This window comes from Diadema antillarum, unplaced genomic scaffold (genome assembly GCF_040938485.1).
Source record: "Diadema antillarum isolate AM-2024a unplaced genomic scaffold, OU_Dant_1.0 seq00000119_RagTag, whole genome shotgun sequence".
Classification (NCBI taxonomy): Eukaryota; Metazoa; Echinodermata; class Echinoidea; order Diadematoida; family Diadematidae; genus Diadema; species Diadema antillarum.
Genome location: NW_027271200.1, coordinates 1,890,152 through 1,962,240, shown reverse-complemented (window position 1 = coordinate 1,962,240; position 72,089 = coordinate 1,890,152). Strand labels below are relative to the sequence as shown.

At 37.9% G+C, this 72,089-nt stretch overlaps 3 protein-coding genes and 2 long non-coding RNA genes across 5 annotated transcripts; all 5 read right to left on the bottom strand.

The window, feature by feature from the left end:
• Window positions 1-10,358: 10,358 nt before the first annotated feature.
• On the bottom strand, window positions 10,359-18,575 carry LOC139727102 (RNA-binding protein 45-like). The gene is made up of 10 exons (XM_071638079.1): window positions 18,273-18,575; window positions 16,441-16,567; window positions 15,921-16,046; window positions 14,705-15,037; window positions 14,316-14,459; window positions 13,190-13,328; window positions 12,594-12,674; window positions 12,014-12,153; window positions 11,275-11,425; window positions 10,359-10,485 (listed from the first exon to the last, which is right to left on the bottom strand). The coding sequence occupies exons 1-9, from the start codon at window positions 18,573-18,575 to the stop codon at window positions 11,304-11,306; spliced, it is 1,515 nt and encodes a 504-aa protein (XP_071494180.1). The 3' UTR covers window positions 10,359-10,485; window positions 11,275-11,303.
• Window positions 18,576-22,921: 4,346 nt separating this feature from the next.
• Window positions 22,922-25,744, bottom strand: LOC139727101 (uncharacterized). The gene is made up of 3 exons (XR_011710733.1): window positions 25,674-25,744; window positions 24,541-24,580; window positions 22,922-23,165 (listed from the first exon to the last, which is right to left on the bottom strand). It is a non-coding gene; the product is annotated as an uncharacterized lncRNA (long non-coding RNA).
• A 1,917-nt stretch (window positions 25,745-27,661) lies between these two features.
• On the bottom strand, window positions 27,662-35,709 carry LOC139727138 (inorganic pyrophosphatase-like). Its single transcript, XM_071638118.1, has 8 exons — window positions 35,650-35,709; window positions 35,263-35,382; window positions 33,266-33,352; window positions 32,598-32,661; window positions 31,382-31,444; window positions 30,764-30,804; window positions 29,107-29,193; window positions 27,662-27,751 (listed from the first exon to the last, which is right to left on the bottom strand). Exons 1-8 carry the CDS (start codon window positions 35,707-35,709, stop codon window positions 27,662-27,664), a joined length of 612 nt encoding a protein of 203 aa, XP_071494219.1.
• Window positions 35,710-36,328: 619 nt separating this feature from the next.
• On the bottom strand, window positions 36,329-44,369 carry LOC139727100 (uncharacterized). The gene is made up of 3 exons (XR_011710732.1): window positions 44,079-44,369; window positions 38,386-38,447; window positions 36,329-36,385 (listed from the first exon to the last, which is right to left on the bottom strand). It is a non-coding gene; the product is annotated as an uncharacterized lncRNA (long non-coding RNA).
• A 6,665-nt stretch (window positions 44,370-51,034) lies between these two features.
• Window positions 51,035-71,714, bottom strand: LOC139727137 (long-chain-fatty-acid--CoA ligase 1-like). Its single transcript, XM_071638117.1, has 14 exons — window positions 71,619-71,714; window positions 67,127-67,226; window positions 65,585-65,793; window positions 62,650-62,727; window positions 61,966-62,100; window positions 60,962-61,047; window positions 60,162-60,216; window positions 59,504-59,599; window positions 57,916-58,077; window positions 56,873-56,989; window positions 56,044-56,187; window positions 55,391-55,492; window positions 54,479-54,550; window positions 51,035-51,172 (listed from the first exon to the last, which is right to left on the bottom strand). Exons 1-14 carry the CDS (start codon window positions 71,712-71,714, stop codon window positions 51,035-51,037), a joined length of 1,590 nt encoding a protein of 529 aa, XP_071494218.1.
• Window positions 71,715-72,089: the final 375 nt, after the last annotated feature.

Below are 72,089 nucleotides of genomic sequence, written 5' to 3'. Positions count from 1 at the left end.
TTTACATACCGGTACTTCGAAACAAAGGGAACGAATAAAGTGACATTAAACAAAAGAAATCGTACCAAACGAGGTATGAGAAACAGAGGAAATAAAACAATGAGTAAAGGCCCTCGCCGAAGTTTGCAGCAGCGAACACCACGCGAAAATTATACAAAGTCAACACGTGGCAACTCGCTATGACGAGATCTTGAGACAGACATATTTTGTTCTTTGTAATCTTTATCAGTACACAATAAACAATACAAAACAGAAAATGAATTCGTTGGGACCGGAGAAATTAGTTTGTTATATCGGGTATTATTTTGTTACATCAGGATCTCCTATGCCTAATCGAGTTTCCACGGGACACTGGAAACAAAGTTCGAACGCTTTTTCACATGCACAAAATACATGCAAGAACAATTATCGCAGGAGCAAATGTGTTATCATCCAGTTCATTCCAAAAATCTTCTTTTTTTTCAATCACAAAATAATTGTCCCGAAACGAGAGAGTGCCACAGAACTTCTTTAGAGTTCTGCGGAGAGTGCCCGTCACCTTCTTCTGAGGGAATTGCTAGTAAGCCTGACCAGACGCAGTGCAATTCTATGCAGCGACAAGGGCTGGGTAGTTAGTGAATGAGTTGCCTCCTAATCCGTCTTTTGTTCGCACGAGGCGTGGCGTGGACATTCTGTTTTGAAATCGGCAAGCCGTAATTGTCTCTGATCAAAGTTACTCTGTACACTGTACTTGAAAGTCTGTGGTGTAGGGGGTCACTGAGACACCTTCCTTGCAAGACACAGTGCGATGCGTAAAAAAAGACAGATTAGTGCTTGTTCATTAATTTTCTACGCCACCACGCCAATGTGCTGAATACGCATTGTATCACGTTATGTGCACCATCTTGTTGATGAACCCTATGAATTTGTTTATCAAATCGTTGCTGACCGTAAAAGAGAGGTGGAAAATATAAGTCACGAACTGCCAGCCGCATGACAGAAATGTACCAAGCAAGCAAACAAGCAAGCACCAGTGAATGCCGTTTACAAACGCAAAAACTTGAACTGTTAATAGCAAAATCGACTGAAATCGTGTTTAGACTAAGTAAGAAGCTAAAGGGCCTACTCGTACATTAATATTGCAGAGATCAGTTACTGAGGATGATTTAACAGAAAGAAAACTCGCCTTTTAAAATGCAAGGTAAAACTCGCTCCACATCACAATAGGGCAACGAGTAAGTTCAGATGTACATGTTTGTTGATTTACAGATCAGCAGTTGCGATCTTAACAAATTTAATTTGTAGAGGGAGGCAAAGTGAAGAAACTCGCATCTGAACCTTCACCCCTCTGAATAATATCTTTCTTTCAATGCAAAATGTTTTGGGTATATCCAGTTATTGTTTACTATAAAACATAGTCATGTGTTATTTACAGGCTTTTTCATGTTATTTATTGGATTCTATACATCTTAACTATTCCAGTTTCTTTCCCCCTGACTGATATCACAAAGTCTGCCATAACGATGTTCGCTAAACAGTTTACGTTCCATACGAAGAAATTATGTCTTTTAAACGAGGAAAAAACAAAAACAAAACAAAAAACAAAAACGAACGAATGTTGATAGCCAAATAACTTCACAGTTCGTAGGTGAAGTTCCTTCAAATTTTCCAAAGTAATACGTAGTTTTGAGCGTGAAATTGTCAGGATTTTGCTGTCTAACCCGGTAGTGGCTGCATCACATACTCGTAGTGAATTTGTGTGGGCATACGAGGCCTTTCGTATATTTCTGTGAGTAACCAATCCCTTCCTGTACAATTTGTAGTTCAGTAAACATTTAAAATACTCAATTAAGTACACAATAATAAACTGTTCGATATTTCTACTAACGGTCAAAAGAAAGGCTATAATTAGAATCATGATCTTTGCGATGACAACTCATGAGCTAGTTCTTCGATCGATATTTCCAGGCTATTTACACGCGGTTTATTCCAGTGCGCGCATTCTTTCGTCTGGCACCTTGGGTCTGGCACCTGGTTTTGTGGAAATTTTCCACAAGGAGGGGAGAAGGGTGGGGTGTCAAGTTTCTCGTAAATGCCAGAGAGTGCCTACACAATCTCTTTGCTTCAGTTACTGTTGTGTTTTTCCCCTTTGCTGGTAATGAACTTCTAGATTTAACTTTACGAAGGTTGCTAGCACGTGGTTCTTTTTGTTGTGAGGTGTATGTATTTTTTTTTTTTTTTTGCACCATTCATGGGCCGGAAGGGAAAGAAGTATGTTCTGCAAGCTGTCTTACACTCGCATTAGTATAACTTATCATCACCATCACTCAGATCACTCAGCCTTTTTCTATAAACATTCAGAAACATGACCAACATCATCATCAATCAAAGATTATTCCTCCCGTCTATATTTCTTTTCTGAATTATCCTCCACTACTCGCTTTAATGATTAACAAAAAATCGTAACTGTTCGTTACTTTGAAAGTTTGCAATTTCCGAAGTCTCGTTATTCGAAAAAAAAATAAAAGCAACAACAAAACTGTGTTGCTGTTTTGAAGATTCGTCAATTCAAAAACGAAGGAAGGTTTGGTTTTCTAAATGCTGTTAATCCGAAAACAAAACAAATTTTTGACCACATTATTCGTTTTCAGATTAACGAACCGTATTTCCCATTTTCAGATTAACGAACCTTCGGAATGTCACAAAATGGTCGGATTAACAAACCCTACTACACTTTCAGATTACTATAGTAACAAACATGGAATTTGCGTTTTTCGGATACGGAAGAACGAACCATCGGAATATAAGTATATACACCTATCCGGTATCATCATACCTGACTCTTTTTGGAATAATAACCACCACGCAAAGAAATTAACAATGTCAAACTGAGAAACTGATTTCTTGCCTCAAAATTTTCCCTGATGCCGTCTATATATTTCTTTTCTGAATTACCCTTCCCCCTTTCCAGAATACACACATCACGCAAAAAAAAAATGAACGATATCAAACTGAGAATTTCACTTACTTGTATTTCTTGCCTCAAGATTTTCACTCCCTTCTACATTTATTTTCTGAATCACCCCCCCCCCCCCATCCCCTAATCGACTGAAAAAAAAATAAACGTAGTTACAGTCATTCCGAAGGCTCGTAAATCCCAAATTGACGAACAAGGGGGGGGGGGGGGGATCGTTTTTTGAAGAATCGTCGACTCGAAAACGAAACGGGGGTCGATATTAAATCGTTGTTAAACTCAAAAGATAAATGAGTAACTAAACAAATAGATAGATAAATAAATAAATACATAATAAATAAATAAATAAAATTTCGTGCCGGATTAAGAGTGTTCAGACTAAGGCACCTTCGGAATAATCCCACACACTGTTAGTTACTTAAAAGTTGATGCCTATTTAGGTGGTCAAATCTTAAGTTTGAAATGAGAAAGTGGGAGCATTTGCAGACATTTTAAAAACATCCGACATTAACGTTTTAGCACAATAAAGAGCCGAAAGTTATCGTTATTCATTTCCGATTGTAAGAGCAATCATGCAACATTTACTAGTATTTTAGCACCTTACGGAGCCGAATGTTACCGTTAATCATTTTCAAATGTAAAAGCAAACTACCGACATTCATTTTAGCATCTTAGGGAGCTGAATGTTATCCTTATTCATTTCCGAACGTGAAAGCAAACATCCGCTATCTATTTCAGCATCTAACTGAGCCGATTGATACAGTTAGTCATTTCCAAAATTAATGTAAAAGCAACAATCTCTTACTGTTTTAGCATCGTACGGAGCAGAATATTACTGATATTCATTTCCAAATTTAAAAGCAAACATCCGACATTTATTTATCATACGGAGCCGAATGTTATATGCTGCTGTCCACTTCCGAAAGTGAAATGAATCATCTGACAATATTATCTTAGCATCGTACGGAGCCGAAAAGTAGGGCCTACTGTTGTTCATTTTTAACGTCAAGGCAGATATCAGACATTTACTTTCCCATCAAACGCAGCTGAATGTTACTGTTATTCATTTCGAGATGTAAAAGCAAATATCCAACATTTATTTTAGCATCGTATGGAGCAGAATGTTACTTCTATTCACTTCCGAACGTAAAAGCAATCATCTGACATTTATTTCAGCATCTTCCGGAGCCGAATGTCATTGCTATTTACTTTCGAAAGTATAAGCAAACATCCGACATTCATTTGATCATAGTACGGAATTGAATATTATTGTTATTCATTTCCGAACGTCAAAGGGATCATTCGACATTTATTTTAGCATCTTCCGGAGCTGAATGTTATTGATATTTGTTTTCGAACATTAAAGCAAATATCCGGCATTTATTTCACCATCACACGGCGTTGAATATTATTGGTATTCATTTCCAAACGTCAAAGGGATCATTCAACATTTACTTTAGCATCTTCCAGAGCTGAATGTTATCGCTAATTTACTTTCGAACGTTAAATTAAACATCCAGCATTTATAGCATCTTCCGGAGCTGAATGTTATTGCTATTTACTTTCAAACATAAAAGTAAACATCAGACAGTTATTTTATCATCGTATACGGAGTTGAATATAATTGTTATTCATTTCCGAACGTCAAAGCAAACATCAAACATCAATTTTAATGAATCAATGTTACTGTTATTCATTTCGAAATTTAAAAAGCAGACATCCGACAATTATTTTAGCATCGTATGGAGCAGAATATTACTGCTATTCGCTTCCGAACGTAAAAGCAATCATTTGATAGTCATTTTAGCATCTTCTGGAGCCAAATGTTGCTATTTACTTTCGAAAGTAAAAGCAAACATGCGGCGTTTATTTATTATCATCGTATGGAGTTGAATATTATTGTTAATCATTTCCGAAAGTCAAAGCAAACATTCGACATTTATTTCAGCATCTTCCGGAGCAAAATGTTATCCTTATGCATTTCCGATCGCAAAATCAAATATCTGACATCAATTTTAGCACCGTATGGAGCTGAATCTTACCGTTATTCATTTCCAAAAGTATAAACAAACATCCGACATTTATTTTAGTATCATACGAAATTACCATTATTCATTTCCAAAATTAAAATGAAACACCTGACATTAATTTTAGCATCTTGCGGAGCCGATTGTTGCCGCTGTTCATTTCCAAAAGTAAAGGCAAACATTCTGACTTTTTCCTACGGGAGAAATAGGACGACTTCGTAATACACTGTATTTAGTTCCTGAGTCACTTGACAGATAAAAAAAGATCTCACCTCATGCATGCAAAATTTTACATGTATGGAGCTGCCTAATTAAGGCATACATTCGCATTTAAGTGTAGACCTACATGTGTTTTCATAAACCCTCTTCGATCGCTACTTTCAAAGTGTTCCCCGTTCAGTGAGATCACACCCCATAATTACGTTTTGAACTCGTGGGTTGTTACAACGCCGTCATTACCGACCGCGAATTTAAACACACGCGAAAAAGTCGGCACCGATGGAAACCGCGAAAGTTTCTGTACGCGAAAGAAACCACTTTTACAGTAGCCAAACGAAACGCAAATCAACTCATAACCAATGTTGAGACAAAGGAAAGCGTCGGGACACGTCGCTCATCGTCGGGCTATCACGAACATCATTTGTAATCTGGAGAGGCGCGTCTGGACACGTCGCTCGCTATTCAATTTGAGCACTGGCCGTGACCATTCAGAAATCTCGCTACATCTCAAGCGCCATGTCCCGAAACGTCGGCGCTATTAAAACGAACACTTGCGTGAGCGGAGGTCACGCAACATAGAAAAAATCAACAGCTTCTTTCGAGGGTGTCGGCAAGTGTCAGCAAGCGTCGGCAAGCGTCGCGGTATCATCAAAATGATGGCGCGTACTGCTTTGACCGACGCTTAGCGACGGAGTGAAAACATACTGCGACGCACTTCATTGTTCTCGCAATATGTCCCCGTCGCTGAGTGTCGCTCTCCGTCGCTCGCAGTCCCTACTTTACCAGGTGCGCCTTACAACCTCTCTCTTTGTTTGCAGATTCTTGTCCATTTTCTTTCTTGCTGACACCTACAAGAACTATCATAGTATCTGGCGTTCAACAAGAAGGAATATTGTAAAATGAGAAATTTTTATAAGCTTGAAACTTTTGCAAGATTCACAAAAGTAAAATGCAAGCGAAAGTTTTTGTCTGTACAATGCATTGAATGCCCTTGCAATGCTGTACAGCGTACAAGTAAGTTGATTTGCAACACAGTGCTGTAACAAACCGGCTTTATTAATAGCACATGATCAAATATGATTGCAACTGCACATATGTAGTTTCTAAATTTCAAGCAACTGTGTTTAACAAGGAACTGCAAAACAAATACACTGTACTGCTACTCCATAAAAGCCCCCAATACTACTGTACGAGCTGAAATTTTCGCGTACAGATATTTTCGCGAACTGCTACTTGGAGGACATTTTCGTGTGTTGTTAATTTTGCGGTTGCGAGGGTCTAACTGAACTTTAAATAGCTATTAGCACGTTGTTATTTTCGCATGTTGTTATTTTCGCGGTTCAAAGGCGATTCGTGAAAATAAAACCACCGCGAAAATTTCAGCTTGTACAGTAAATACTATTTAGATATTTTATTCACTCCGTAATCCTAATTCTTTAAAGATCAGGAATTTGTAAAAGTTTCATGACGCAAAAGAGGATGTTGCCTTCAATTAAAAAAAGTTTCATGTCATGAATGCTTCTGCTTTTTACAGTATGTTACAGACCGATGTACATGTGTTGGAAGAAGTTTCCATGGAGGAACACTCAACTGTGAATACAGGTACTAAGACCACGTCCTATCATGCTGTTATGCCCAATGAATTTACACACACTTAGTTGCCTATGCATCTGAAAGATAACAGTCCTCATAACAAAGCTTAGTATCAAGAGACACATTCTGAGAGTAAACACCTATTATTCGAACTTCAGAGATTTTAGAATAGCAAGCTTTAGATCTGCGATGCAGACGTTAAGATGATGGTTGCGTGGACCGTTCTCCTCTCTCCCGGCATCGTGTTGAAAAGTACATAGCTGTAGCTTAAGATTTTGCGAAGACGCTGCCTATACAAATAAAGTAGCGCCCCCATATGTCGTTCATCAAAATGGCGTCAAGTAGCTCTCCGCGTCGTGAATTTGAGGAGATGCTAAAATGGCCAAGAACAGTCGTTAAAACTCAGAAGATGTGGGACAGATTTTGATAAGTGGTTTTGCGCAAAGCAGGGGGGGGGGGGTCCCCTCTTAATGTCCGCATCACAGATCTAAAGGTTCCTAACAGCTCACAGATGAGGACTATTGCCTTCCCAGGGATGTAACACTGTATCATTGACATTCTACAAATTTGCACCTAAAAAAAAAAAGAAGAGAAAAACTGAGTTCATGTGATGTCAAAATCAAATATGGCAAGGAATGCAGTATCAACAGAATCAGTCACAAGATTTTTTTATTCAGGTACATTGACCACAACACCACAAGACTAAGCTTTTAACACAACGAACTGATCAAAATCCAATGTGAAACCGGCCTACAATTTGTTCAAGTAAAAACCATCGGAGACCACAGCTAAGGCCAAAGGAAATCTTTCCAAGTATTTTGTACAAATGAAACTGTCACATCATTTCCAGCTGCAAAAAAAAAAAAAAAAAAAAAAAAAAAGTAGCAATGGAAATTGTGACACATTACTGCATTAAATGGCCCATGTCCTTGAAATTGTCTAAACAAGTTTAAGGATGGATTATTGGAATAAGGAGGGAAAATAATAATAAAATTGTAATTGCAATTTACATGATTTATACACACTTTGCAAATATGAAAAAAAAAAAAATTGGTATTGAAAATAATTTGATTATCAATTTGAATTCGCTGCTAGTCCACTATCGAAATAAGCTTTCATCAAAAACACGGGCCAGAATGTTTCTGATGATTTCAGTTATCATCAGCAGTCATACAAGAATTTCTAGACCTCTGATTTTTATGACAACTGGCTACAATCTGCACAAATGCTTATTTAATGCAGATAGCATTATAACACTGACAAATTATGTTTCTTGCATATACCTGATCTGTTACAAGTTACTTATTCAGACAGCAACTAGAGCTGGCATGGGTTTCCACTGGCAGAAATCTTTAATACAAAAACATTGATCTCCCACGCACAGAAATACTGGTCACTTAAAATCCTAATTGTGAACTTTCAATCCTATTCATGAAGAATAAAGTTTTATGTTCTTTGATATACAGTGTACACCTACAATAAAGTTTTACCTGCTTGAATATCACATCGTAAAACAATTTAAAAGAATGACAAAACAAAATGACTACAATATGTCACTGTTCTATTAACTGTTAGCTGCCATAATATTGGCACACCTACATTGTACTGTATACACATAACTTTTTTCTTCTGTTTTAAATCATTGGTCACTCTATACATTGCATTTACACCAAGACAAACATTTTACTCTGGAGGAAAAAAAAATTGAGCAAAATACATATCTACACATGTTTATATACAACTGCAGTCCATTCATTATGAATGCACATCAAAGCGCAATAGCAAGTTTGCACGTTCAAGTTGGTTTTAATAAATGTTGTGAATTTAAAGGAACTAGAATAATGCAGGTTTCATTAAAATTGGATATAAAACAAGTGCACAATGAAATGTCAAAGTTTCACGAAGCAGAGATGCCAGTCGCAACCAATATGCAAATCAGCTTGGACACTGATGTCATCACCTCTTATAAAAGCCTTCCATTTACCTTAAATTTATTTTTTTTTCTTTGGAGGGGGCAACAAAATCAGATGTACTGGTGCGATTATATTCAGTATAATCTTACAATCTATGATTATCATTGGCTTTTAAAGCATAATGTTCAACACATGAACACTGGACAAAAAATATAGCTTTGATAAAAAGCAATCTAAAAGATATAAAGAAAAGGAAAGATCACTAGTGCTATTTTACCCTGTTTCTCATAAGAATTTTAAGCTGCATAATATTTATCAGCTTTTTAACTTGATCAACAGTTTCTGGTATGGAATATGTCTCAAACTGCATGAGCACATAGGTATACAAAGAAGTAGAAAAAAAACCAATACAGTTCATTTTTTTTAAATGAAATTTTTGTGGAATTCTCTTCATATTTTCATCACATCTATGTGATGTCACAAAATGTACTATCACGTAGTCTTCTCATCCAGCGGTGGCTGCATCGAAACTCTAAAAATTCATAACTTTTCAAAGGACCGTTCGATTTTCCACATACTTCATTGATGCGTTCTACTACTAATATTACTGCCTTCGCTCAATTCTCAGTAATATTTGGGTTCACTATCCTTTGGCTCTTAGTGCAGATAAAGCACTCAAAACTACCCTGCACGATTGTGACGAAGTTTTTTGTTTCTGCCTCTCTTTTCAATCTGCAGAGAATGTATGACTCTGCTGCAATGGCAGGATGGAAAACCTACAACACTGATACAGCATGTTGGAGTACGGAAAGGTCGCAATAATCAGTGCCCTGTTGCTTTCTTTACTCGCAACACGCACAACACTGCCGCCTGTAAAACTGAGCAGACAGTACGCATACTGTTTTATCCCAACAGAATGAACACGAGTGTGTTCCCAGAACCCCATATGATGCCAGTGTAATATTTAACAAAGTCAATGTCAATAATTACAAGAGTCATCCACTGATACACAAGTAGTAAACACGGAACTATCAAAGTGGGTCTGTCATCAGTTCATGTCAAGAGGGTGGTATTCTGAAAGGTAATTCATGGCCACAATGAATTGATATTGGCAAAGTAAAGACTTTTAGCTTGTCAATCATCTTCATCTCTCGTGCACCTTTTTTTAAAAAACATAATTTGCAGATTGGGACATGATATATGGTGTGTTCTCTCACTAACTTTAAGTGACAGAAACAAGACTGGATTTCAAATTACCACCCTACATTAGTTTAGTAACTGGTGTACAGATGTCAGACTACGATTGCCATCCAAACAAGATGGATGAAAGAAGCTTTGTTTGGTAACTTGGTAACTGTCACTGCACTTTTTCCACATACAGTAGTATGTCAGACTGCGCTCAGCCGGCCCAGTCGCCCTCTCTGAGAATGGTGACTGTGAGAACGCAACTTCAGTTTTAGTTAAGTTCAGTTCAGTTCAGACAGTACTTGTGTTCTGTGAGTCAAAGAGATTGCTGTCAGCCCGGCAGTTGTCAGGATGCTTGTCATCGTATTCGAAGCGTGTACCGCCTGTGTCTTCCATCCGTTACATTGTCTCCCAGTCGTCTCTGGTCAAAGTCCCTGTGAGCTGTCGGCGCTCAAGGGCACACTTTGGCTTGTGTGGAGTGACTGTGTGGCTCGTACGGGTTTTTCGCGTCAGTCGTTTGGGGTACACACACTGACATTCAAAAGTCCGGGAGGGTTTATGTGTGGGGTCGGTCTTGTGTCTTGAACAGTTTGTCCTGTCAGCGAAGATGAGCGAGACTGGTTAAAATGAGGCACATCATGACAGCATGATTGAAAGACATACAACATTCTTCCATGTGTAAAGACATCAAACACACACACACACACACACACACACACACACACACACACACACACACACACACACACACACACACACACACACACACACACAGGCACACACAGACAGACACACACACACGCACAACTGTCATTCTTATTGGTCAGTCATGCAGTAACCAATGAATTGTGAAGAAAAACACACAGTCAGTACAGGTGACAACAGCAATAATAATATATAAACTTTTTTGTTGTTGTTGGGGGGGGTATTCTCACTCAGTAAATATCCCATTTGTAGGCATAAATCTGATATGGAGGTTTAAATAAATTCTCCAAATTGCATCAAGTGGCAACACAGGTTTTGAGTGCAAATCTCTTACAAAACAGATTCAATAGCTACACTAGTCACGCTCCGTGGTAGAAAGTGGCATATTTGTTGACAGTGAATACAGGGTATTTTAATCCATCACTTCATTTGTCTTCCTCCACGCAGCTCCCTGAAAACCTGGAATCTACCAATACTAGTGTATGTAACGTGAATTGAAATGGTCATGGCACTTGTTTGCAGGAAAACAATGTGACAGTCCTTCGAATAAGCACACACAAAGACAGACACATTGTAACCACACACATAGATACAGACACACACACACACAGACTTAGACACACTCACACACAAACAGACACAATAAAATAAGAAGAGTATGAAGATAATACATTCTTACTCGCTTGCTCGATGGGAAAGCTCCACAGTCTATGTTGTGCGGGGGCGCTTCCTATCTTCTGGTTCCGGGTCAGCAACCAAGACCTTCATTTTCTCCCCGGCAACCGAGTGCCCATGGAGCGTGCTTAAACAGATCTCTGCTGACTCTTTCTCTGCAGCGAAAAGGTCATCGTGAATCCCCATCAGAATCAGGCAAACAATAAAAAGGTGACATTTTCATCTTTTCATCACTTCCTCAACGAATGTCCTCTGCACTTATTACAGGCTACGAGTACAAGAATTGATTCAATGTCGCAGCACAGTGCTCATTGTAACACTACACTTTGCCCCTACTTTCTGGGAGGACTGGAGAAGGCACAATAAAGATAAGCAAGTACCAACAGAAACATACTTAGTGTAAACCCCCAAAGCAAAACGAATTAGGTATTGCGCAAATACCTCCAGATTTTCAACAAAGCTGTATTGCTTGCTTGCCTATCACATGTATTTTTAAATTTCCTGTCACTCGACTGTGAACAAGATTTGCCTATGCTACTTGCATTAAAAACAAACCAACAACAAAGAAATGGATTCTACCCATGACGCCCACAAAAAATGGGCTATTTACAATCTAGTATTAACCCATTGAGGATGAGTCCCTAGTAAGCTTGGGCAAGCATCTATGGGAAATGCATGTTGTAGCAAAATCAAACCGTCCTCAACAGGTTAAAGTTTCAAAAAGACGAGTTAATGCCACTTACTTGCAAAACGCGCATACCCATAGTTGCGACCATGAACGTTTTTGTAGCTGATGAAGTTGCCAAACCTTCTGAATACATCACAGATAATGGCCTCGGGGAGTGGACGTGTGCAGATCACGAACAACCGCTCTTCTACAGGACTACAAATGAGAAAATTTGGAGAGATTCATGCTTCCCCAAATGACTTTTGGTTCCTTTTGTTTTGTTTTCACTTTCCAGAGGAGGCACAAACTGGATTACAAAACAAAACAACAGACTTTCGAATTGACATTTTGAAGTTTGCAAACTTACCTCTATCTTTGCCCATGTCTTTTCACCTATTTCTCACTGAACTGGTAAGTGTGCAATATTCTCAACATTGCACAAAAAAACAATACAAAAAGAACTCTGGCAAATGATTCACTCTTACCCACGTAATGCGCACGCACACACCCGTGCAATATCTAATGAATGTTCCAACAACAACAACAACAACAACAACAACAACAACAACAAAAAAAATTTGAAAAAAAACCCCTCACACCAATGTGTCATAGATTGATACAAAGAGTCTCAGTCTGTAATGGGCGGGGAGTCTTACCTGTCTGGGTCTGCACAGGGTTGGAGAGGGGGCAGGGGGACTGAGCAGGCTGGTGGCTGGCTGGCTGAAGCATAGGCAGATCTTTGGATTGATAGGACCACGAGCGACATAGAGAACAAAAACATACACACAGCATCCGAAGTTAGCATCAACAAAATCTCACAGAAATATACACAAATTTTATTTGAGAAAACAGCTTTTTATGGGAAGTTTACGACGACCTATGAATTTAGTGTAAACAACATCAATTTGCATTATTAAACCAAACATTATTTCAATACTCAGAGTTTATTTGAACTACCATTTATAAATGGGGAAATGTCTCCTCTAAATGGTAATTTATAACATATAAGATGTGAATTCTGTCTCTTGCCATCAGGTGTCAAGGGAAAAAATGTAATTCATACATGGGAAGAAGTTCAGGTATGGCTAAGGATGTAGCTTTTTAAAAGAAAGTGAACCTTCCACAGACATATTGATCATGTTTAATGGGTTCCATTTACATACCAATGATCATCAGATCAGTCCTGTGAAATTCCAAATGCAGCTCAGACAAATGTACATATTATGACAATTGATGCAAGATATTTACTCACCCAGCTGACTGTGTAGTGGAGGATGTGTCCTCCACAAACTTGAGCTGGATCGGACACCCAGGAGGGTACTCAAAGTTGTCAAGCTTCTGCTTGGCGTATGCCGCCTGTGATGCCGTGTTGTACCTAATATATGCCGTTCCTTCATTCAGTAAAAAAAAACAACGATATAAATTCATGTTATGGACACAATGGTCCGTGGAAGAAATGTGTTTCTAAAATGGGGAAAAGTACATACTACTCTGGTTGTTGTTTTTTTAATAGATCCAAGCCCCTAGTGACAATCCTGACAAATGACCAGTTTTAGGTATAATCCACAATGAATGCTACAATCTATCAAAAAAATATAGTGTGATCTCAAACCTACAACCTTGACCCTATGACTCAATCTCCTTCAAGCTGGTCTAAGAATTGTAAAGTAAGAACATAAAAGTCTTATCTGCCAGTATAATGCCCAAAATGATTTTGATGAATCTGATGTAAAACCATGAGCATGTCCTAACTTTGCTACAGAGAATCTTAACAACTACATTCTACAACAAGTATTTGCTTTTAGACAGGGCATCATAACAAGGGAATGTATTTGTTATTTTTAAACTACCTAGCTGTTCATGTACTGCATTCCATGTACAGAGAGACCTACATGAAACATTTTGTTTGTTGGGTAAATAAATATGGCTTCAACAGGGGGGCATTTCATGAAGCATTTTGGTCGGATATTTTTCTGACAAACTGTTACAAGCTACTGAAAGCCGTGCATTTGATTGGCTGAGAGCAAATTTGTCCGACAACTTTGTCGGACAAAATGCTTCATGAAATGCCCCCCAGGTGATCAAACTTTACATTTTTAACACTGCAATTGAATTGCTAAATCAAGACACTGAATACCAAATATGTAAGACAATGTGGGCACCGTTCCATGAAAGTGACAGTCAGTAACCAGAGCCTCTCAGCAAATCAAAACCAAGGATTTTACTAAAATTGTCAGAGACTGACAACTTGTCAGGGCTGACAAGTTTCATGAAACAGTGCCCAGGTTGACTTTATAGATAAAAGTAAGAAATCCCCCAAAATTAGTAGTAATAAATGATATCTACAGGTAGCTCCATCACAGCAATCACTGGCTTACCCTTGTAGCCCCAGCTGACTTGCTCTTCCCTGTAGTCACAATATTCCATACCCGGAACAATGCCAAAGAGAGCCTTGATCTGGGCCTCGGACACAGGACCAACAATGTCGGCAACCAGGCGAGGTGACACATTCACATGCAATGCTGTGTGTGGCAGAAAAGTTTATGACATATCAGGCATCATAATTATGATCACATCGGCCAAATATCATCAGCTATGAGTTATTACTGGGCAGCCAACAGTCTAAGCAAAGTTGCAGGACTACATCAGATGCCATCTTGGACAGAATTGGAGGGGAAAATGGAAGAGTTTGGTAGAGAAGACAAATAGATTTTAGGAGATGATGAGCCAAAAGTGAAGAGAGCACAGTGATACTGTTATGGCATACCTGATCCCGCAGGGAAGAAGAGGCTGTCAATATCAAAGCTTGCAGGTGGGGCGCCAGCTCTGGGAAGAGGAGGCGGGGAGGTGTATTCCCCTCTCATCGGATAGTCACTCTCCGGTCTGGAGTGGCTGAACCGCCCGTACTCCGACCTGGCTACATCTATTCGGCCGTAGTCGAGTCTGCCGTGGTCGTACCTGCCGTGGTCCAGTCGGCCGTAGTCCGAACGGTCAGATCGGTCCAGTCGATCGTAGTCCTCCCTCCGGTACTCCCTATCATATCCGTCATCTCGACTGCGCTTCTCTGACTTTCTGGGTTCTGCTATGACTGCTTTGAAACCTGTAATGAAAGACATAAGCAGAATGTGTTTGCTGGTGATAAATGACTGAACAGAGATTGTCGTTTTAGAATATGTGTAACTAAACTACACCATTAGCAAGGTATGTCCAAACCATCTTATTTTCTTTATTCCTGCAGTCTACATTATGCATACACTTTTGTCATTATCTACACTGGCTTTGTACTTGTATGGGAAGACTTGACAGCATTGTGAAGGGGCACTATAACTCTTGGATGATCACTTTGTTACTACAAGTACATCTCTGTGATTATCATACAATTGTAGCCTTTACATTACAAATGAAAAAAAAAGACAACAACATTAAGAAAGCCATGACAGCTATAAAAGCTGCACTGAAAATAGATAATAAAAATGTGCATGCTTGAAGTTTTGGGTGTTTAGACCACAAACAAGTAATGGACACAGGCCAAGTCTATTTCAGGGCACATCATCCTTACAAATATATGACACATTTTCCTGTAACTGTGTGTCCATAAACACATGGAAGAGAAACTACACATGACTATTTCAGAGGGATGAATTTGTACATTTGTATGTGTTTACACCCATTTGCTAAGAGAGATTGATAGATAGGTAGATAGAGGGATGGACGGAAGGATTGACAGGTGGATAGATAAAGTAACAGAAGCACCACTACATATCAGAACCTCTGGACATTACATCCCAGCCACAATTCTAGGTACCGGTAGTGTGTAGTCGATCCCTCAACCTGTAACATTTACATGTACATTGTACTCTCATGCAGTGTGGCATACAAAGTGACAACCTGGATCTGAGGGTGATAACAATGCAATGCAATTTCTTTTGCAATAAACTGCTCTGCGGGGTGGAAAATTGTTGAACATCAGCCATTCAGCTCACCCTTGTCGCAATTCTCCAATGCTTTGGCCGCACCCGACACTTTCCTGAACTTGACGTAACCAAAACCTTTATTCGCTCCAGTTTTCTTGTCTGTGATGATGGTGACATGATCAATTTCTCCATATTCTATGTGGCAAAATATTAAGACAAAAAGGCAAAACTTACAAGGTATCCTTTGCCATACATACATTGTTCATTGCAATGCATCTGCAGTGTAATATGCATGAGTACATATACATCACATTCATTATTACATTGGGACCAATAAACTGTGCACACCTTTTCTTATTGTTTGAATACAAAGTGTTAGTCAAAACTACACTGTATCTCCACATCAGAAAAGGCGTAGGTAATATCAAATAATGGTACAGTGAAATCACTCTGATTTTTACTGTGAGCAAAGCAGTATGTAAGACTATGATATAAATAAGTTAAGTGGACAATTTTGTGTCCTTAAGTTAAATCTTCATATTCTAATGATCCAATTCTAAGCTCTGCCTTTCTTTGCCTACATTTTTACCTTCAAAGTTCTTGTACAGCTCATCATCATCAAATGAATTTGGCACGACAACAAAAAGGCGCGTTAATTCCAGCTTTTCGTCTATGTCTTTAGAACTGTGGGAACCTCTCGAGTTGGCAATGATGACCTGTGAATGAAACATTTGAAAAGGTATTCAGTAGACCTAGGTTAAAAGCTATACTTCGATCAATTCACATGGTAATAGATAACATACAAAGGAAAGTAGAATCAATAATGCACTGTAGAAACCCAGTTGATGTCCCGCTTTTGAAGGCAAAAAGCTGACCTGTGCAGCATGCAGCTCATGCAGATGTTCAAATGAAAGTGCTGCTTACACATAAACTGGAGCAAGTGGAGGAATGTATAATCATGACCACATATACAGCAATGTGCATTCTCAAGCAATAATCCCTTTTTGGCTTTATCTTATTCTAAAATAAGATGAAATTTCATCCCTCCAAGTGCCAGGTGCTGCGTGTCACTAACAGAAGAAACCCAATCATAGGTCACTATAATATCCACAGCCAACACCTCCAAGAAGTCCACTCAGCAAAGTATCTGGGGGTCCATCTTGACAGAAAGCTGAATTTCAACACGCATATTGACGCCACCGTCAAGAAGGCTAACTCTGTTTGTGCCTTCCTCCGTCGAAACTTCAGACACTGCAATCAGAAGATAAAACAGGCCACCTATTTCACCTACATTCGTCCAGTTGTGGAGTATGCTGCAACAGCATGGGACCCACACACTAGAAAAAATGTGGACAAGATCGAGATGGTTCAGCGACGAAGTGCACGTTACGTGACTGGCGACTTCAAATGTCACAGCAGTGTCACCGCCATGCTAGACAGGTTACAATGGCCATCACTTGCTAGCAGGCGTCTACAAAGCCGTCTTGTAATGCTGTATCGCATCCGTTATGATCTGGTGGACATTGACTGGCAGCAATACCTACAGAAGTCAACATCTTCCACAAGAGGGCATGATTCCTGCTTCAGGACACCATTATGCACCAATCTGGTGTATAGCTCATCCTTCTTCCCCAGAACTGCCAGAGACTGGAACCACCTACCAGCAGACCCAGCTGACTCACCCTCCCTCGAGGCATTCAAGTCCTTCTTGAGGGAGACGTAACTGCAGCTCACGTATGAAATTATGGATTTTTACTTGCACTCCATGTATATATTTTGTAAATACACTACTTGTGGAATTTGACTGGTGGAGCACACATACGGCTGCACACTCTCACACACTACAGTGTGTAATCTTCAGGCATGAAGCTGCACTTAACGGAAGAAGAAGAAGAAGAAAAAATGTAGACATGCTAGTATGAGTGCAGTTTAGCTTCTTTACTAGCACGATGACTGGCATGATCCCTAGTGTTGAAAGCTTTATACAATCAGGACTGGGGTAAAAACCGTCTACGAACATGCATTTTGGCAGTCACCACTTCCTTATTCCAGTCTACAAGTAAAACTTTACTTTATTCTACATTGTTTACAAGTTAGTAAGAACTTGTTGGCAAAATAAATCTTCAATCTTTTTTAGGCCTAACAGTTACTGTTACTCAACAACATTAGATGAGCCGACATTTTGTGGCATAGACCTCTACATTTGTAGGCTGCAACATAACCCCGGGACGCTCCCGTATACACAGTTACACACTGTGTATACGGGAGCTCCCTGGCACACGCTCCCGTATACACAGTTACAACACTGCGTGTTGGGGCTGGTCGCAGTTAGCTGCAACAGTGAAGTACTAGTGTACGGTACTGCATGTGCCATGTAAATTGTAATGGTTGCAATTGCTGATGTGCGATGGCTGCCCTTACCTTGATAGGTTTGGTCATGTTCATCACTCGTTTTCCGTCTGAATCCTCCATAGCTTTTGCAGCTTGCGAGAACTTGGCAAACTTCACATACGCTACCCCCTTGGGCTCTCGAGTTACTTTGTCCTTCACAAGCCAGACATTTTCGACCTCACCAAACTGACTAAAATAATCCTTCAGATCAGATTCTGTTTGATTCTTCGAGCAAATGATGAAGAGGCGGCTATTTGGCGGCTTATCAGCATTGCTTGCTGATCCCATTGGACCCTTCCCAGACCGATTCCTCTCTCTATCCAGAGAAGACATTTTGACGTGTTTCGATTAACACTACAGCAATACGACGCCTCAGCTACTGCTGGTCTAGATGTCTAAACGTTAGTGTCTCCTCCTCTGATGAATCCTAGGGTAGCTCGGGATGTGACTAGATGCCACTGCTGCACAGACGGATGACCGTAGCGAAGACGACACACAAAAGGCTGCAGCTGCAGAAACCGGGTCCGGGCCGACACCCACCGCTGCACTGCCCGACACGCACGCAGTGACGAGAGGGTAAGCTTCTTGTACTTGCAGCTCTAACCTGTTAGGTCGTTAACGTTACTCGATTAGGCCTACCACGATTACTGAAAACGATGTAAGATAGAAACTCATCTCAAGCAGAAAGTTAGCCAAATTATTGCACTGTACGAGCACCAGAGGTTCAGGAAGCCCTAAAGTGAATGTTCGATATATATTTACCACTTTTCAAGGTAACTGTAAGCTGAAAATAAAGAGATTCCGGATCCACGCATCTATATACTGTAGCTTGTATTATAGCAGCTACGTGCATCAGTCAGGAACATGCATGATGCGTGAATGATTACTGAGGGCGCTGTTCATCAGCTGCAGACAGTGCCGTATATATACGGCACTGGCTGCAGAATTCAAGAGCCCAGCTTGTTATTTACTGTACAGATTGTATTGTCAGGGCTTGAACTGCAGACGTGTTTTCATTATGTTCTACTTTTTCCACACTCTTCTGTTCGAAATTCAGTGTTTGTGATTGTCTTCCAGTTTGGCTTGTGTGTGTTAGTAATGCCATTTGATGTTTATAGACCGATGTAGGTAACATATCTTACACTTATGTTTTTGTTTTTGTTTTTTGTCGTTGTTTTTGTTTTTGTTTTTATTTACAAGACACTATTTTGTGACACACGAGATATCTAGTTGGGTTGAAGATGAAAGAGGATACTAGTATATCCTCTCATGTCTGTACCCGTCTTTTTTTTCTTTTTTTTTTACAGCTGTCATGTTTGTTTTTTTTTTGTTTTTTTTCTTGTGAGCCCATGTTAGTTCTCGAACCCCTTCCATAGGAGAAAGCCACATTGAATTTATTTCACAAATGTATTCAATTACACCCTTGTGTAATTGCATGGTTCAGAAAATGTTTTTCTTTTCTCTGTAACATGAGATAAGTTATGAATGTATATTTTGCCTTTCACCAGCTTTTGTAGTCCTTTGTTCCTTGTATAGGCCTTTATTTTTGAAGTTCTTTTTTATCATTATGGCATATCTGATGTTACTCTTGTCTCGTTCTCCAGTAGACACCCCCCCCCCCCACATCTGCACAATAACAAATATTTTAACAGACTTTTTTGTTGTATTAGATGAGAAAATCAAATACACAGAACAAGATCGGTTTTGGTGGTGTAATGGTATGTAGTAAATACTGATTTAACAAGCTAGGAGTAAGATCTCATAATGTTATGGTATGTGTGATGTCAATGTGATGCATCATCACAATGGCCAGAGAGAAAATAATTTGTTGGTTTATTGCAGATGTGACTTTGATAGATGATAAGCTTTAAATTGATATATAATTTGCCCTACTTCACCACACTTTTAATATCTTTAAAATAATTGAAAGTTAGAAAATTGTAAAAGTTATGTTGCCAAAATGGCTTTTTATACATGGTTCTTCCTTGTATGATCCAAGACTTCAAACAGGAAACATGACGGCATACCACAAACAAGAAATTTCTATGCTGTCACCCTCTCACAGCGTGTGATTTGCACACACACACACACACACACACACACACATGCAAATAACACTTAGTAAAAATGGTAATAAAAAGGGCTTCTTCATGCCTTCAAAGACATGACTGTGTATTTTAACCTGTCTATGCATCGTATACAGACATTGTATAGTAGCTAAGGCAAAAACATAAAAACTAGTAATCATGAAAGATGAACTAGGAACAGCTTTTCGTATATACTAACTGTGGATGCAAACAGCAAAATCTTATCAATGTCATAATCATACTCAAGCACAACAAATGAAGAAAACATGAGGAGAGAAATTGTTTCCTCTGTAGAAATTTAATCAGCGGCGGTTATTGCAACAACACACACAAATTGAGATAATTTACTTCCATGGACATTCCAAGAATCACTCCTCTATTGAGCATGAAAACCACTTGAAATACACGTAGTTGATAATGAGCTTGGAGCTTGTTGCCTGGTCTTACTGAATACATACAGGAATTCATCAAGCACACATTAGGCCATTCACAGAGAATTTTAGAAGCATAAAATTTGCTTTATGGAAGATAAGACTACTATGCAGAAATTGTACACTGTAAATACTGTATGTGACGGCCAAAGACAGACAAGGTTTATATAATTTAATTGGGGACATCAGAATATCTGTCCACATGACAGATAATTTTCACCGCCATCCCCCTTTTTTAATGAGATGTCATTGTCAAGCCCAATAAGATATTCAGAAGTGAAGTACATGTAACTCCAAACTCGGAACTGATTATGTTCAGACATCCATCCCTATGGACCCACTGTGCTGGCTCATCAAGAAGTCTTCCATCTAATTACACGTGCAAATGTGAATTTCCCAGAAATATGCAGAACAGAGATACCTTGGATGAAAAATCTTGCCTGCCAATAGCTACATGCAATGTAGCATCCAGTCAGGCCAAACCTTTATCCCTTTAAGTTTCAGTTTTCTTGGCACTTGTATACAATTCAATGAAAGGGATCTCTTATTATAAAAGCTGCAGCACTGTCTTGTGTGAGAGTTTGTAAGGAACAACATGTCACTATACGTCAACAGAATAAGTAATTGATGTGAAAGAATGACCATGAGTTACTCACATAGGTGGCAAGTTTTTGTGGAGCTTGCCTACAAATTTCATGATTTTTTTTTAAACATTTTGCATAATTCTAACATCATGGATCACTCAACATTACATACTTATGTGACATCAACTGGAGAATAACTTGATATTGTGGTCAGCCCTACTGCAATAAACAAAACAAAGTGAGACAGAACCAAACATTTAACGTGCAACTGTGTGATTGCAATCTGTGTAGCCATTTTAGACAGGGGCCTGTTTGGTGACACGAATACATCAAACCAGCACTTAAAAGAGGTATGGAATGTACTCTTCAAGCCTCAGAAGGTACATAGACTCCTCTCTCTTAAATCTCTCCTTCATACCAATATAACAAAAATGCAGAGCTATATAAAATACAACTAGATGTATAAATTAGTGTATTTCAGGTTTAAGATACAAGTTCTTCCAGTGACATGTGTGAAATATGATGTTCTACTCACTTCAAGGTCATGGTTTGGGGAAGAGATATATTCATCAAAATAACAAACAAATAAGAAATAACATACATTCCTAGTACAGCTGATACAAACTATGATATCAAGTTTACTGCCACGCTGGAGTAGAACAGTTCGATATAAAGTGTACCTGAAGGCTAACAGATCCAGAAAATTTTCCTCCTGATTGTTACTGGACAAAAAGGATAAAAGAGAAGGGTCAGAAATAGCCACGATATTACATGTCTGAATATTGGAATGCCTGAATATGGACAGCAGCTTTCTGAATATTTCTCAAATATAATATGATGAAGAGCAACACAGGTCACTCCTGTTACAATGAACATGGTTTTAAACAAATTTCATTACAACAAAGTAAAAATTCAGGTTCCAAAATTGTTATCATTAAGGTCTTTGGTGCAAGAAACAGAAAACTGCCAGTACCAAAGACTATTAAACCTGGGGTTGCCTGTACATGTATTACAAAACTAATTCAGACATTTTATCCAGTCTTCAAGGGAACAAAAACAAAATAACATGTTGAAGAAGAAATTCTTCATCAAAAAGATACTCTGTGTCCAAATTGTGTTAGGTGCAGATTTCGGTAACAGCCAAGCAGAATGAGATGAATTTCAGAGGCATTTGTAGACACTAATCATCACTATTCAAGAGTCACATTGTAGAAAGGGAAGATAATTACTTGAATAGTTCATTGCTAACAGACAAGTAAAGGGATACTGTATAATTTCTGGTTCATGATCACCTCACCACAGGATCACCTACCCACTGTATGTGACAACTTGAAGGAAACACACACTTGTCTTTGCATATCTGGCCAGAAAGTGGATATTCCTGGTACATATTCAACACAAATTTGGCTATGAGCCATCTGAAGTTAATTTCCATGTGAACACATTTTACAGAAGATGATAAATCTACATCAACATGATGACAAAAATTAGTTTTCCTAAGTTTTTTTTTTATTTCTAATCTGAACATAGCAGATAAACATAAATGTACATACATAACCACTATAGTTCCCATCCAGAAGTGAAGATCGCACACCACAGACATGTATAATATAAGGCTATGATAGATCACTCTAAAAATCAAAGGTCCACATCACTGTGAAATTCATTCAGAGGCACAAACTATATGATGTAAAGAATAAAAGGTTGGTGACGATGGAATGACAGACAGATTCTAGGTTCAGCGAGGCACCGTTCCCATGGTAACATGCTTGATGAATTGACGTTACATCTTTGCTTCCACGAAGTGGTTGTTGTTGTCAACTGAAAGCAAGGAACAATATAGACAAGAAATATGAAGTGGTACCCAAAACAATTGTATTAAAGGACAAGTTCACCTTCATAGACATGTGGGTTGAGTGAATGCAGCAATATTAGTAGAACACATCAGTGAGAGTTTGAGCAAAATCGGACAATCCGTTAAAAAGTTATGAATTTTTAAAGTTTCTGCTCAGTCACGGGTGGATGAAAAGACTACTATAGCTTGTGATGTCACATGAGTACAACGATATAAAGAAAGAATAAAGAAAATTCAACATATTTCCATTTTTCTCGCATAGCAAAAGAACACTCGACTTCCCTCTTTCAGGAGGCAGGGGGAATAATATTACCCTTAACATACGTCAGTAGCAAGTCGAAGAAATGTGCACTTTATTCAAAAAGTAACGTTTTGTGAAATTCTCTTTTTATTTTCCTTATATAGTTGTACGCATGTGACATCATACACTGTAGTAGTATTCTCTTCCAGGAGTGACTGCGCAGATACTTAAAATATTCGTAACTTTTGAACGGATTGTCCAATTTTCCTCAAACTTTCACTGATGTGTTATACTAATATTGCTGCATTCTCTCAATCCTTATGTATATGAAGGTGGACTTGTCCTTTAAGTCATAATTGTACAATAATGAATCAAAAAGTATATATCTTTACACATTATGATTTGCCTTTTTGTGAAACATTTTTCTCTTACAATCATAATCTAATGACAGCGATGTCAAAAGTACTGGCTAAAGAGTAAAAAGCTACTTTCAACATATCTAACAGTGATATAGAAATTTCTGTGTGCTAGGAATTATCTAAAATGCACCACTTCACCCTAACACCTAAACAGGCATAAAATATAAGGTGCATGTTTGTTTCCCAGTGCCAATACCTAGGATAGTCAACTCCTGGGATGCATTCACATTGCCATCTGTCGCAGTGCAACAACAGTGTTGCAACAGGATGCACGCTGGCAACAAAATGTTACAGGACTGTACTGGGACGCATCACACCGTTGTAGTCTGTGATGGAGTGTGCGCCTTCACATTGCCACCCGTCCCGGTACAACAGTGGTTCAATACCGATACAACACCAGAACATTTGGGCAATGTGAATGAGGTACTAGATTAAAAACTCTGACATCCACTTCAATTTTACCCTATTGCTTCCATGATTTGATAATGAATTCATAGAGGCAGAGCTGTTACACATCACATGTCCATAAAGCACTAGGTTCATATGAAATTGTGTGGATGCTGGACTAGACTACAAAGCAGGAACTATAAAGAAAGAAAAACAATGTCCTCTTTGGGAGAGTAAATGGAGTACGATAGATGACAAAAAAAACAAAACAAAACAAAACAAAACAAAACTTACCTTCTGGGTCTCTTGGAAGGGGTTCCTTTGGAGCAGGAGACTGTAATGTAACATAAACAATAAATTACATTAAACCTTCTCAAAGGCATAGAAGCTCACTGAGGATTATTGTATGCTAAAGGAATCATAACCCTTAACAAATCTTTGGCCCGTGTCAAACTGAGATGCCATTAAAGGGACTCTACAGTTCTGGTTGAGGTCAGGATTTAGCTTTAAACATTTTGCGAGATATTCAGAAACCACTCTATGAGATGTCAAAGAGCATGCAATTCTAAGGGGTATCAAAAGTTTATTTGATGAAAATCGGTTTTGAAATGGCTGAGATATCCAACAACAAGGTGAAACAGAGACATCCTAATAAAAGGTGTGGCCTGACGCCTTTTATCATTATCACTTTTTTGGATATCTCAGCCATTTGAAACCAATTTTCATCAAATCAACGTTGAATCCTTCTTAAAATTACATGCTCTTTCATATTTCATAAGAGGTTTCTCATTATCTCACTTAGGAATATTATAAACCTGAACTCCACCTCAACCAGTACTGTACAGTCCCTTTAACATACACATGTATCTCAATCTTATACAAATAGAAATACCATTTATATCTCTACTACTATTGTTGTAATAAGTACCTCCTTTGAATACAGAGGAAAAGGGGATTATTACTGTAGATCTACAACTAAAATAAATACTTTTGAAATGAGACAAGACTACAAATTACTACACTACAGTTTCTGGTTTACTACAGTACTAAAGACATACTCATACTCAGTTTTACTAGTGTTCTGTAAAATGATAGTCCACTGCAACATATGCTATAAAATTTGTCAGTTACACTATGTTGTCCTTGACATTCTAAAGTCATGTCATCTATCTCATATAAAATCCAAAGTGTGCCGGACAGACTTCACGATACAATTTCCAAGTGATTCAGACGAGAGGTGCACTACCATTGGCTTTTACGGTCAAGGAAAAGTGGCAAGCATCCAACCAATTTGGCAATATCAAGATAATTGCTTACGCCCGGCAAAAAGTCCCTGAATAAATACTCTTTGAACAATGACTCTAACATCTTTCACTTCCTGAGATTGTCCTACTTCTCCATCGAGAACGAATTATTACGGCACTCACTTGTTGAAGTGCAGCTTGGGCTTCATTTGCTGGGATCTTGTACTTGCTGGATTCGACCGTGACATTGGCACTGAAATCAAACGTATAAATAATAGTACAGACACAATGTTATCACATAGTTGGAAGCCAGTATTACACCGGTCATAAAGTCCGATGTTAAGAGATAGTATCGCTAAAATAATCAAGGTATCGTTTAGACATTTTTAACTTTTATCAGATAAGAAAGCCCTCTTAAAACATAAACACATGGGAAATCTAAAAACAATCTCGCTGATATAAAGTGCTAGCAAGGGCAATGGTGTGATGAAATGCATACATTTTCCATTTCACAAGCTCTCCTCTTTGTAACAAATAAGTAGTATTCATCTGTATTATATATATATATATATATATATATATATATATATATATATATATATATATATATTGACATTGGTTCTCTCGTCTTTTTGTTGTTGTTTTTTAATATGTGTATTCTTTTGGGGATTTTCACAAGGGAAATGGGGTAGAAATGTGAAGGAGCAGCAGGACAAGTCTAGTTCTGAAAAGAGATCCTATCCCAAGAAATACTTGGAGGTCAGTAGTGAGGGAGAGAGAGAGTAATGTAGTATTAGAAGATAGATAAAGCAAAAAATTCCTCATTCAGTCAACATAATACAAATAACAGAAGATGTATTTTGAATGAATGCTTGAACTGGAGTGCATGCAATTGACCCTGTACACTAGATATTTTGTTTGTTTAAAATGCACCAGCTGTAAAATCCAGCACACCTTAGGGCTGAGGCATAACCATTTTCTTACTAAACACTGTGTATTTCAAGTCATTGCAATGCTGCCATCCAGCCAAATATCGTCTGTTGAGAATGAGAAGGGCGTTAAGTGGTCTTGAACACTATGGGTTTTGTGGCAACTTAACGCCCTTATCATTCTCAACCGACGATATGACCACAGTAAGAAATGTGTGACAAGGATAGATAAAGTAAGGTTCATGACCCATCATACTTCTCACAACTTTGGGTAATAACTGAACCTCTCAAAAATGTCCTGCAATTCCAATTTGATGCATCATATTTCTCTTAAAACTACATCATTTCATTCAAATGTGGCATCAGAAGAAAGCCTGATTAATTTTCTTTGTAATGACAACTCACTTATTTACATTATGCATTCCTGGAATGCACAGTATGACTGAGTATCAGGAAAGGTCAAATGTGAAATGTTGCAAAACAGAGCAAACGTGCTATGTCAAACAGTATAATTTCCGTTTGCTTGGTCGTTTCAGGGAAGGAATGTGCTTGAAAAGAATGCATTGTGAGATTATCACTAGATTCCAGGCTTCATCCATGAACTAAAAACTGCAGTAGTATCTGCAGATTAGAATTAAACATAAAGGTTGACCAAACAGTCATCTAAATGTTTACGAAATAGGAGTTTTTGAAAGTGCTCTCATTTCAGCATTGCTTATTCCAGTGGCCTTTTTTCATCAAAACTGTACAGTATCAACAGCAGAATTGTTGCAACTTTTCACTTTTGATCTGTCCTCATACTCAGCTGTTTTGCACATTTCAAGAACACCAAAGCAAGTGAAGTGTCATTTTAAAGATAAATAATCAGGCTTTATTATGATGTCATATTTAATGAAGACAATGCCGGGATAAGAGAAATATGACATATCAAACTTTAATTGCAGAAGTTATTTTGAGGGGTGTATATTCAACTGCACATTGAGAGTTCAGGGGACACCTCCATATCCTAGTTTCACTTCTCGCCACTGACATCTGCAATAATAATAATACGATGCTTATATAGGGCATATCACTACCGCAGCGTCTCTGCGCTTGTTGGAGAGAGGTAATCAAGCAGCTGTGAGGCGCTTGATGTAAGAATATCATCTGCAATGATGCAAAGCTTAGAAACACAGCATAAAATATACTTCACAGTGTATCCTCTAATTGCACATGGTTCTCATTTTCATCATAAAGTAATGCTTACCAGCTCAGTCCTCCCAGGTCTGCCTGGCCATTTACAAGCTTCTTCCACTGCTCGGCAGTCTTATTCACTACGTCTAGCGCAAAATCCTGAATGACAATAGTAAAACAGGAAGAAGAAACAAGAATGTGAAACACACCAGGTATACAAGTACATCGTTTGTTCAAATTTATGAAGTTCTTCCGTCGAGATGTTTTCATTGCAACTGACTGACAAATTGCCCTACATCGACGTAAATAAGCACTGAATTGATCAGTGTTTTAGTAGTAGCCATGATAAAAAATCATGGGCGTACATACTCGAGCAGAATTCGAACCCACGACCTCCTGATCACCGGACAGGCGTCATCTCCACTAGACCACCGAGCTTTCGCCCGACAGCAAGTGTTGGTTCTAATCCTTATAGCATGCAGCGGGTACTGCTTTGTTATTCAAATTTATGAAGTTCTTCCGTCGAGATGTTTTCATTGCAACTGATTGACAAATTGCCCTACATCGACGTAAATAAGCACTGAATTGATCAGTGTTTTAGTAGTAGCCATGATAAAAAATCATGGGCGTACATACTCGAGCAGGATTCGAACCCACGACCTCCTGATCACCGGACAGGCGTCATCTCCACTAGACCACCGAGCTTTCGCCCGACAGCAAGTGTTGGTTCTAATCCTTATAGCATGCAGCGGGTACTGCTTTGTAATTCAAATTTATGAAGTTCTTCCGTCGAGATGTTTTCATTGCAACTGATTGACAAATTGCCCTACATCGACGTAAATAAGCACTGAATTGATCAGTGTTTTAGTAGTAGCCACGATAAAAAATCATGGGCGTACATACTCGAGCAGGGTTCGAACCCACGACCTCCTGATCACCGGACAGGCGTCATCTCCACTAGACCACCGAGCTTTCGCCCGACAGCAAGTGTTGGTTCTAATCCTTATAGCATGCAGCGGGTACTGCTTTGTTATTCAAATTTATGAAGTTCTTCCGTCGACGGAAGAACTTTTTGTCAATTTGTCAATCAGTTGCAATGAAAACATCTCGACATGTTTTACAGTATATCTAGTATATAAATCTGTTAAGGAAACCAACAAATTTGAAACAATGAATGCCTTCATATCAATGCAGGCATACCTCAATCACAAGACTTATTTTGCTATACCAGGTACAACATGTATATCAGTGATATTCCCTTCCAGAACAAAATTTCCATTAATATAAAGAATTTGTAATAATTAAATAATGCACACACATTCTTTCTTCTTCTCCATTTCCTAAATTCTGTTCATAAATGAATATTTAAGAAACATGACATCCTCTATGACTATCTAAATACGCATCACAATTTCGGTGTGTACGTAGTAAATCATCCTCCCCGCTGTCATAATACAAACTGAGATATGGGGCACAGATTGTATCATGGTTTATGCTGTGTAATCTCTCCTTACCCTGTTCTTGGCTTGTCCTTGAAAGGCAAACTCGTTCAAAGGTTTGCCATCAGGCACCTTGTAGATCTTGAACCAGTTGACAGATGCCTGAAACAACAGCAGGTGATATTCATTACTTGAAAGTGTGATGGTTTGTTTGGGTAGTTAATTTTTCGAGAATGTTTGCTAATTGCAACCATGAAAAGGCTCCATAACCGTAAAAACCACCAAGATTACTTAAAATCACACCAATCATGCTTTAAATTCATACAAACAGAGTAGGCTATGACCAGAAAGAAAGCTGGGATCATCTACATGTCAAAACTAGATATATCGCTACGGCTACTGATATGCCTCCGCCATAATGCATGGTTCTCCTAATAGGTCTATAGTACAATGTCTTGACAATGTGTGATGACAGTTTCACACAATTGGCAAAATATTAAAATGACAGGTTTGACACAAATGTGCTAAATGTTCACTTTCCTAGAACCAGGTTCAATTGGATGAATGATTAAAATGTCAGAGTGCAGGTATTTGGGGAACTGATGATTTTTACTTGACTTTTGACCCTTTTATAAGTTTATGCATTGAGTAATTTTCAAGGTATTGAGAAAAGGTATAATTTCAGTATCAAATGGGAAAATAGCATTATCTAAACCTGGCCTTTGACCTTTGACCTCACAGTTCCAAAGAGAATCACTGTTAGGTTGAACATGCATAAATATGTAAGTTTCATGATGATACCTTGAGTTACTTTCAAGATATGGAGGAAAAAGTGCAATTTAGCACTTTCACTTGACCTTTTACCTTTTGACCTTTGACCTTTTGGCAAGAAACTTCCCCAAAAATATATATTGGGTAATACATGCCATACATCAAGTTTTTAAAAAAAAACCTTCAGGCATATTGCATTTTAAGGAAAGTAGTGATATTTTGAGGAGTTGACCTTGACCTTTGACCCCCTGACCTTTGACCCATGACCCCCAACTTCCCTAGATAATCACTGCCCATCGGTACAAGCATATATACTAAGTTCCATGCCTAGAACCATTTGCGAGATATGGAGAAAAACATGAAATTTCAATTTTTTTTTTTCACAAAATAACCTGTGACCTTTGACCTTTGACCCTGTGACCCTAAAATTCACACAAAGTATTATCCCCCAAGGATATACCCTCATACCAAGTTTGATGTAAAACCACCACACGGTTCTTGAGATATCGACAAAAACAAAACGGGACGGACGGACGGACGGACCGACCGACGGACGGACCGACCGACGACCCGAAAACATAATGCCTCCGGCCACTTCGTTGCGGAGGCATAAAAACAAAAATGGAATGATAAAAGCAAAGAAACCACTAATGAAAATTGCACTTAAGATCATATGAAAGTTCCCCCCATACAACTTCAAAAAATAAATAAATTAATTTTAAAAATTAATAGGAAAAGAACACAATGCCTTCCAACCTTTCATAACAGAGGCATAGAAACAATACCTTTGCCTCCCCCCCCCCAAATGTGTATATACACACTCATGTACATCTCGCTTAGACATACAGAGGAAAGAGTCAGTTGGGAAGAATAACATTTTACTAAGTAGTTAGCAGGTGCATTAAAAGTGAGTCAGTAATTAGCTGGGCAAGATTAGAATTGACGAACAGAAGACACTTACTTCAATGAAACCAGGCATGAGTCTCTGGATGTCAGCTATATCTGCACGAGGATGAAGAGAATGAAAATTGAGTTATATTCACATCAAATATGACAGCGAAAGAAAGATTTTACACCACATAGTACACAATTTGAATTAGAAATGTATCATTATCAATTCAACTGCATTGAGACTTGAAAAAGAAATGTCTATTTAATGAATATGAATTGTAAGTCTCATCACATTTGACATATCTTCTTTGAAGTAACTGAGATTCTAAAAAGTTGGCTTTTAATAGAGATCAATACAGATTTCACCCTCTCCCCAAATATTAACAGGCAATCAAGACAACTACAAGGCAAGACAAAGGACATCTGAAATTATATCGCCTCCTCTACTCCTGAAGAACAGCGGGAAAAAATACACCAACGGAGGAACAGAGTCTATTCAATAATGTTGACCTCTTGTACAAATCCAAAATCTAAGAGTTGGAATCATACAATATATAATACCATTAAAGAAAAAAAAAAGAAAATTCATCAGCGACTTTCTTAGGAAGTCTCCTTGTTCATGGTAGCAAAGTTTGATGTGGTATGGCCCGAATATGAAATCCACTCCAGCACAGCCACGGCAACATACCATTCATTTCACTTGCCAGGGGGTCAGTGACATCGATGGCGAAGATCTTCCAGTCCGTCTCGCCTAATTTGAAGAGATAATACAATGAATGCTAAAAGCATGATGATATGACACAGTGTATGTTATAAAATGGGCTTTAGAATCTCTGCAACCTAATTGGTCAATTGTCATGCATTCATTTTTACTGATCCACACTAAACGATGCATCTGGTAAAATCCGAATGCATGGTCATGCGTCCAGTAAAATCCGAATGCATGGCTCAAGTCTTATAAAGTGTTGTAGGCGTACCGGACGCATGATGGGGAAAAAAGGTTGTATTTCATGAATTTACGGGCCTATTTTATAACACGAATGATGCACAGGCCTATTTCGGGGATAAGTGAGAATTGGATGCTCTTGTTTAACTTTGGAACAGTCAAAAACCCACTCGTTGCTCTCGTGGGTTTAAACAGTTCCAAAATTAAATTCGAGCATCCAATTCTCACCGATCCACTCTGTTCTGTGCATCATTTGTACAATAATTTCTCCTCCAACACCTGCAACGATGCACCATTTACCACATAACTGCCATACCTCAACCCACTCCTTGGGCTAAGGTATCATTCCTGTACTTTAACTGCATGTTTATATCGTCACCACTTCCTTATCACTCAAAGAGAAAAAAATAAATAAACAAATATTAAAATAACAGAAAATCCAGGTAGTCTTGTGAATATCACAATAGTGACATTTTCTACCCAACCGTAATCCATCATCAGTTGCAATTTCATAAAGATCATTAAAATTTTGAGGACTATTAAAGTAAATATTGAGCATATTACGTCCTACTTTTTGCTTTATATACATTTGCTCTCTTAGCGACATTTCTTTACATTTAAATTTTCAAAAGGTGGGACTCTGAAGATTCTGCTCCATATGATAACTTATCAAGGACATGTGTGTAGTGTTATTTCATGGTTTACCTATCTATTATAAGACATTATTATTCTGTTGACTAAAAGCTTGACTAAAGCTATTGCACATATGTGGCAAGAGGATATCAAAATAAGTGATTCACTAGCATATCAACTGGACAGCTTTCAATTTCAGAACTTTTATATACATTTCATTACATTACTGCATGCAAATGAAATACTGCTTCTGTTAAAAAAAGAAAAAGATGATCATCCATTCTAATTAAAGCACAAACTGTCCTTCCTTTACTGCGATGCCTACCTTCATCTATCAAAGCAATGGTACCGAGGATTTTCACTTGCAAGACTTCTCCCCTCTTGGCGACCTTGACATGAAGAAAAATGCAAAAGATACACAACCCTAATATTCAATGTGATCAATAAAATTTGGGCCATTCACATACCCTGTAGCTTATCACTGAACTTTTGTTACAAAGATCTCATTGTCTATCATTTTGTATGACCCGCTCACCAGCACAAGATTCTTCTGCTCAAGACTAGTTTTCTCATCATGATTGCTGGTTCGTTTGTTCCTTTTATTCCTTACACATATACAGTAGCACTCTCAAAAGGCAATATGGGACAGCTGTACAAATATCAGCCTACCTACATCGATATGTATCCATCTTTTGCTCTTTCAGTGGTATCTAATGACTGAATAGTGGAGCATGTTTCCCTACACTGATCATTGCTATCATGAAAATTTATCCATGAAACACAAACAACATATAGCTTTTGTGTCCAGTATCATCAATACTTTGCCCCAAAGCATTAAAAACTGGAGAGGGGTGGGGAGTGAATAAGTCTTGATATAGTCACTCAAGTTTCGACATGTGTGTGCCTTCAAAATGATTGATTATTGATATAATGATTTGCTTTCATGTAATCAATTGATAAGAAAATGAGTCAATATTACAAAATCTCACATACCTTTCTCCCAATCTCACAGACATCAATAGGGTCATTGTCTCCTTTACATCCTGTGCTGTCATCGGTATGATTGGGATCTTCCCAGGTCTGAAACATAGCAAGACGTATACCAAGTGTATATATTGCATAATTCATGTGCATTGAAGACATGATTTCAGATGTACAGTTGTACGTGTACCTCATTTTTTAATACTGAAAACAAAGCTAAACAAAACAAGCAAAAAGACAAGAAAGGAAACCTTGTTTTGTGTTTCAAGAGAAACATATTGGCTGAACATGTCATCCTGAACGACTCCTACATTTATTTTTTATTTTTGCTTCACATAAAATGTCACATCAGAACTAAAGGTTGTGCTACTATAGTTGTATTTCAGTTGACTCTTATACACAATCTGTGATTTTCTAATGTGATTGTCTTTTGTATTGAGACAAGTAGAGCAAAGCTTTACAGAGAATTTTTGTTATGGTACGAGACACAGAATGTTCCAAGGAATACTACCTATGATGAAAAAAATACACACACACACATACACACACACACACACACACACACACACACATCACATCAAGAACAGTTCCAGTGCACCGTCAGGAGCATAAATTATATGTTAACAAGTACATTGTATGTCATAGACCAATTGTTATCAGTACATGCATCAAATAAAATGCATTTTTATGTGTTTTCTGTTTCTTTACAGTATCTCAAGTCAATACAGAAATTTGTTTTCTGAGAACTACGTGCAGGTAATTACTTGCTTTAAAAGAACACTTTGTATGGTACACAGGTTTAAAGAGCAAATAAATATTAGCCTGCATGTTGTATCAATTCAAAACCTGCACAGACATGAAATCATATCAGATGATGCTTGATCATGACAAGATTCACATGATTTGTTAAATGACAATCAAGATCTACTGCCAGTGCAACAACAACAAAAACAAAAGATAACATAATCAGATATACATAAACATTATACATGTATATATGCACTAGAATCAGAACTAGTTTACTCTTGGAACATTTCAAGGCATTGGAAATTTTCATGAATTTCATTCTTCCAAATTAGCTCAATAATAAGATGTCTGTTATCTTACACAAAATCAGAGAAGAAATGCTCTTTTCCACAAACTTCATATAAACAAGAGAATATCATTGATATCCACTGAATCCACTGAATCCACAGTTCAAGAGCATCGTTTTTCCTTCTCTCTTTCTCGCTCTCTCACCTATATAGTCTGTATCCATGATTTGAATAAAATGAACAGATGTGCAAACAAAACTTTATAACACCACCATCAAACAAAAGATAAATGCCTGACAGTAGGCACTTCAACCTTTTGAGTTTGGTAGTAACTTTTTCTTTCTTTCTTTCTTTCTTTCTTTCATTTTTTTTTTTTTTTTTTTGTCTGATGAGCATAATCCATGTGCTCTACTGTGAAAACACCAGTGGAATTGAATCCTCAGCATTATGCAAATCACTTTGAGAATGTTATACAGAAACCAAAACAGTTCATCACTGCTTGTCATAAAGTCTTGCCATAATCATTTGTGTTTCTTTAGGGCAAATTACACTATCTGCAGGTTTTGGCCACACAAAAATGAGAAGACAAACCTCATAAAAATATCAAAGTCAATGTAAAGGATCCAAACACAAATAACAGCAGTGTAAACAGACCTTTCTTGACCGTTCATATGGTAAAACTGAATTCTGCTTTACCTTACACAATCTTTGGTTGGTACTGTATGTGTGTAATTGAAGTGCAGTTATTTGGAATTTTCATTTGTCCACAACTTCTTGGATCACAATGGTTTTAATACACATGCTAACTGAAAAACATCATCTCGCTGATATCTATACCATATGCGCAGTATTGATGTCATGATTAAGTAAATGACTACAAAATGAGGGGAAAACACTATCAAATGAAGTTATTTAACTTATTTTCTTGCAAAATCTGACAAAATTAGTCAAATGTTGACAGTTCCCCAGTCATACCTGAGGGAGAGCACCATAGTTCCAGATGTACCCGTGGTACGGGAAGCAGTTTCGCACAAAGCGTAGCTTGCCCTTCTTCACATCTTGCTTGATCGGGTTCATGACTGCTTTGGTGTCAATCTGAAAGAGGAAATGAATTACATGAGAAAACACACATTCATACCACATCCCTTCATTACCGCTCTGAGAAGCACAAGCTCTTGGTTCGGCATCACCATCACAAATTCACTACATACTTAAGATTTACGGTAACAGCCTTCCAACATGTCACTCTACAACACTGGACAATACTTCCCATTACAATATCACATACCAAGGTACTGTGCATGCAGCTGGTGAAAGTAAGCCCCTTTAATTGTTGAAACAAGTGTTAATGGCATACATTACTTGGCGACAGAACATACTATCAAACATGTTGCTGTCAAACAGTTCAATTTGCTTTGGCATGATTTTCTACATACTATGTATTATAATCACAAACGGCTGTATAGCAAAAAACCTTCAGGAGAAGATTTCATCATGTACAACCATCTGGATGTGTGCGTGTATGAGAAAGAGAACGAATGAGAAAGAGAGATGTTGACAAACTAATAAGAACTTCGTAACTTTGATTTCAAATTTCCTTTTTCTGACACTCTCCCTCAAGATACTTGGAAGTCATTCTAGACATGTAACAGTGCAAATGAAATGATTCTAGTCTATTTTTCACTTAATTCATTGAAGACTAGACCTGAGTATACTCAAGCAGGTGTCTATGGGAAATGCGTGTTATAGCAAAATCAGCCCATCCTCAAAGGGTTAAACTGCAATTTTCCAACGAAATGTGGCTACAGTAGCTTTGATCAGTGTTTGTTTTTGTTTTGTAATTGTTTTTAGGTCATTATACATACACATGTACCATGGACCTAGCAAAATTTTGCTAGGTCCATGTACATACTTACTACCTCTCAATGTTGGTAAATATTTCATAACAGTTTAATACAGATGATACATCCAGTTGCTAATAACACAGACATACAGTTCACTATACAATTTGTACATCATTGTACCTTACAGCTTAGCTCACCTCCATTTTTGCATTTGTCCATCTTGGTACTTCCACAACCATGTTGAAAATTTGTTTCTGTGAAATAAATGAGGATGCAAATAAGAAACATTATGTTTGTATATAAAAAACTACAGTGCAATAACTTTAGCTTTGACTCTGCATTTTAGCATGCACGGTGACATAGTAGCCTTCACATCAGAATGTGATAAATTCCACAACAAACCTGAATAGTTGTAAGTACATGTAGTAACCATCACTTTATACAGAGTATATTAATCCTTACAATAAATCTGGACAAATAAATGTCATGAGCAATCACAGCATACTGCTGTAAGAACACATTCTGTACATTTAGACTGCAAAATTCAATTTCATTTACAGTGTACATATACATCCCCTAGCCCCCCCCCCCCCTCCAAAAAAAAAAAATAGCAGTGGGTCATTGTTATTATTAATTAAACTCATTTTAAAAATTTACTCTTTTTATTTAAAGAAATATCAAATACGGTACAAAAGATGAACATACATGTCAAGTGAATGATGCTAGATGGCTGATTTTCATAACATGGCTTTTTTCAAATATATGACAGCAAATTATATTTCCCAACTGTCCCAACACATTAAAAAAGTCTATTTTACATGTAATGTCAAAATTGCTGCATAGAAAACACAATCATGCTGAGTACACATAATATTCAAACCAGCTCTAGCTCTACATAAAAGATCCTTCATAAATCAGCTTCATGTGCTTCCACAAACTGCAAAGCAACCTCTGTGAAGCCATTGCTGAATTTAATGACATAAATAAGTCGTCATGACAACATGAAGCCATATAGCAGCAATCACAATACAAATTACAATATGCAATTTGGTAAATATATGCTGCATGGTTAAAGGGGGAGTTTCTCCAAATATATTGACATTTATTGAATGCAAAAGCATTTGTAAAACACATCAATTCCAGTTTTTAAAAAAAGTCATCTAAAAGTTTAATATGAATTCATTGCCACTGATTGACCAATAGTCCTTCATCAATGTCAGTATCAAATACTGATTATTCAGTGTTTGCATACATGTAGTAGCCACAATATATTACATATAAGTTACATGAATTTGTGAAAGCTTTGGCTACATTCTCTAGATGGGAACTCTTTCATGTAAACCTACCTATGTTGCAAAAGTACAACACTAAGAAAATATCAACAGAACAATGAAAATTTAATTTTCAACATCATTGAGAAAGAACTTGACTTGTCTCCTTCAGAAGGGAATATCTATTTTCCACAGATTTGAATATTCTACAAAGTTTACTTGAACTACAAAAGTAATTTAGCACTGTTCCAAAACTTTGAATATTCAGAACTTTTTAGCAGAGATGTCCAATGTTCCCAACAAACAATAAACTATCTACCCTAAATGAATCCACATTATGGTGTGGGAAATTCCTCCTTATGAGCCTGCATGAATTAATAGCATGCTTGAATACATCCACACTGTACACACCAACAGCTATGTACAATGCATGTTCTGATAAACTTTATCTACAAAACATACAAAAACATTTACTTTAGCCTTGGTATTTAAACAACAAATTAACTTTCAGATTGAAAGATCTAGGAAATTTGATATCAATTGTTCAAAAACTTCTACCTGAACCCAAAACACCACAGTAATGCACAGCATAATCAACATGATAATTATGCATCCAAACATCATCCAGGGAATAATTTTCCAACTCAAATTTGATTAGCACTTTCTGCTGATAAACAATATTTCAAATGGTATCCTGCACACTTCTATGAAAGAAAACTACTACACCAAAGACAGTTTGTGTAGCAGTGGTGTAAAAATGCATCTACCAGCATATTGTGATGTGATACCAGGAAAATTATTCCCTGTCATCAGTATTTCACTTACTACATGTAAGTCTATGTTTCTTTTCTTGACATAAAGGCCGAGGTATAATTACTCTTGTGGGATGCTGTTCAAATAGACGTTTAGAATTAAGTAGCTAGTCAACAACCGCCTAATTACTAAAAACTTTATAATATTGAACATGATCAAAACTGTCATACCTCTGCATCTGCATAAAGTGGTATGTCATGGAAAGGTGAGATCACGCTGCCATCACTATTCTCTGTTAGAATTGAATAAAAAGATAAAAGAAAAGATAAAATATAAATGACCAAAAAAAAAAATGAGAGAAAGACTTCTGAAAGTCACTTGACAGTACATGTAGCATTTAAACAGGTAGTTCACAATATCTTTGATCATTAACCAGTGTTGCATGCTGTGAGGTCCATGAAGCAGTCCTGCTGGACGATAATGCTCAAACAGTCACTAATTTTACACTGTGGTTGAACAGCTTTTGTATGTGTGTGTGTGTGTGTATGTGATTCTAAAAAAGATGCACAAAATCAACAATACTTCAGTCAATTAACCTGTTCCTTAAGGAAAGCTGGTATGTTAGGTTTCGGTGGCATCAAATCATATACAGTTGTATGGGTATCCTGGTACAATGTATACCAGGTCCCAAAAAGGTGGCGAAAGGATCCATGCATTAATGGCCTAAATCCCTGTTTGTTTGTGCTATATGTATGCTGCCCAGAAAAATACAGCTTTGATAGAAATCTTAGAGTTTTATCCATCAATATCTGTTCTCTTTTGTATGAAAACTGTGTGTATCACTGCATTATTTGGATAGTTACCTTATTCCAATGTAGTATGCACTTGTTTTGCTACATACTCATAAATATGAAGATGTATCTATACTAGGGTGATCTACAAATCGTAGGTTGAGCTCAGTAGATTTTGACTTTCCCTCACCCCATTCATGTGCCTCTTCTGCACACACTCTATTCATACCTTGCACCCAGTCAATATTTTCATCATGGGTGTATGCAAGGGGGGGTCGGGAGGGTCGTACGACCCCCCCAAATTTTCAAAAGGTCCACTTTTTGTAAAAGACTTTTTTGTTTTTTGAGGGCTTTTTGTCCTACATACAACAGGAAAAAAAGTGACCAGGTGGTGTTCCAGCAAATTGTCAAAATCTCGTAAATTTCGTAACTTACAATTGTAGTTTTAATATGCCATACCTTATTTCTAAGCCATGCAGAAAAAGTCACTTTTGTATGCACCAAATGGCCCCATTTTAAGATATAAAATTCAAAAACTCCCTACCGTGGGAGGGGGGACACGCCCCTCCCACACCCTCCCCCCGCTCGGTCGCTTCGCTCCCTGGGTAATTCCATGGGGTTGGGACTGAAATTGTGACATACAAGTTGAAAATTCAAGTTGGGTAAATTGAAATTTCCTTTTCCCCCCTGATTTGTTACTCCCATTCTTCAACTTATTCCACTAGAAATCTATTTATTACTTCGCACACTTTCAGTCAGCATGGGTAAACAGGTATGGCAAAATACCTATGTTACACGGACATCATTTGTTGACATCCTTCATAATTTTGTGTTCTGAAATGATAACAATGAACACATCCACGTTTTTTTCATCCATAGCACATCAACATGTTATTTAACAGGCGCATGAGATCATTATTAGTAAGATTGTATGTTCTGATGTCAACTGCAAGCCACTTTTATTAACATGTTTTTTTCTACAAACCATTAACAATTTCAATCAAAGGTTTAACTTTTTCTTCAAGAGTGACACAATGACAATATTCTTAAAAGCATCACAATTGAAGCAAGTGATTTGCATGGGTATTCAAGTGAAAACATGATTTTATTGTTATAATCAGGGGTTTTCAGACAACAACCTCGCCCACGGTGTACTACCTATGTTACACGGACAGTATGTCTTTGTAACATAGGTACACTACGACATATCAACTGATTTCCTTTATTGTGGTGTGAGATGTTAAAACCTACACATATAGACTTTATGTATGTTCCCACAAATAACACTATTGTAACAGTTCTTTGGAATTATATCAACTGCACACCTGTGGAACAATACCTATGATACACAGACTTCAATTCTTTGTAACTCTGGTATGAAAGAAGGCAGACTTAATCAGAAGAAGAAGAAGAAAGTGAAGCTTTACACAATTTGACCTAATATACACTAACAACATCATCAACTAGTTGTCAACTAATTAAGAAAACTAATAAAGAGAAATCAGACAAGTCTTCTTGTCTTCTCCATGTTCTTTGTTTGAAATTAATTTCTGCTCTTTTGTCCAATGTCCATTTAGCCCTTGATTTTTATATTTCTTCTGTCCATTTTCCCTCTGTGCAGTTTTCTTCTTGTCTAGTTTGTTACATATGCTCTTCTTGGGTGTTGCTTTGTCGGCTTCCTCTCTGTTTGGGGAGTGGTGTGGATGTGTCCTTTTCACTCTTTCATGTAGTTTAACACGTAGCGGTGGCAGAGGAGGAGCCATGGCAGATTCATCAACAAACTGAACAAATGGTGTAAAGAGAAATAGAATTAAAAAAAATAAAAGAAAATTTTTGTCGGGGTTGACTATATATTCCTGTTGATGTATCTGTGTGTTTATGAATGGAATTAAATAATTTTAACAATTTTGCTTACATTTCTACCTTGCTTGGCATACCCATTAGCTAGAGTTCCATGTGTACCTCCCACCAAAATTGAAAAAAAAAAATGGGTTATGCTTAAAAAATGATGTAAATATTAATAATAAAGCATGTAAAACATAGGAAAATATCATTTTCATACTCTAAAAACTTGTTTTCAGATGTAAGCTAGGAAGGGCAGGTCGCTGCCCCCAGTGTCCTAGCTAAGGTTAGGGCTAGGGTCAGGGTTACGGTTATGGTTATGGTCCTTAATAGACTCCCAAAATAATACTAGGCCCTATTTTGTATTCATCCCCCATCGAAATTGTCGCCCTCTTTTTGAATGATAGTGTAGAGCAATAATAGTCCAATTTTGATTGGGGTTCATAATTTTATTGAAGCCTTTCCTACCCACTACCCACCCAAACTAAAAAGGACACTGGCATTTTAGCTTTGAGACTTCACAGTGGGTGAACATGGAATGGAAATGGTGAATCCTTGTGAAATGTTAACAAGTTCATCAGAGCATCTAACAGGTCAGTGAAATCTTGGAAGGAAAACGTGACATTTTCGAAGTAAATCTGTTAAAGAGAAAGAATTTCATAGCTCCTAGTTCCCTCAATATCACCAGCAAAATAAGGCAAACTCTATTTCTCTAGTTCAGATGCAGTCTGGACATCTACGTTTTCCAACTAGTATATAGTGATTAATACTAACTCTAGCACGTAATGACAAAAGGGTCCAAAAATTCACAATAATCGGGAGGTAAAACAATCTTATATTGCAGTGAAGATACACTGATATACTTTTGTATGGTTTTCTAAGAGAGGAATATATGCTCCTTTTGCAGAGACCGGCATGGACGGAAAATTTGCCAATCAAAATTATGAACATGAACCTGTAACAAATATCTCAGTATGTGGGACTACAGTATCATTGTCCACCGTATTTTTGGCCAGTTCAGAGGTTTAGATGTCGTTTTTTTCCTCTAATAGAGTTACAGAATATGACAAATGTTATTATTTTCATAAAATAGCGTAAAAGCTTACCAATTGACATCAGAAACATTAAAACTCCTGTACCTACGTTACATGGACAACGGCAGAAAAACAGATCTTGCGCTGTCCAGGTAGGTGTATATTGGCTGTGAGTAGTTTTTCTGCCATTGGGGGAGGACTGCCAGTGACATGAATATGATTGCTGAAGTTAGTAGCTCTTCTTTTTATCGCGAGACGCGTCTTTCCTTACCTACGTTACACGAAGAGGCCGGACATCGCACTGAAGTACAGTGATATGTTCCGTATTTTCTCGTTTATTTGGAGGATTTTGATGCTAATTTTTAGATAAGAATACTCCTGAAATATAAATCTCATTATAGAAATAAAGTTTCTAATCATATTATGATTGGAAGTGTATGTAAAACCATGCTATACCTATGTTACAACAAAAATTGCCATGGACATCGTTTGTAACATAGGTATGAGGTTGCTTGAAGATGCTCTGGTGTTCTTATTTTGTTACAAATGTTTATGTGCCTTATAGTCTTTGTAGAAGTCACCTTGCCTCTCTTAATTATGATAGGCATAACGCTGAAAGGTTGTATATTCCTGTTTTACATTGCCATGAAAATGGCATATATTTATGTCACAACATAAACCACAAAAAACCATGGGACATCATCAGTGAAACAGTCATAGACAAAATACATTTGTACACAGGCTTGTTTTTTTTTTCATCAAATAATTCTTCACACATTTCTCTCCAAGAATAACTGCAAACCACAGACATTTATTTGATAAATTTTTCAGAATATGACTTTTATTCCCTACACAACATGAAAACCTAGAGAAGACCCAACCCCATGGAATGACCCCCCTCGCAAAGGTAAAGGTCCAAAAATTTTGATTACGACCCCCCCAGAAAAAAATCCTGGATACACCCCTGTTCATTGTTCGATGGCACATGTAGTTGACCTTGGAAAGGGGATACATGTACTTGTACCACTTGACTGCTTTTGCACAGGTGGATAACCAGCCTGTCTGTTCTCTGTTAACAAGTAAAAAGAATCTTGTATGGGGGAATTGAAGGCTCTCAGAGAATTAACAAGATCAAAAGAGTAATTGAGCAGATTATTGACTCAAAGATTAAAAGTCAAACAAAAAAGCAAAAGTAAAACATTCCGATATAGTGATAATGCATTCTTGGGGTAATTCAATGCAATACAAAGTCACACAACCGGCCGGTGTAGCTTTTACAATGTGTTACATCAACATGAATTTAGGTGTGGCACTTGAATGTAGTGGCCCACAAGTGAAATTACATTAATGGTAAAGGTACACCGTCTGCACTAGTGCACAGAGCATGGTTGAATTTCACAAAACATTTCTGGGCGGGTGCAACAGGCTGCATGGGCTAACCACTTGGTCAACGAAACCTGAAAGTGGTAGAAGTACGAGTAACGCTTTTTTTAGACTTTATTATTATGTTGCTTCTTAGTAGGCATGCACATGTCAGCTGATGAAACCCAGAAGTGGCACCAGAGATGACAAACTGCCACACTTTTACAAATGTGGTGCCAGCCATGCATTTCTTAGCTTGTGATGATTTGTTTCTTTGTTCTTCTGTGTGCTTTCATTTCCATTTAGGGCTATTTTATGGCCAATATAATAAAATAGATCTGCACAAATCCAATTATTTATCAGACCAGATTATTTTCAATTGCTAGAAAGCTTCGAATTGCCCATCATGGCTTGCATTGCCTCCACAATCTGAAAGTGTAATTGGAGCTTGAGTTAGCCATAATCAAACTTATAACATGAATAGGTGTCTATAGATTCTAGATTCATGTCAGCATGACTCCAGCCCCAGGGAATCACTATCTAGTAGATTATTTATGTGTAGAGTCTATCATGTAATCAATGGTGCATGGTGTCTTGAAGAAGACTGGGCTGGGGCGGGGGAGCATCTACGATTCTAGTAACAATTTAAAAAAAAATCAAACTGATTCGTGAGTGTGTAAGAAAGTATCCAATCAGATATTGTGAGACAATGTGTGTTCATGTGCACTCTAGCCGGATCTGCAGTAAAATGACAAACCAGCGTCAGAGTGGTTACTGCACTGTATACTGTGCTGTCCCACGTATACTGAGTGGCATGGCCCGCCGCCGAAAACCCCGGCACCGTTTACCGACGGTTCGTGGGTGTACGTGCTCTGTACTGGTTATGCTACTTACTGAAGAACAGCCGATAGTCCAGTGAGTTTGGTGCGCCTCTGGCTTCTACAGAATATGCCATTGCTGCAATCCGTCCGCGTAGATCGAGATAATTTTTGAGACAATTATTTTTTGATGTCAGTGGCGATCGGGCGAAATTAGACCCTCTGCAATGGGCAGCTTTACTCGTCCAGAGGACACGTCGGACTGCGACCCTGGCAAACATGTGGGCAAATTGATGCTGCGCGTGCGCAGTACCCAAACGCAAGCAACAGGAAGAATGGCAATACACGTACACTAGCACTGCACTGGGACTCCAGTAATCAGTCAAATCATTGTACATATGTATCTTGGCTGTGCGTGGAGGGCTGAGAGATGAGATTCTCTGCCAATATACTCAGTAGGTCAAGTAGCTGCCTGTCCTAATTACCAACTCAATGACACCACAAATTGACTCAAAGCAGACTCAATACGAGAATGTGTAGTAGATTACCTACAGTGCAGTGTCAAGGTACAAAATGCCACCACCGCGAGCCAGGGACGTCGTTCCGGAATTACGCATGATCCCTGGTGGACTTCAGCCCCGCCGGTAGCCGCATGCAAAACGATCTAGAACTTGCTTACTTGGAAAAGTTCGGCAGAAGAGCTACAGGGATGTGGAGTTTCTTTTCACCTCCCTCGGCACATTCGCCGCAACCTTCGTGATTCAATGGAGCACAGGAATTTATTACACGAGGTACATTCCCCCACTCTGCAGTGTAACATCGCTATAGTTTCTTCAGATTGAAAAAACAAAACAAAACAACAACAACAACACTCAAACTATAAGTAGGATACTAGTAACTGGAGCTTTTGAGGTTACATCCAGCACGGTTCATTAAATGGATAGGCCTATAGATATGAGATGTTCTTTTACATGCCGTGGGGGGGGGGGGGGGGGGGGGGGGGGGGGGAGGGGGGAGGGGTGGACATTTTGTAGATTTGGCGCACATTTTTGGTAGAGTAGTTTCTAAAATAAACGGCAGCGAATGGATCGGTAGTAGCAATAATATCAGGACCCGGCTGTATCACGATATAATGCCATACACACAATGTATAACGAGATGAGGGATACGCAATCAACAAGCAAAAGAAATTAAGAAAAGCAAATGTTTCATTGAATTGTTTATCAATAGACCCCCCCCCCCTCCTCCAGCCAATGCAGCCATGACAGTCTTAATAATGACTCGATCCTTTGATCTCACCAACGTGGCTCCTCCACTGGCCTTTCCTTTTCTCTTAACTGCTTTTCAGCTACCCCGGCAATTATTATTCATGCGACCAATTATGGGTATATAATACTCGTAAGTGACCACGCCGTGCATTTGCACCGAGAATTCATATGATGGACCATGACAGCTTAAAGGGACTATATACAGTATAGGCCTACCTGGCTTAGGTGAGGATTCAGGTTTATTATATTTTCTGGTAAGATAATGAGACACATCTTATGAAATATGAAAGAGCATGTAATTTCAAGAAAGATTCAACGTTTATTTGATGAAAATTGGTTTTCAAATGGCTGAGATATCCAAAAAAGCGATAATGATAAAATGCGACAGGCCACGACTTTTATTAGGATCTCATCTTTGTTTCACCTGGTTTTGGGATATCTCAGCCATTTCAAAACCGATTTTCATCAAATAAACTTTTGATGCCCCATAGAACTGCATGCTCTTTGACATCTCACACAGTGGTTTCTCAAAATCTCGCAAAACGTTAAAAGCTAAATCCTCACCTCAACCAGCACTTTACAGTCCCTTTAATTTTGTTAACTGTCAGTGGGGCGGATAGTATGGCCGATACGCAAGTATTATACAGTTTAACGTACGTGACTTCACAGCACTCCGATCAAAAGAAATTGAATTATAAAGATCAAAATTAGGCCTGATCACTTGATTGGAATATGATATCATAATTATGAAAGTGGTGTATATATGATTTTTTTCCGCACTTGCAAGGGATGTACCAAATTCCGGCTTTCAGACGTGGATGGCCTATATAGTAAACATTGTATGTAAAATCGGGGAGCAGGTAAAGACATAAGTCATAGCATTGTATTTATTGACTTTGCTTGAATGAAATAGGCCTAAGTTCTTTCATTTTGTATCTAGTCTAGGTCGAAGTACGTGTGGGCATGCACTATATCTCCCCCAAATCCTGCATAATGATATTCTGGTATCACCGTAATCAGATGTAAGATGGTCTCCACTGAAGACCCTATCAGCGCTATTGTTGAGAGCAGCGATTACCTCCATTCATATTAGCTGTGACCTTTGAAACCAGGGAGTTGACTTTGATTGGCAAGGTCGAGACCTTCGAATTATAAAGGCGGTGTGAATAATATTATACTCATCAGGCAACACACAAAACACCTCGTTCTCAGTGGCGGATCCAAGGGGGTGCACAGGTCGCGCACCCCCTTCATTTTATTAATCATTATCATCATCATTACTACTACTACTACTACTACTACTACTACTATTAATAATATTATTTTTTTTTATTGTCATCATTATCATCATCATATTTTGTCAGCTGATGAAACCCGGAAGTTGCGTTGCGCCCCTCCCCCTCCCTTTATGCAATTCCTGGATCCGCCCCTGGTTCTGTCATAAAATTTAATCGAGATGGAGGCCACCCATACCTATGCCTTCTCAACACGGTTTACGCGATAGCGAGACTATCCGTCTTTCAGACTAAAGCCCGGTGTGAACTCAATAGCCGAGGACACACTGGCAAAACTTCACGAACTTCACGCAAAGTTGCTTGCCGTTCACCCTGCATGGCAGCTACAAAAACTTTCCGAAGTTCAAATCTCGAAGTTAGGGTAACTGGTGCGCATGCACAACAAAGAAGAACATCGTCTAACGACAACCCAAACCGCCGGAGGAATGTTCGCGTGCATTTAATTTCGCGAATAGGGCAGAGTTTCGCGAAATTAAAATGCACGCTGATCTTGTCTACACTACACATGCCTTGAATGTTAGAGGCAACTCGCGAAAATTTCATGCTGCAAATAAGGCCGTCAGCTCCCATTCGCGAAAATTTCATGCCGTGAAAATATCGTGTTTTACATAGCAGCTTGGGAAATACTCCTTCCCCGCTATACGGAGGTATCGCCCACAAACCAGCTGGTGAGTACGTGGATGAGTGGTCACGTGACATACCTCGAGAAGTTTCAGGTCGCGAGCGTTTAGACTGCACAAACTTTTAGAAGATTTACGGGTGTTCGACAAATTTTCGTACAGTGGAGAGTTACTCTCGAAGAGTAGATTTCGAAAATTTTACAGTCCTCGGGCAAAACTTGGAGAACTTTAAACCTGCGCGTAGTTTTGCCAGTGTGACGGCGAATAAATATGTATTAAGTTCGTTCTGCGCAACTGAATCCGCTGTCACACTGGCAAAAGATCAAAAAGATTAAGATCGTGATGTCTTCGCAATCTTTTGTCGTCCGTCCACATTGGCAGCCAAACTTCTCGATCTTTGGATCAAGATAAAGTTTTGGTTATAAGTGCATGTTCGCAAGGAAGAAGAAAGAGGGCGCCGTCTGACGGCGGGTGGTTGTGACATAACAATGAACACCTGTACACCATAGTCGTACGTACACTTTGAAGCAACCGTCCGAAAACAGGTGGTGGACTGGTCACGTGACAAACTTCGCGAAGTTTCAGATTCTAGCGTTCACAATGGCAAAAGATCTAAAAGTATCCGTAAATAGTTTGAGGAAGCTTCGTGAGAAGTTTCGCGAGAAGTTTCGCGGGAAGTTTGCGGTTATACTGGCAAAACGTCGAGATCTAAATAAAGATCGCGATCGATCTTTTGCCAATGTGACTGCGGCTGCAGTTTTACCAGTGTCAACGTGTGTCATGTCGAGGACCATAATCATGTTATATCCCCTTTGGCTCCTACGGTGGAAAACATGTCCTCTATAAGCTTTTTCTTGTCAAATACTTTGTAGGTTAAAAATTTGATGTAATCAGATTTTATATTGATTTTTTTAATGCCAAATTCAAAATGGTTGAGCACAATCCTTTTTACATTCATTATATGGTATAATGGTAGGCATAATTATTATAGCAACCCTTTAGCACAGCCGATAATACTCGTTTGAAGTGTCGTGGATGGCAACAACAATGTACAACAAAACGCCAGCAAAATGCCATTACTGGAGTATGTTGGCGGCAGACATTCACACACACACACACACACACACACACACACACACACACACACACACATCGTGGATGTGATAAAGACGATGTAGGCCCTAGAGTTGTAAGTTGGTGAGGTGTCTGCTGTATCACCTTTTGCCTATTATGTTGCTTTTTATGTACTGTTGACAAAATGTTAATACATGTAAATGAGATCTTATGGCAGTAATCGCCGGTTTTTGGTCAATCTTGACAGAGATTTGAATTCTGAATATCATGTCAACAACAAAGAAGCAAACGAACAAACACAAGCAATAGGGAGTCATATCATAAAGCAGAAGTCATTTATTCATTTTCAATCATTCAAGTTTGATGGCAGAGTAGAACATACGAACGAAGCAAGTATACATAAAAAGAAAAGAACGAAATAAAAGCACCAGATCCATGCATGACACATTCTATAGGGTATGACATATAAAAGACAAAACTATTATTCTGACGCACAAAAACCCACTGTCAGTCATCCTACTACCACGTACTGATTACAGCGACAAGTTAGTGTGCATTGCAAAAACAAGAGACTGTTCTGACAGACGCAACACATTGGAAGACCGAATAAAGTGTATGTTTGGGGGTTAACTACCCTTTGACCCCCCCCCCCCCCCCCCCCCCCCGGCGCAATCATGCTGTGCTATTTCATTAACTCGTTCTCCGGAGAATACGATATCCCTCCTCGTCAAAGAGAATCAATGATGAAAATGCTAAATTGCGAATGATACGAAACTCACAGAGACTGGACGTTTGAATACACGGATTGATCTTTTTAGGGGTTGTCCATGTTTCAACAAAGAGATTTCGTCACAATATAATGCTATCAAGGCATGGTGTCTTCCTATACTCACTATACTGTCATCCGTTATATTGCGTTTTCCTCCCTTTTCAGATGTGTACAATAATGAATGTTTAGATATCGTCACATACATACATCACATTATTCATGTGCCAGTCAAACTGTCTACATTTCAGGCTGAGAGATTTATGAACAACGTATACATGAAATCAAAAGAACAATAGTTGTTCCACTCCTCACTAAAGATCTTGCCTGATCTTGGAGAAACACCAACATTTTGCGGAGACCGGCAACGAATTGTCTGGAGGTGTATGTTATGTCTTGAAATGTATGTTATAAGACATGATACATCTCTTTGCATAACCTCTTACTCAAAAAGAGAAACAAACACGTTTATTAATGACATGGCGTTTTCCATAGGCACATCCCAAAATCATAGTATATTATGAAATATACACATTCAATTAAAGATTACTATACCAACTCCTTTGTACATCGGCAAAAACGATAGACCCTATATAGTTATTATACACAACCAACACTTAAACAAAAGTACGCTATGCGCATACAGATATATGTTCTGTACCCATATTTCTAAAGTGTCATACTAGTATTATAGTCTCATTTTTTTTTTAGTATACTAAAAAAATATAGTTGAACAGACCTTGTACAAGAATTCACATTGAATACCTTCATTAAAGAGGGGGTCACTGTCTAGGACAAAATGAAAGTATTCATGCTCTTTTTATGTAGCTAACTCAAAAATGCATAACACACGGTGGTAGAATCAATACCGAATTTGAAAACAAATTGTATACACCTTGTCAAACACAATGCACATACACAAACGTGTATCAAACGCTTTATATCAATGTGGCAAGGCGCGTAAATGCGTTATAGTAAAGAACACTGTACTGGTAATCAATCTGCTACCCCAGTATTCAGGATGCTCGATGAACTTAGGTACATTTTATCAAGCTACGAGTATGTTTTACCGTGACGCAGGATGTTAACTGCAGTTTTGTATAATTATAGGAAGTATGCAAGCAATTATGATACATTTAATACAATTCTTTGAAAGCTTTGCTATTAACGTCTGTGTTGTGATTCTTCGATGTATACCTTTTACTATTATACACACCCAGACACACTGCATAATAGTATTGTGAAAGACAGACGCTAGATTTGGTGTTGGTATTTAGGAAAACGGTCTTTGTCAGTGATTAGTAAAAGAAACAAATCTTCTCCACACCTGTTTTATCAATGCAATTCACCGTACTCTGTCTTAACCATAAAGATAAAGAACCCTTTCATACGATTACCTTATAAGGAAATACAGTAATCACTTCCTTTCTTTCAAAACACAAGGAAAAATGATAGTCACATGAAAGACAAGCATATTAAGCACCATGAAGCACCTCGTTCTTTGTTATTTTTATCCACATACCACAACGATCAGTCCCAAGGCGGTCAGTAGGCAAGTGCATGCGCTAATCAACTTAATTCAGCTACCTTTTTTACGATAGGAGATGTAATTCATCTTACTCGGTCTATGATAAAGACGGAGATAAAAAAATAAATGACTTTCCTTTTATTATAATAATGATTACCTTATATACGCTGATCGAAATTAGAATAAAGTATAGGAGATATAGATAAGGATCATTTCTTTTCCTTAAAGAAAAAAAAAAGAATAATGCAGTTACCTGAGGAAAGATAGCATACTGGCCCGTAAGGTTCAATATTCCCGTGTACATTGCTATTTTGCCCACATTTACAACGACCGGTACACTGTTTGCACTTGATTTTGCCACCTTGTTTACGCTCGGTAAAAAGAATAAAATCCAATAATATATTCCCAAAAACCTGACCAAACCTGACACTGTATAATTGCCTTGTTGTTCAAAGAAGGCAGGTAAGAACAGATCAGTCCCCTATTCTAGGAGGGCGTACACGCCGTCGATGTCGGCCTGGAAGTGTTCCATGATGGCGTCACGTCGATTCTTTCCTGTCGGAGTCAACAAACCGTCCTCGACGCTGAAGGGATGAGGCTGAAAGATGAACTCATTGACCTGCACGCAGTGAAATACCAATAGAATGGTCTTAATATTAGAAGTTCCCCACTGGTAGATATTCAATCCACAAAAATGTACCATCATTGCGCTATATCCAAGCTTTTTCACATTTAAAAAACAAATGTCTCCTTAATACGAAAAGAAAGTTGTTCATAGCAATTAAGGAAATTAATGTAAAAGCACAAGGGTCTGTTTGTTTCATGTTTTATTATTTTCTGTTTGACTTTAATTTTCAAAATATAATGGTCAAGAAAGCCATAGCTCTGTACAGTCGGAGGATTGTCAGTCAAGCATGGCTATTGTGTGACGTGCTGTAGAGACCACAAAATGTCTAGTGCAAGTGACGAACGTGATTTGTTCATTGCAGAAGCTTCTCGGTTGGTTTACAGAGAACAGAAGCTCTCTCAAAATGTATTATAATCATGAATGAGTTGCCTCCATCTGTCTGAGAGAGAATGCTGAAGAGAAGTGTGCGAGAGGGTTAGGTCCACGATTATATCCTGTTCAAAGTATATAACAAAGAAATTGTTTCTGCCGAGGAATTCGTGGTGCATGGCATCATCAATGTCGACATCGAAACTGAGCATCAACGATACATGACGATGAAATCATATATAAAAATCATAGGTCTTTCAAAGTGTCTGTAGAACGTAAATCATCAGCAAGCTTTCTTAGCGGTCAAAAATTGTCCAGCCTGTCATTGAATACCTTAGAAGAAAAAAAAGAAAAAAGAAAAGAAAAGAAGAAGAAGAAAAAAAAAATCGCCCGGAAAGGGAGGGAGAATGGTGGGGGGGGGGGGGGGGGGGGACAGAAAACCAAATCAAACAAGATAAAAACAAAACATGATGATGACGCGGACAAAATGACAATGTTTATTGTGTTTACACAAGAATTCCATGTTCTGTAAGCTGAAATACAAACATTTTCGGCTCGCTCGCTGCGTTCGCTCGCCAAAATTTATATAAAAAAAGAAGGTAAGAACAAAACGTGATGATAACGTGGATAAAATGACAATGTCTATTGTGTTCATTCATGTCATTTTATATTTAGCAGGCAAAATGTTTCACGGAGCACGCTGCAATTTCTTTCGTTCTGAAGTGATAGCCAATTGGATCAAAAGAAGGCGCCAACGGTTTCGAACATACGGGGGGGGGGGCAAAAAAACAACAAATCAAACAAGATAATAACAAAACTTAATGATGACGTGGAAATATACAAACTTCGGCTCACTCGCTCGTACTAATTTAGAGTATTTTTTCAAGTCTTCAGTTTGTTGGCATAAATTGTCATCTATAAGGTCGTCACTATATCTTGATTAGAATTGTAAGATTTAATACGCAAAAAATGACAAGAGTTCCCTGTTTTGTAAGCTGAAATACAAAAATTTTCAGCTCGCTCGCTACGCTCGCTCGCCAAAATTTATCCCCCCAAAAAAAAAGGAAGAGAAAGATAAGAACAAAACGTGACGATGACGCGGACAAAATGACAATGTCTATCGTGTTCACACGTGTCATTTTATATTTAGCAGGAAAAATGTTACACGGAGCAGCGGCTGCAATTTCATTCGTTCTGAAGCGATCGCCGATTGGATCAAAAGAGGACGCCAACGGTTTCGAACATACGTGGGGGGGGGGGGGGGGCGGAAAAAAAACAAATAAAAAAGATAAGAACATAACGTAATGATGACGCGGAAATATACAAATTTCGGCTCACTCGCTCGTACTAATTTAGAGTATTTTTTCAAGTCCTCAGTTTGTTCGTATAAATCGTTATCTATAAGGTCGTCACTATAGCTTGATTAGAATTGTAAGATTTGATAAGCAAAAAAATGACAAGAATTCCAAGTTTTGTAAGCTGAAATACAAAATTTTCCGGCTCGCTCGCTGCGCTCGCTCGCCAAAATTTACCAATAAAAAAAAAAGAGATAATAACAAAACGTGATGATGACGCGGAAATATTGAAAGATAATTATGATTAGCAAAAAAATGACAAGAATTCCATGTTTTGTAAGCTGAAATGTAAAAATTTTTGGCTCGCTCGCTGCGCTCGCTCGCCAAAATTTACCAAAAAAAAAAGAGATAACAACAAAACGTGATGATGACGCGGAAATATTGTAAGATAATTATGATTAGCAAAAATGTCAAGAATTCCATGTTTTGTAAGCTGAAATGCAAAAATTTTTGGCTCGCTCGCTGCGCTCGCTCGCCACAATCCTCAAAAGACCCCTTTTAAGTGCTTGAAAGAGCATATCTATGGACTTTGTTTAAAGCGTATTATATCGGGACCATGTGGAAGAACAGATATATTTTGAAAATATGACTGAACAGGCAATCCCCCGTTTCTTCTGTACGTATATGCAATGTATATGTAACTTGTAATGTGTGTATTTTTATATGAAGACGGAAATAAAAACAAACAAACAAACAAACAAACAAACAAATAAACAAACAAATAAAGTCCCTACCGGGATGGGTATAGGGTTGAACACTTTTTCAGAAATTAGGGGCGCAATTTTCGCGCTTGCCCCGGGCGCCGTTTTCCCTAGATACGCCACTGATACCTTATGATATTGATTTGATTCTCAAGGATCCATTGCATTTATTTCACATCAATCTGTAGACACAATTTTCAATTTGGATTGAATTTCAAAGTTGGATAAAACTACAAACTCACAAATCGTTGAAGGAATTAAACTGTCTTTCAACTGATTGACAAATTGCCCTACATCGACGTAAATAAGCACTGAATTGATCAGTGTTTTAGTAGTAGCCATGATAAAAAAATCATGGGCGTACATACTCGAGCAGGATTTGAACCTACGACCTCCTGATCACCGGACAGGCGTCATCTCCACTAGACCACCGAGCTTTCGCCCGACAGCAAGTGTTGGTTCTAATCCATAAAGCATGCAGCGGGTACTGCTTTGTTATTCAAATTCATGAAGTTCTTCCGTCGAGATGTTTTCATTGCAACTGATTGACAAATTGCCCTACATTGACGTAAATAAGCACTGAATTGATCAGTGTTTTAGTAGTAGCCATGATAGTGGCTACTAGCATCTAGTGGAGATGACGCCTGTCCGGTGATCAGGAGGTCGTAGGTTCAAATCCTGCTCGAGTATGTACGCCCATGATTTTTTTATCATGAGGGGAGGGGAGGGTGGGTGAAGAGGAAAAAACAGCTGAAATCAATAATGCCTATATACGATAAAAAGGCAAAGGTGGATGAAATGTAGCTTGATAAATGCAGGGAGGTGAGACGAAAATGGTCTCACCTCCCTGATAAGATCAATGCCGCACTTGCCTTTTCAAAGTCGCAGAGTTCCAATCTTTCATAGATCTGATTCAGGTCAGCTTTCACTTCATTCAAGAGAATCTGTGAGGATGAGATAAAATAGTATATTGCGGGAGCATTAACTTCATCTCTTCATACATAATGTTGCGATCGTCAAAAATACACATGCATGGAATCCATCGCACACACCTAGCCGTCTATGTGCGGCTGATATGCTTGCACGTAAACAGGAGAAATATTACCCCTGGACAATTACTGTAGAGTCTTCCCCTGACCCTTACCCTAATCCTAATCCTGAAGCCTAATCCTAACCCTAACCCTACTAGCATTCACTCCTATACGCAACCCTACCACCAACAGGTATTTAGCCAGGGGTAATTGTCGGGGGGTGGCATTATTGTCCTGACACGGACAGTGTCATCTTGCCACATTGCTTTCCTTTATCCTTCAGTGATTATCTTCTGAAGATATGAAATATCCACCTTGTTCAAATGGCACATTACAAATGCACACGTCTTTTTTAATTACAAACACGAGTGTATAGTCACTTAAACACACACACACACACACACACACACACACACACACACACACAATTATGTATACATTTCAAGCCTATATACATTCACACTCACGTAAGCTTGCTCTCACACAGCATCAATTTCGCTCTGCTGTTAAGCTGTATTGCTTTTCATCGCAACACGTATTATACCTCCCATCAGGTTATTTACAATTCGGATAATTATATGTTCACAAAGATATAGGCCTAGGTGTCTAGGTATAAAGTGATCTGTGGTCTTAGCAAAATGTGTATGATGTCACGCGTGGTGAACGAGCTCTCAGGGAAATAGGGTAGAATATAACCTAGAGAATGCTATTCAGCAAAAATTTGTTACGTTTCATTTACAGCCTTCAACCAACCTTGTCCTTGCACAGTTCGACGGGAGTTCCCGTGAGGTCGTTATTCTTGGCAAACGTCTCCAGTTCGTCTTCATCTGCTACGAGGACTGCGATGGTCTCTTTCTGGTAAATCATAGAAATGTATAAAACTTAAAGAGGATGACAAGTTTCAGAGCATTATTGGTTGTTGATGCCGAGTATAGTCTATGGTAAATTTTCTTCTTGTCAGAAACTTCAAGCCCTGTTACAATGTATTGGGTGTACGTAAAACATAAATATTTGGATAAACTGGTCGACAGAATCGAGTTATCGAGTTTGTGATCATAATTCAGTATGTGAGAACATTTTTAGAATATTGGCAGAATAAAGCAAAACGAATGCCAGTTACTGTGACTAATTTGACTTCCAATAAAAGATAAATGAAAATGCCTGAAACGATTACTTATACTCACATTACATTGCAAGAATGAAATTATACAGATATTTCGTACACACAAACACTTTATGTAACTCTATGTTTGCATGCATGTGTCTGTATGCTTGTGCGTTAAAGACTTAAGTATTATACATCCTCTCTCTCTCTCTCTCTCTCTCTCTCTCTCTCTCTCGTTATACATAATCACGAGGTCTGGAGGAAATTTTATGATGGCGTCGCGACAGCTCCAAAATATTACCTTTTGGTCATTTCCGTAGACGAAGGCTTGAGAAACAAAGCGACTTTTTGTCATGATGCCTTCAAGCCTTTCAGGAGTGATGCAATGCCCCTCAGAAGTTCTGTACATGTGCTCCTGGCGCCCGACGATCCTAAGCGCCCCGTTCTATAAGAATCATGAATTTTATAGAACCTTTTTATATTCATTACGTCAAGTCTGCGAGTTTACTTAATTAGACTTGGTTCTGATTTGGCTTTCTTTTGTTAATTTTCTTTCTGACGCAACACATTGATCACAACACAAATTTTTTTATTTCTTTTTTTTCAATAGAGTCTTATCACTAGGGTGAAATAACCAAGGAAACAAAATCTGCCCAAAGGTCATGTTTTGGGATACTTTTCTTACTTAAAGATGCAATGGAATTGAGATTTGTTTCACACAAGACCCAAGTCCCCAAAATGCTGCAAGGATCTAGGTTCTAGTCAAAATAACACCAAGTTGAATGGAAGGCTGGGGGACAAACATAGCCTGAACATTAACTATGATACAGACACAACAAGTGGAATATAACGCGGTCAAAATGGGGAAGAAAGAAAAAACAGGTGCAGGAGAGGAAGATAATTGATAATCTATTACAATCTGTATTATAAGAATACTAGTAGTCAGGGTGTCAGAGGACAGGTTATAAGCAGAAAGTATGCTAAAACATTTCCCGCTATATAAGGACTCATATACCGTACACATAAAGACGCTGGGTAACGGTACCAAATGTTCCCCAAACAAATAAAATAATATAATGATAAGAATCATAATGATATATCAATGATAAAGTTCAGAAATCGTCACAAACCAGTAACCACTCGCCAATGTCTCCAGTATGAAGCCAGCCATCTGAATCCCACGAAGCAGCGGTCCATCGTGTCTCTTTAAAGTACCCTGACGAGACGGCGGGACCTTTCACACAGATCTGGAGGGAAATTAGAAGAGGAGCAGATTAGCTCCTGTGAGCCACACAATGAAATTGATGGACATCAGATGTGTGTGTGTGTGTGTATGTGTGTGTGTGTGTGCGAGCATTTTTGTAGGTGTGCATGACTGTGTATAAGTGCACGAGTATTGTTAGACGGAAAAATCCTGCTTTTCGTTCGATTTGCATGTTAATGAGATTATGAAGCCACTTGTATATGGCCTTTCCGGTCATGAAGTGTAAAATTGTAAGTTTGTTTTAATAAACGTAACGTATTTGAAAGGATTAATTCCTTTTATCGCCACATAGCAGCCTGTTGGTAGTAGATAATCAATTCATTATGAAACGTATAAGAGTGATTCGTTCAGCTGTCTGGCTGTGTCGGCAAAAATGGACAGGAAAAAATTTACAAAACATTGTATCTCCTATTAGCAGAAACAAAAATTGTCATACAAGCATGACAACGTTAAAGAGAGAGAGAGAGAGAAGGCTTGATTTAAGTGTCAGTTTAAAGTATTAAAGCTAAGAGTGAGACTTGAATGAAAACGAGATGATTTGACAGCAGCCAGCCAGACTTGGGCGACATTTGTTATTCCGAGGGTTCCTTAATCCGAAAATAAATATAAGGTTTGCATAATTCCAGAGGTTCGTTATTCCGAAATCACAAATTCCCCATACCTATGAGTGTTCGTTAAATCAAGAATGAAAATAAAGGTTTGTATTCCAAAGGTTCGTTTATCTGAAAAATGAAGTAAGGTGCGTTGGTACGAAGGTTTGTTAATCCGAAATGAAATAGGTTCGTTTATCCGAAAACGGAGAAAAGGTGTGCACTTACGAACCTTCGAAGCTTCTTTATTATTTTCTGATTAACGAACCTTCGGAATAACGAACCTTCGGGAATAACGAACTGTAACCGCCAACCTCACCTCGCCCTGGTCCTCCTCGGTCCAGTAGCCCATCTCCGGCACGTCGATTAGCTTCACGACGCAGCAAGGCATCACTGACCCCACGTGGCCGCTCTCCGTCTCCCCCGCCACTGTACCGCTTATCACGCCACCAACCTCCGTCATCTCGTAAACCTCACTTACCTGCATTATTATAGAAAACACATTATGAATATTTTATAGATTTTGATGTTCGTGGTCATGATGACAATGGCAATGAATTATCAGATTTGTAATCATAGCATACAAAATACAGAAATGTCAGTCGAGAGATACAAAAAATAGAATACAATGTCGTATAGAAAATACAGAAGTATGAAAAAACCACATACACTGACATAAAAACTAGTGGGAATAACGTTCATTAAAGGTTTGTGGTGATAAAGATGTTGGATCAAGGACCAAACAGTCATGTTGTTCAAGCTTTGTAAAAGAGCATTAATTTTATACATTACATTTAGAAACAAGCAAACACACACACACGCACGCACGCACACATACACTCACAAATCAAACAGTGCTCAAAGAACAGAATGATGGAACTTTTATCTATGTCTTTTCGAGTTTATGCAAACGTTTTTTTTATTATTATTATTATTATTATGGTGTGCACAGTATGCGTTTCCAGAGAGTATTATTATCATTATAGGAAAGGTTGTGGACCACAGGGTGAAGGGTTTAACGACAAGTTGAAATAGTGTAATTGTATTTTCCTTATATCATTATTCTCTGAAACGGTTCAAAGTATTTCATAATGTTACGTTTCAGCGTTTTGGTGTTGTTTATTATGTGAGATCAAATTCTGGTGCAAAAAAATGTGCAATAATAATAATAACACAGAGTGTTGGTTAGATGCAATAGTGTATATTTGCTGGTTAGGTATACGAGAGAGTGTGTGTATTAGTGGAATGAGAGTTAGAAGAGAGAGAGGGGGGAGAGAGAGATGTGCAAATATCAAACGATATTTTTGTATATAACCATGTATTAAAATAATTCGAATATAGTATTCGTTTATTAATGTATAGATTTCATGTAATGTGCTGTGTGTAGATTGAATGTATTTTGATATGAGAGTTCATGTTTAGGAAGAGAAGATTGTGAGAAAATTTTTTTTGAATCAAACTGATTATTCTTGCTGTGTAAAATGTGTTGATTTGAGCTGTATAACAACATCTGTATCACTAAGTGTGTTAATGACTGGCATTAACTCAATTTATTTTTTAATGATTATTGAGAATATTGATACTACATATTGTGATTGTAATATTTGTTTTTGTTTTATATAATAGGTTGATCTCATTGTGCAATGGTTAAGATGAATAAGATTGATTTTTTGTTGTTCTATGCATTTTTTTTCCCATTGCTACGCTGTTGCATACCTTGTGTGTATTTTTAATGTATTCATTTTGTTAACATTGTCTGTAATTCAGCCTCCGGGCTGCGATGGATATTGATTAATAAAACACCTTTTCAACCTTCAACCTCTTCAACGTCATAGTCTCACAAAGCTAGACAATAAGAGTGTTGAAGGAGGCTTATGTCGATGGAGTTGTGATATTACGGAACATACCGGACATCCACAGACCACTCGGAGAAAGAGCGAGATTTCGGGAGGGATAGGTCCTCCACCGGACAAGATCCACTTCAGCTTTCCCCCAACAAGATCCTGTGCGATTGAGATGGTAAATAATATGTACTATGACTATGATCAAGGTATTTTTTTATTTGGTTGTTGTCGCTCGTCAAAAGAATTCATGTATATTCCACATTGTAGAGTTTGTAACCACAGATTTTCATTCTCAACGCCAGTGATGTTATGACGTAATACACAGTACTCACCTTGATCAATACCATTCTGAAAGGCCCATTCAAAAAAGTGACAAAATCTGGAAAAAAAATAATGGTAGTGTTCTATATACAAATTACGCAGATAGTTGCCTATGAGGAGTATGTCTGGAAAGCATGATGCAAAGAGTCAGATGTATTCATAAAATTAGCAACTATACCTTCCAATAGCATTAAGGATGAACATCTCCACATTGATAAGAAACATATACAGATTCTACACGTCAACAGACTGCCTTCTTAGAAAAAGAATAAATATATGAATAAACATACATCATGTGTGTCACCTGTCATTAAGTGAAGCAATGTTGAATGTAATAGATATAAGATTATGACTTCAAATAAAAGTCATTTGAATAAATAAAAGCTGCGTGAAACCTTACCTGGAATTTGTTGAAGACGAGTGTGTCACTCCAAGTGTCTCTCCGAAGCACATCACTGTAAAATATTCACATAAATATTTAGTATTTTTCATCTCGGCCAGGTTTTCAGCCTTTAGGAAGAGAGCTTTTATTATGGTACAATATAACTTATATAACGCACCATAACACAACACCATTATCGTCATTGTAAGACAGTAGTCAAGAGGAACCGGGAAAACGTTATTATTATAAACATCCTATCAGTAGATCATTTCATTTCCTTTTGAGTTTTTTCTTGTCACCCTATTCTACATCTGATGTATTATTGGCCCCCCTTTTTTTGGAGGGGGCATTGACCTATTACTAAGTACTTATCTTTAAAATGCTTACCGCCATTTTCATTTGGTTCATGTTCACACTATGATGAAATTCCATACGATGCCAAAATACCAACAAAAACTGTACTGTTCGTAAAACAATTTACGAGCATTGACTCTCCGGAAAAGACCCAGTGAATGAGCTAAAAAATTGATAAACAACAAAAAAACCCGTCTTGAATAGATAACTTACCTAACAAGTAATGCACAAAAGGAAAAACGAAGACTGAATAAGGTTAATTCAACTTTTTCGCTGCATCAAGCTGTACAGTCGTACAGCAATACAGCATCGAGAACATTTTTTGCTAGAAAAAAAAATCGAAGTATAGAACTTTTAGGTAAGCAATAAACTTCTTTAGGGCAAGCTTGCATTTCTACTTGTTTGTCAATGTTTTACTTTTTGTATGCAATGAGTCCACTAATCTATTTCCTCTCCTTACTCACTTCTTGGCGTCTGTTTTCTTGTTGTCAAAGGCCCAATTGATCATCGCCCTCTGGAAATACGACGATGCTCTCATGGTTCCTATGATCTGCAAATATTGATGATATTTGGTTTAAAAAAAAACCCTGTATGTTTCTACATCTGTACACACTTTTGCAACTCTCCTAGAAATTTGGTACTAAATCTGACCCAAACTGTACTGACTTAACTATAGGTCAATATTGGGTGTGAACCTAGACAGTTCTAGCTACCCGTCTGCTTTTTATTATTGTTATGTTTTCAATTGGACACGAATGGAGTGCATTTACTACAAGTGGCTGGAAGCATCGAGTACGGAACAAAATGTTGAGCTTGATGCGATCGTGGTTGAACTTCTCGGACCCTCTGGTCAAAATTCACATCGCACGACCAGTGCTTCTTACTTGTAATTCCATAATGACTACATGCCACTTTTTGTTTGTTGGCAGTGCTTACGTCACAGATGATGAGTCAAAAAATGTTCAATAAGAAAACAACAGGAAGCATACGCGAGCATGGAATAACCTGCACAGTTGCACAAAGTAAACGTCTTTCTAATTTAGTGTGATCACTATACTGATTAGAAAGCTCGAACTAATCAGATAATTATTATTGTGCATGGTTTACATACTATAGGAGTAAAAACAAATGACAGAACGATACCAGAATATACGTGGATGCGTCTCAAATGATGACTAGGCCTATATCGGTCAAACAGAGAGAAATTTATACAATCTATGGATGTATAAGCTTGTATTCGAGATCGATGATATGGGTAGCCTTTATCACGTCCTTTTTATAGACTCTGAACAGAGAATGACGGGAATATAAAGCATCAATTTTCATATTGAAGCCAATCAAAGCGTCCACGGCGTGGCATGTTTTCTTCCTATCATAAACATTTATCCAGATAAAAGTCAGGGCAAATCAGAATGGTTTTTGTAACAATACCTGACGATATGAAAGGATAGGATAATATCACACAAACCTCGTCATAGAGTCGAATAACTGTGCTGTGGTCGCACGGAATGAAGTCGGGCTTTAGCTCTTGCATGTCTGCCAACAGATCGGGCGTGTTCCCGCGGGAAAACCCAACGGACCCTCCTCGCGTCATGACCAGAGTCTTCGCGAACGAGACAGAAGAGAAAACATAAGCTAAACATGTGCGTAGATGATTGCTTTTAACATTATAGTAACAGTATACTAAGAACGAAATTTGATCACAGTCATTGTTACTGCAAATATCATCAAATTTTCATATCAACATCATACCGAGGCATCACCATCATATTTTCAAACTTGAAAAACAAGTGACTTCATTCCATAAAATGATAACACGTTCATGCAACTCTTCTAATTTTACTGTAAGTTTCTTTCCATTCTCTTGCATAGGTGAGGAATTTCCTCTCAACTTTCAATATGGCACTATTTCAACTATCCAAAATTCCCATCCTTCAATTTTCCGATCGTACAGCTCTTCGTGTCTTCCAATCTTTCAACATTCGATTCAACATCTTTTGTCAGTCTTTCAATATTCAAGTGTTTCCCAGCTTTAAATCATCCTATCTGTTGATATTTCAGTCTTCCAATTTTCCAATTGTATTAGTCTTCAGTTATTCCAATCTGCCAATCTTTCAAGCTTCCAATATCCCTGTCTTCCATGCAGTCTCACCTGTACGGTGTGCTCATATCGCTGCGCCAGTGGGAGAAAGGATATGCTGACACAACCAGACGGGAAGGCATAAATTGTCTGAAATTCACAGGAATGCAGAAGAGAGAAATGAAACATCATCAAACTATCTAAAAATTCTCAATTTGATGCACCTGCGAGAACGCCATCTCTAGATTTTCGCAAAAATGGGAAACCAAGCAGATATGTTACAAATACTACCAAACGTTTTGCACGTGCATTGCCACTTTATGCCACTTTATTGCATGGGACCATTTATACTGTTGTACTGTATTTAAATTTGTCAATTTTATTTTCAAGTGCTTTGTTTTCCATTAGTAAAAATCAATCATTTAACTTGCTCTTGTTAAATACACTTGAGAGCTTGGAATATATTTTGTTTACAAAAATCGTTGTCATACTAAAATAGGCAAGCCCTGGGCCAGCCTTCTTGTTTTCAGACAAACAGAAAAAAAGGAAAACGAAATATTCAAATGCATAATCCTTGTTTGTAGGAATATAAGATGATAATGTGGGATGCTCGTGAAGAAGTGTTCCAAAATCACATTTTGGTGGCCTAGCTTGCCATTGTTATTCTTCATTCATCCGCAATACGGACACCATCCTTGCTCCTATTATAATGGTGGTAGTTGTGCACAAGATTTTTCTATTACTTGTAAGGCCTCGTTTATATCGGCGTCAATTCTTCATTATCCACACTCGGACTGACAACCCTGAAGCTATACAGCTGCCCAAGGCACAGCCATCTATATAATGATTCTCGAGTCCTTGAACTGCTTTCCTATGGCTATGATATAATTCGTTTCTGACAAAAAGCGCCGCTATTGCCAATACATGTTGTCCGGAAGCAAGGTGATCCGTGAATTATTTCTTCCCCCCCCCCCCGCGCCCTTCCATCGTTTGTCGAGCCATGTTCGCGTAAACGCAGACTTGTGCTTTTTATCATAAGGCAGGCCAGCGAACCCCCATGATCTATTTTCACACCTTTCTTCGCTTCATCGTTTTTACATCAGTTTCATAATCAGGTAGACTTCATTGTACCTTTACTTTACGTCATAACTCGTTAGTCTTTTCGTGTTTACATGAGGATTTTTTTTTTCTGGGAATTTAATTATCATAAAAAGTTTTTAATCAATAATAACTAGGGTAAGCAAGCGTGGTAGATGGAATATATTGTTATTGGCTGCCAGACATGCCGATTGATAAGTAATTAAGCATTGTTATAAACGATTGCTAGTATCGGATTAAGTTCTCTCTGTGTAATCATCTATTTATTAATGCATCTGTTTTCATGTCCAGATATAGATACACTATTTGATGAAATCGGGCCAGTCTGTATTCCCTATAAAATGTGACTGGAGTTCCTGGCCTATAGCTGATGGACAACATAGCCACTTTGAATTGAAAAGACGAGTCTCACCCATAGACACGCCAGCATAGCTCCACTATTTGACATGATGTTCCGGTGCGTGATATTTACACCTTTGGGCATACCTGCAGAGAGAGAAATTTGCTATCATTGATCTATTCTGCGACGCCACTAGGAAAATTGATTATGACATTATTTAGGAATTATTATTGAATCTATTGTAAAATTTGGATACGGAGAACAAAATTATGAAGAAACAGCTTTATAAACAACATACACGATGATCATACAGCAAGAATGGAGAGATATATATACTATGTGATGATAACGATCGTTAAAGTAAACATCATGTTATACGCACATTGCAATGTAGATTGCAAAGCTGTAAGTAAAATGAAAGTATTTACGGAGAAATAGGAACACTCTACGGAGAGCAGATATATACACTCAATAACGCTTGCATGCATGAGAATTCGTCGAAAAACAGAAAATAAGGTCAAGCATATCGATATCATATAGTGGACCATGCACTATAGTGGCAGATAGATACCTGTAGTACCGCTGGTGTAATTAATCATCGCAAGGTCCTCCGGCTTACAGGGCTATCAGACACCAGATAAAACAAACAGCACATAAATGAATTAAAATGTATACTTCCTTAGAATATTAAAATCAAACTAATTTTGGATTGTGCGTTTGAGGTGAGTATCACTATGATCATATAGAACATTCATTACTAAGTGTTACTAAGTTACTAAGTGTTACTAAGTGTTCTCAATCTCGTATTTGAAATAGCTATATACAAAGCTTTAAAATTCATGTCAACCTCGTCTTGGTTGTCTGACGTAATTCTAAGTGATGGACTTCAAAAACACCCTCATCTGAAATGAAAATAATGAAACATAGTTCTAAAGTGTAAAATTGGATCAAAGATAAATAATATGCGTTTCGACAGTTTGCTTGGTAGTTTCTATCAGTGATGGCATACATTTTACCACCTGCTTATCAAGTGGACGGTAGAAGATACACGTGCCAGAAATTAACCATACAATGTAGCATATAGGGTTTTACACAGATACAAAATTATTGGATATTGAATAATGGAGATCTCCTTTCGTTAAGTACTATACATCGATGCGCGGTATATTCTAACAAGAATAATCATCAACAGCGACATTATCGTTATATGGTGCAACGACTTACGTCATAATCATTATTCTCGTAATTGGCTTTAACTTTGCTGACATTATAATGTTGTCTTTGATGTTAATTTCACAAACATTTATCGCTAATGACTTGACATAATCTTATTCTGGTTTCATCCGTCGTTTGCCGACCTATATCTTTCAAGTTATCTCTTTGATACAGTCTATTTCATACACTGGTGATTCAGGTTATATTCAGTATGTCGTAATGTTTTTGTTTCGTTTTGTTTTGTTTACTTTTTTATCGGTTTTACAAGGGATGAATACTACTCTCTCCATAAGAATAGGACCTGCTCGTCATGTTCGGGATGTTTTGTGGCAGGTCTAAGGTGCCTCAACTCACGGTTGGTTCTCTGGAGTTTGCAAGTCCAATGGCGAGCAGTTCATCGAACCCCAGCAGGGTGATTCCGCTGTCTCGCGCCCGGTCTCTGAGCTCCTCGGAACCAGCGGTTTCCATGACAACGATGTACTTTAACGTCATAAGGTACTGACAGAACTCCAGAAGTTCCTTGACTTTCAGTAGAGTGTCTACCACAACAAGCTCCATATCGGCTGTCGAAGAGAGTTAGATTATTTTGCGACTAATTCTATTATGAGTTTACAGCTCTTTACAAGTGACAAACAAACCGTCACCAAAAGTACTTGTAATCTCAAAAGGCATGACACGAAAATGTATATACGATTAGATTTGATTTAAGAAGCTTCCGAATCATATGGAATCAGATAAAGACCATGTTGCTATTGATGTATCCTCAATCAGTAATATTGTTAAAATTAGAATACAAAAAGAGGAAGGATTCTATGTTCAGGGTATTATATCACATCAATTGTGCCCACACAGTAGTTTTTGCTATAGACAGAATTTCTTGTTTAAATCCTTCTAACAGCAAACTTTATGAATAATCAAAACAGGAAATGAAAGAGAAATGACTGTACTGGAATTCCGAGAAAGGAGCTGTTGTAGCTCATTGTGTATAGCAAAAGACTGTCAACGAAGAGGTCCCTTACTGTCATCTGGTTCATCCCCGAGGCAAGACATTTTTTAATCATTGCCTAAAATCTTTGGAAGGACATTATAAAGCCGACGCTTCGGTCCCGTGGTTGTTCGCTTACAAATAGTAATTGCTTTCGCAGCATCCACAAAAAGGCGTATTACCAGAATTCAATCAATTCATTTCAACATAAAGATGAATAACATATTTAGGTGACACAAAAATGGCAAGTATGCATTAGTGTTACAGTCTAATTCATTAACTAGGAGATGGAGGGTTAAAACTTCGTTTATAATACAACGAATTGAAACTGAAATCTACATAGTCGTACATTGTGCCCTCGTTGCCATTAAGTGAGTTGGGTAAAATCATTTTCTTTTTAAATCACTCCTCGTTCTGCCGTACACCCTTTGAGGTTAGCACTCTTGCTTGAACAATAAAATACTTCTATAGGGACTTGTTCGTTCGTTCTATATTCTCATTACGCTTCAAAATGAAGAAATCAGCATGCAATATTTTACATGTACATTATACGTGGACGCATTACTTTTATTCAACAGTGAGACATGTGTAAGTATAATTACTATCAAAACGGTCGACACAAGTAACTGCTCGGTAATTAGTTATAATGCAATCACTTAATAGACTAACACCTTTGCTTCCTTCCGACAATGTTGAATGAAATCATGTGTTTTCATTTAGATGAATGAATATTGCATTGTCGGTGTTTAATTTCTCTCAGCCTTATGTGCGCTTCAGGAAAAAAAAAATCTTAAAAATCTCCCACAGGGATGTGAAGTTTTATATAATACCAGTGTTATAAAAGGCAATGATTATAAAATCTATGTATCACTTTCTAGTCAGTTGGAAGTCTTACGTTAAAATTTACTCACTTTGATTGATGATGTACTGCCATTCTTCTCTCCTGAGATTGCTGTACAGAGGAACAGTTACCATGGAGAAGGTGACGCAGCCAAGGTCGGTGATCACCCACTGCGAGAGAGTACTTCCGAGTCAGTCAAACTTTTCAAAATACGTTCACGAGAGTGAACGTACCGTGTACAACATTGATGGATAGATCAGGGAGGTGCTAGAGAAGGAGAGACAACCACTACTCTCCTTTTAAGTCATGCGCGGCACCGCCGAGAAGTTATGCGTTCAACTACAAGTGTTACCCATGTGCTTTGACAAAAGAGAGCATCAATAATCGGGACCAGCGCTCTCACATCTAGAAATTCGCTCTTTCTTTCAATGTGATGGCAACAATGAATTTGTGTACCTTGAATTGGAGCAGCGAATCAAAATGCAGTGTAAAACTGACAATTTTAACAGTAAATAGTTTAAAAGCACGCTGGAACACGCTTTAGCGGAGTGCTTCATTTGAAAGATCAAAATATTCCAGATTAAAGATAGAAAACTAACATGCGGAAATGTGCGCATTATAGAAAAAATATTAGGTTTTTAAGAGGGCCTAATTTTCATTTCATTTCGATTTGCGCATTATACGAAGAAACTAGAAAACATGTTTATAATATTGAATTCTTTCCTAAACTATTCTAAATCAATTCGAGTATTTCATTTGAAATTTTACGGTGAAATAAAGCTTGTAATTCAACGAAAGGTGAAATGCGTTCTTCGTCTCCGAACTTCGTCTTCCAACTAGAGCGGTGCCGAGCATGACTTAAAAGCGTATAGTGGAATGCATTGTAACGCCTTGAACCCAAACATGTGTTTGCATGAATTACGAAGAGTTGCCACTCCATCTCTGTAACACATCCCTGGACAGACAGATAAATAGCTATAGCTATAGCTAGATAGATAGATATATATATAGATATAGATATAGATATAGATATAGATATAGATATAGATATAGATATAGATATATAGATATAGATATAGATATAGATAGAGATAGAGATAGAGATAGAGATAGATAGATAGATAGATAGATAGACAGATACATACATACACACATACGTACATACATACATACATACATACATATTGTAGTCTATAGTATTCATCAGGGAGGTGAAGAAAGATATTTCTTCCACCTCCCTGGTATTCATGTGACTATAGCAGTTCACACGGATTTGAGATAAATCTGTCTGACATTGATTCAGCGATAATTTTCACTGCAAAACTGCATTCAACTTTGCTTGGCCAAAACTGCAGATCGTTGAAGCTGAACTCGCTTTGAATTCATTGTTTCAGTTGAATCGGCATAATCCCCACAACGCCTTATCAAGCGATGCAAACGATTTGAAACAAAAAGGGACAAATACCTCGACTTTGCTAAACCATTGTCTATAGTACATACATTGCTACAACTTTTTACCAGATAAGAAAAATGTGAGTGTGAACCTCACACTTACCTTCATAGATTCGTACAAAAGTGCAGTACCAAACTGAATTTAAATTTTCATGCGTCATGAAAGTGCCTTCTTGATGGTCACAGCATTTGTTTATCGTTGTATAAATTCTGTAGTATTGTCCTCATGATGTAATTTGAAAACATCTATCATCAATGCAGCCTCTGTCTGGCCATTCTTTACACTTAATGCTGCATTTCTTTCACTCTTTCTTGTGATGAATAAAGCCGTTGGTGAGCCCTTATAACACCAAGAACTTAGTCCGGAACTTTGATTGAATTGATTTTGGAACAGGGTACTCTCACAACCACAGAGGTATCAAAAGGTTGATCAGAGACGTATAAGCTAAAGCAATGACGTGCTTTTGAGTGTATAGGAAGCCAAGAACTCGCGACAGAGCTATGAGTTTGAGTTTGAGTTTATTTTATTTATACACGGAAATAAAAGCCTGCTTTCAGCTGGACAGCTGTTTTTCAGCAAGGCCGTGTTTCACATCGAATAACAAAGTATACATACACACGGCAAAAATGCAAACATATGCAATGATATACAATAAATAACAAACACTGAACAAGTTACAAAGAAGATCAATGAGAAAAAAAGAAGAAAAAATTCAGATATTAAAAACAAAAGAGAAAATCAATATACTTCTATGGACACATTAAGGGATTTCCGCTAACTTCATGATCTCTCTCGAGAAACTTTTGATGTCACTAATTCTTAAATGAACAGGAAGGTTATTGAAAGTTTCACATGCAACATATAATGGGCTATTTCGGACAAAATTAGATCGAGGTTTTGGCATCACAATTTGAGTATTTGAGTTTCGTAATTTTTAAATGATCTGAGTTGAACACTAGAGGACAAAGTTGTTGGAGCAAGGTAATACAACAGTTTGAATATAAATATTAAGGCTTGCTTTCCTCTTCTTTCTTTGAGTCGGTCGACCTGAAGAGAAGAATAAAGAGTTTCCCTATTGTAACGGGTGCCAACACCTTGCACCATTCTTAGGCATCTGTTCTGAATAACTTGCAATCGATGTAGTTGACCCGAGTGACCAGTCCTCCAGATTACACTACAGTAGTCCAAATGGGGTTGGATTAGAGTTTTGTTATCAAGTAACGCAAGTAAAAATCAAGTAAAATTTGTTTAGCTATCAAGTAACGCAATTTATTCCCCTTCTGCCACCCCCTCACACACACACACACACACACACACACACACACACACACACACACACACACACACACATACACACCACCACCACCACGAACACACAAGGAAAAACATCACCTGTTTATCAACGGTTTTCCGAATAAAGTAGTGCCGTTAACTTGTAATTAGTATCAAAAGACGTCTCTTTGGAAAAAAAAAAGGGGGGGCAAATTTTGGCTCAGCATGTAGACTCTTTGAAACATATACTGTTCATGTGCTTAGAATAGAAATTAAAGCAATGGGAGCTATTATAGACCTATACTCTAGTCACCCTGTCAAAATTAATGCTGATTGTGTCTCACAATTTTTGCTCTTTTGCAAGACGGTAAAAATAAAATCAGATATCATAATATAATATACTTCTAACAATACACAATAAATAACATAAACATAAGATATGAAAGAAAGTGCCACTAATTGGTCAGTGTCAATATCACTACTTTCACAGTTTAATGTCTGTGCATCCCTGTGATATTTTCTCATGGATAACGCCAACAGCGGTCAAGTCAAAGTAGCCTATCATACGCTTTCATGCACAATATTGTTAACTGACGTGGAATCGACGTTTGAATCCGCGACAACATCGAAATAGTTTATCACGCTCTGGCTTTCAAAGGATTTAAGCCCGAACAGTCACCAATTGACACGGTGTAAATATGGAGAAAAGCCTTGAAGAACTGAAACGTTGGGGATAATGCAACCATGCATATTGTATGGAAATAACTGTGCGGATGAATGATTTGGCCGCCACTGAGATCCTTCGGGGCATTTGTTACACATTTTGGATTATTCTTGGCAAGGTTGCAAGCCAGACATACATGTTTTACCTTGTCAATTTGACTTCAGGAAATTGTTACATGCATGTTTTCCCATCATAATTCAATTGTATTGGGGATTAACTGAGTTCACAGAAAGGTGCCTATGAATGAAATTGTTCGTAAGAGTTTGTTTATCAACTTTGTTGTATAATAATACTCTTTGATCACTTTCTACTTTCATGACATTCAGCTGTTTATCCGCAGCTTCTTCAGAATGATCAATGTGTGTATAGTATGACCATATTATATAACAAGGGTCCTTTCTCTGTATCAAGCTCTAATAGTATAAAGCAGTATATCAGTGTGTCCGACGCACAACCATACATATTATGATGGCTTTGTCTTTTCAAATCTGATTTGTGTGCTGAAATAAATAACATGGGGTGAGATGCTTTTTAAGGTTACACGGAAGCCTACAGTAGTGAAGAATAGGCCTATCATAAGAGCAAAGATTTTGTTTTTCTAACTGTGTTTTATCTCTGGGAATGAATGACAATAATTCTTGTTCAAAATACTTAGCCTATTAAGGAGAGGCTATAATAGAATCACAAGGAAGGCATTAAGATGAAAAAGAAAATGTGTCTTCCCAATTCTCTGTAATGTGTGGGAATAATTAAAATGATGATACATGTATGTAGAAAATTTTTGAGCTTATAAGGAAACCTGGTAATGAGGAAAATCATTAGAAAAAAAATGAAGAGAAGAATGATTTTATTCCAATAAGCTATCTGTTTAAAACGCGTGCATGCAGGAACAATTATAACATGTGGTGAACATAAATACTTGAGGTTACAAGGAATCATTTATATAGATTGTATAACGGGGGAAATCTTTATGCAAAGATTCAAGTTCAAATTGTTGTTCAAGTTGATTTATTTCATTTGTTGTTTGATTGTCTTTCCAACTCTCTTGACGTGTACAATGATCATTATGGGGGAAATACGCTGTAGTAATGAGGAAAACCTTGAAGGTCTTACCTCAGGGCGATTGTCACTGAAGATGCCGATCTTCGAGTCGCTTGAAGGCGTGAACCCTTTCTCGATGAGAGCTGAACCGAACTGCTGTGCCCTCATGCGGACCTGTCCCAACGGGCAGTGTAGTCATCACCGTAAATTGCATTCATTGTTGTGTTAACTATAGACTTATTTCAAATTATTTCTGTTGTAGGTCTCTGTTTTACCTTTCTTGCACATACACATCCATATCATAACACTGCACGAATAAAACTGACGACGATGATGACGACGACCAGCATGATATTGATGACAGTAGTTATGTTTCCACAACGACTGAGACAGTTCCACTTGTGTCTTTAAATCATGTTCATAGTCATAATGATACAACTATTACTAACTGCTATTATATATGGCAACTACTGATGATAGTAATGATAACGATGATGATAATGATAATGACAATGACAATAAAAACGATAGAAATAATTAAAC

Excerpts from the sequence above, each read along its gene's own strand:
- LOC139727138 (XM_071638118.1), bottom strand. The coding sequence starts at position 35,709 with ATGCCAAAGCAAATTGAACTGTTTGACAGCAACATGTTTGATAGTATG. Across the intron at positions 35,383-35,649 it reads ATAGTATGTTCTGTCGCCAA|ATTGACACCAAAGCAGTCAT; the intron begins GTAATGTATGCC and ends TTCCTCTTTCAG. Across the intron at positions 29,194-30,763 it reads TCATGCCTGGTTTCATTGAA|GCATCTGTCAACTGGTTCAA; the intron begins GTAAGTGTCTTC and ends CTGTTGTTTCAG.
- LOC139727102 (XM_071638079.1), bottom strand. The coding sequence starts at position 18,575 with ATGTCTTCTCTGGATAGAGAGAGGAATCGGTCTGGGAAGGGTCCAATG. Across the intron at positions 16,568-18,272 it reads ACATGACCAAACCTATCAAG|GTCATCATTGCCAACTCGAG; the intron begins GTAAGGGCAGCC and ends TTTCATTCACAG. Across the intron at positions 11,426-12,013 it reads TGGGTATGCGCGTTTTGCAA|AGAAAGAGTCAGCAGAGATC; the intron begins GTAAGTGGCATT and ends TTTTCGCTGCAG.
- LOC139727137 (XM_071638117.1), bottom strand. The coding sequence starts at position 71,714 with ATGAGGGCACAGCAGTTCGGTTCAGCTCTCATCGAGAAAGGGTTCACG. Across the intron at positions 61,048-61,965 it reads TTATTCGACTCTATGACGAG|ATCATAGGAACCATGAGAGC; the intron begins GTTTGTGTGATA and ends CAATATTTGCAG. Across the intron at positions 60,217-60,961 it reads AAGAAAACAGACGCCAAGAA|TGATGTGCTTCGGAGAGACA; the intron begins GTGAGTAAGGAG and ends AATATTTTACAG.